We start from the raw sequence: 56,825 nt of genomic DNA on the forward strand, positions 1-56,825 counted from the left end.
CCGCGGGGGCTCCCGAGGCTGGACTCAGACCCGCTGGATCCCATCCAGGCCCCCCCAAGGCAGCAGTGGAGAACCTCAAGGCTGGACTCCAGCCCCTAATGTAGACTCAGGGACCCCTGGGATGGATGGGTTCGAACCCCCAAAGCTGACTTCAGGACCCTCAGAGCTGGACTCCACCCTCCAAGGCAGCATTCGGGACCCTCACGGCTGGACTCGAGGCCCACGGCAGACATGAAGACCCCTGGGAGGCGTCCGGGACCCCCAGAACTGGATTTGAGGCCCCCAGGCAGATGTGGGGGCCCCTGGGCGGTGGTCAGGACTCCTGGGGCTGGACCCAACCCCCAAGGCAGACGACGAGAACCCCCGGGCGGCATCCGGGACCCCCAGGGCTGGACTCAAGCCCCCAAGGCTAGACTTGGGGACCCACCTGGGCGGCGACCAGGACCCCCAGAACAGGTCTCAAGCCCCAAAGGCAGACATGGGGGCTCCTCCGCGACGTCCGGGACCCCCAGGGCTGGACTCAAGCCCCCAAGGCTAGACACGGTGACTCCGGGGTGGCGTCCGAGACTCCCACGGGGGAACTCCAGTCTCCAAGGTAGACATGAGGACCCCCAGGCGGCATCGGGGACCCTCACAGCGGGAATGGAGGCCCCAAGGCAGACGTGAGGACCCCCGGGCGGCATCAGGGAACCCCAGGGCGGGACTCGAGCCCCCAAGGCAGACGCGGGGACGCCGAGGCGGCGTCCAGGACCCCCAGGGCGGGACTCGAGCCCCCAAGGCAGACGCGGGGATGCCGAGGCGGCGTCCAGGACCCCCAGGGCGGGACTCGGGCCCCCAAGGCCGACGCGGGGACGCCGAGGCAGCGTCCAGGACCCCCAGGGCTGGACTCGAGCCCCCAAAGCAGACATGGGGACCCCCTGGGTGGCGTCCGGGACCCTCAGAGCTGGACTCGAGCCCCCAGGGCAGACATGGGGACTCCTGGGCGGCTTCCGGGGCCCCCACGGCGGCTCTCCAGGTTCCAGGGCAGACGTGGAGACCCCTGGGCGACGTCACGGACGCCCAGGGCGGGACTCGAGCCCCCAAGGCAGACGTAGGGACCCCTGGGCGCCGTTCTCGATCCCTGGGGCTGGAGTCAAGCCCCCGAGGCGGCGTTCCGGACCCTCGCAATCAGACCTGGACTCCACCCAGCGCGGAACGGGGTAGGACGGGAGCGACGACGAGGTGAGCGAAGGCAGCGCGGCCGCCGCCGCCGAGGCTCGGGATCCTGGCGCCTACCCGGCCGGCGGCTGCACCGCGGGATAGGTCGGCCAGGAGCCGCCCACGCCGAACAAGAAGCGGCCCGGCCCCGCCTCCCCCGCCCGCAGCGCGTGCCAATCACCAGCCCCTGATGCGGGGCGACCAATGAGGAGCACGCCCTACCGGGGCGCGGCGCTAGGGAGCCCGCCTCGGCCGCACGCCAATCACCAGCACGTGACAAGGGATGACCAATGAGGAGCACGCCCTATGCTGGGTAGAGGCGCTGGTGAGCACGCCCCAGCTGCACGCCAATCACTAGCACGTGACGCGGGATGACCAATGAGGAGCACGGCCTGTGCCGGGGAGAGGCGCTGGTGAGCCAGCCCCGGCCGCACGCCAATCACGAGCACGTGATGGGGAGCGGCCTGTGGGCAGCCCCCGCCCCAACGCTCAGCCTCCAGACGCGCCATGTGGGCTCTGCGGGCCGCCGTACGCCCGGGGCTGCGGCTCTCCCGCGTGGGCCGCGGCCGCTCGGCTCCGCGGGTAGCCGCGCCGTCCTGCCCCGCGCGCGCGCTCGCCGCTGTCGGCCGCAGGAGCCCCGGGAATCTGGAGGGGCCGTGGGGCGGAGGGCGGGGTCTGCGGGCGGACGGCGGCCGAAGCCGCACGGGAGACGACGAGGAGGAGCCGGAAGATGCGGACGAGAACGCCGAGGAGGAGCTGCTGCGGGGAGAGCCTCTGCTGCCGGCGGGGACCCAGCGCGTGTGTCTGGTTCACCCTGACGTCAAGTGGGGCCCGGGGAAGCCGCAGATGACTCGAGGTGACCGCGGCAGGGCTTTCGGGGGAGAAACAGGAGCTGGAGACCTGGGGGCGGGGCTCTGAGGGGAGGGGGCTCATAGGTGGAGATTCAGGGGCGGGGCTCTGAAGGGACGATCTCATAGGTGGAGATTCAGGGGCGGGGTTCTGTGGGGAGACTGTCATAGGTGGAGGCGCAAGGGCGGGGCTCTGCGGGAAGGATTTCAAAGGTGGAGATTCAGGGGCGGGACTCGGGAGAATCATAGGTGGCGACGCAAGGGCGGGGCTCTGGGGAGGCTCATAGGTAGAGATTCAGGGACGGGGCTCTGACCTGAGAATCTCATAGGTGGAGACCCAGAGCGGGGCTCTGAGGGGAAGAGCTCAGGTGGCGACGTAGGGGCGGGGCTTCAGGGGGCCAGGCTCTAAGGAGAGGATCTGATGGTTGGAGATGCCCCGGCGTGGCGCTGAGGGGCGGGGCTCTGAGGGGAAGAGCTTATGGATGGTGATGCGGGGGCGGGGCTCTGAAGGGAGGATCTCATAGGTGGAGGTGCATGGGCGGGGTTCGGGGGAGGAGCCCATGGGTGAAAGGGCGGGGCTTATGGGGAAGAGGGGAGGATGTCATCGGTGGAGGTGCGTGGGCGGGGCTTCGGGGGAGGGGCCTATGGGGTAAAAGCGCGGGGGCGGAGCTTATGGGGTGGGGTGGGGTCCGTGGGGTGGGGTGGGGTGGGCTGGGGTGGGCTGGGCTGGGCCGGGGCGGTTCTAGCCGATGGGACCTACGTTTCTCTTGCTCTGGGTTAGAGGTAGGCACGGTGTGCTTGAGGTCAGGGAAGGGAGGGCGTCCAGCGGACCAATCTGTGTCTAGTCCCCACCCCACCCCACCCCACCCCACCCCACCGCACACCACCCCCCCACCCCCCAGGAGGAAATGCAAATGAATAGGTCGCTCGCTGCACGTGCCAGAGTCTCAAAAACGTTGATTTTTCCCTTGGAAGCTCCTGTAGTGGATGAGTGGTTTTTCTTTACGGGTGTTTTCCAAAATGGTCAATTCCTGGAACAGATGAAGCCCCAAACTGCTCAGAACAGCGCGCAGACCTCTTGCCTCTCTACTCCCCAAACCTGCCCGTGGTTCCTCAGTAATCCCTGAGCACCCACAGCTCCCGGGTTCCCTGCTGCGCCCGCCTGGAGCCCAAATTCCATGTAAGGCAGGGTCGCCCTCGTGTCCCGCTGTGGCTCCGGCGTCCTTCCCCCGTCAGATTCCTACTTAGAGGCCCTGGGGGGACGGAGTCATATCGGGGGACAAACGGCGGCTCAAGGTGCCTTCTCCGGGGAGATTGTCTCAAGGGCAGGAGGAGGCCTCCCCGGGCAGGTGTGGACGGGGGCCCCGGGCCTACCCCGAAGGGAAGCATCTCTCACGGTGGCCCTTGTGTCCCCGCAGCCGAGTGGCAGGTGGCGGAGGCCACAGCGCTGGTGCACACGCTGGACGGCTGGTCCGTGGTGCAGACAATGGTCGTGTCCACCAAAACGCCGGACAGGAAGCTCATCTTTGGCAAAGGGAACTTTGAGCACCTGACAGGTGGGTCCGTCCAGACCTGCTCCTTCCCCAAACCTCCTTTCCTGTCCGCTGCTACAGAAAACATCCAACCGAGACATGCTGAAGTACGGGGGTCTTGCGGGGCCAGAGGGGAAGCGGCCTCTCGGATTGCCCAGGTAAGCTGGGAGCACACGCCAGTAGGAGTCGGAGGACGGTGAGGCTTTATCTGTGTCGAGATTCACACCAGGCCCTGGAGAGACTTAAACTGGTAAAGATTAGGTCGGGGCAGTTTATAGAGTCCAACAAACAGGGTAGGCAGTGGACCGGCTGTAACCCCACCTGCCCCTGCAGGCCCCAGCCAAATCCTCCTTCTGGGTGCCCCCCCACCCCACCCCACCAGCAGTCTCTTAGGGTGGGGTCCAGCATGGGATCCTTGCGCTTCCCGGGTTTCTGACCATCCCGCTTACGGTAGAGTTAGGAAGACGCTACTCACTTGCCCAGGTGGGGGTCGGCTGCCCTGGGTCACCTGCCCAGGTGGGGGTCAGCTTTCCTGCCTGACTCAAATGCATCTCACCCCTGCTGGGATGTCTTCACCGTGTGTGTGTATGTGTGTGTGTGTGTGTGTGTGTGTGTGTGTGTGTGTCCCCAATGGGATGTGTCCACGGTGCATGTGTGTCTGTGTCCCTGTCGGGATGTGTTATGCTGTGTTTGTGTCTGTCTGTGTGTGTGTTCCACCAGCTGTGTTCTCCGTGCATGTGTGTCTGTCCCTGTCAGGATGTGTTACTGTGTGTGTCTCTGTGTGTGTCTCTGTGTGTGTGTCTGCACATGTCTGTGTCTGTCCCTGTTGGGATGTGTTTACTGAGTGTGTCTGTGTGTGTGTCTGTGTGTCTGTCCCTGTCGGGATGTGTTTACTGTGTGTGTGTCTGCGTGTGTATGTGTTTGTGTCCCTGTCGGGATGTGTTCGCCGTATGCATGTCTATGTCTGTGAGACACACACCCCTAGAGACACACCTCCCACGCTGACTTCCTGGATCCCGGGTCTCGTGCTCAGGAAGTCGGGGACGCCTGTGAACTGAGCTCTCCGCGGTGCATCCCACAAAGGGTATCGTGGGCTCATCCCACAGTCCACGGGACTGGACGGCCAGCCTCTGACGGGACCCCCTCTTTCTGTTAGAAAAGATCCGAGGGTCTCCAGACATCACGTGCGTCTTCCTGAACGTGGAGAGGATGGCTGCCCCGACCAAGGTACCACAGGATGTGGCTTGCTGTGTTTGTCCCCGCACTCCACGCGATGAAGGAGGGGACGCCACGGCGTCCGGCCAGGCGGGGTACAGATGGGGACAGATGGGGACACGGTGGGGTTAAGGCATTAGAGATGTCCTCCTTCCTGTCACCTTGGCCACCAGGGCCTGGCCTTCCCCCGTGGCTTCTCAGTTGCTCTCTCCTTTTGCAGAAAGAACTAGAAGCCGCCTGGGGCGTGGAGGTGTTTGACCGCTTCACGGTCGTCCTGCACATCTTCCGCTGCAACGCCCGCACGAAGGAGGCCCGGCTTCAGGTGGCCCTGGCGGAGATCCCGCTGCACAGGTATCGTGGGGCCCCGGGGCCGCGCCAAGCGTCACGCCCACTCCCGGAACCCCTCCGTTCTGTAGTCACCTGTAGGGCGTTCTGGGGGTGCGTGAGGAAGAAAAGCACCATGGGGGCCGGGCACGGTGGCTCACGCCTGTCATCCCAGCACTTTGGGAGGCCGAGGCGGGCGGATCACGAGGTCAGGAGATCAAGACCATCCTGGCCAACATGGTGAAACCCCGTCTCTACTAAAAATACAAGAAAAACATTAGCCAGGCGTGGTGGCGGGCGCCTGTAATCCCAGCTACTCGGGAGGCTGAGGCACGAGAATGGCGTGAACCCCAGAGGTGGAGCTTGCAGTGAGCTGAGATTGTGCCATTACACTCCAGCCTGGGTGACAGAGCGAGACTCCGTCTTAAAAAAAAAAAAAAAAGAAAAGAAAAGCACCGTGTGGGCTCTCTCTCCGGGGCCCGTTGCCCCCACTGCCTGCCCCCGGCTCCCCACTAGGCAGGTCCCCTCGGCCCGGGACACGCGTCACTCACAGCGTCTGAGCTACACACGGAGCGGGGCCGCAACAGCAGCTCCTCCCTTCGGCCCAGAGGCCCAGCTCCGTGCCCCCTTCACCTTCACCTCGACCTCTGCCGGGAGGGAGACAGCGTCCGCAGAGACCGAGCCACTCCCATTCCCACACCAGGTCGAACTTGAAAAGGGACGTCGCCCACCTGTACCGAGGAGTCGGCTCGCGCTACATCATGGGGTCAGGTAACTCGGGCCGGGCGCGGCGTCCCAGGGGGTCCTCGGAATGCGGTTGTCAGCGGCAGCCACCCTTCCTCAGCCCTGGAAGATTCCAACAGGGTGGGGTCCAGCTGGGGTCTCCGTCTCCTGGTAGCATTTGAGGACATAGGAGACCGTCAGCCCTGGAAGATTCCAACAGGGTGGGGGCTGGCTGGGGGCTCCGTCTGGTAGCATTTGAGGAGATAGGAGATGGTGGTGGTTTTTGGAGGTTTTTCCTAAATCAGTAGCCACAAACTGGGGATTTAAACAGCACAGATCTATGCTCTCCCCTCCTGGACACGAAAACTCTGAGATCAAGGTGAGGACAGGGCTGTGCTCCCTCCAGGGGCTCCTTCTGCCTCTCCCAGCTCCTGGGGGCTGCAGGCATCCCTGGGCTTGTGGCCGCGTCACTGCAGTCTCTGCCTCCGTCTCCACGTGGCCTTCTCCTCTGTGTCTGTGTCTCCTCTTCTGTCTCTTACAAGGACACATGTCATTGCATTTATGGCCCGCCCTAATCCAGAATCATCGCATCTCTAGATACTTCACTTATAACAAACACCCTATTTTCAAATAAGGTCCCATGGACCAGTTCTGGGAATTAGGATGTGGACAGATCTTTTAGGAGGACTACAGTTCAATCCACTACACTTGTATCCACTTCCCTCTGGAGGCTCTAGGGCAGGGTCCTTCCTGCCTCTCACAGCTCCTGGGGGCTCCAGGCGTCCCAGGCTTGTGGCCTCGTCACTCCAGTCTCTGCTTCTTAGAAGGACACAAGTCGTTGCCTCAGGGCCCACCCTAACTTAGGGTGATATCTCGAGACCCTACAAAGACCATATTTCCAAATCAGGTCCCATTCCCAGGTTCTGGGACTTCGGATGTGAAAGGGGCCCCTCTGCGCCCGCTCACGATGACGTCCCGGGCCGTGTCCCGCTCGGAGGCCTCCGTAGTGATCTGGCCTTTACTCTCTCCCCGAGTCACGGGAAGCCCACGTTGACCTCACGGGGTGGACACCCGGAGGCGAGATCCCGTTCCGCTGAGCAGAGCCCTTTCTCATGGAACAGGACGTGTCGGGGCCACTGCTGGGGAAAGCAGCCGGGCCCCCCGATGCTGGAGCGGGAGCAGGCCCCGGGCCCCCGCAGCCCCTCCGCGGCACCGCCCGCACTCGTGCCTTTCCCGGCGTGGCTCACCGCCTTACCATCTCGGGTGTTTTTTAGGAGAATCCTTCATGCAGCTGCAGCAGCGTCTCCTGAGAGAGAAGGAGGCCAAGATCAGGAAGGCCCTGGACAGGCTTCGCAAGAAGAGGCACCTGCTCCGCCGGCAGCGGACGAGGCGGGAGTTCCCCATGATCTCCGTGGTGGGGTACACCAACTGCGGTGAGCACGCGCCCGGGGGGAGGGGCCTTCCGCGGTCTCCGTGTGGGGTACACCGGTGAGGACTCGCCCGGGGGAGGGCAGGGGGTCCCTGTCGTCTCAGCGGTGCCGTACGACAGCTGCGGTGAGCACGTGCCCAGGAGAGGGGGTTCCCATGGTCGCCGTGTGGGGTACACCAGCTGCTGTGAGAGCTCACCCAGGAGACGGGTTTCCTGTGGTCTCTGTGTGGGGTACAGCAGCCATGGTGAGGATGTCATCCACCCCATCCTCCCATCCAGAGCTTTACCACCCTGTCTATACCACAACCTCCCCTCCATCCACACCATCCTCCTGTCTAGACCATCCCCACTGCCCCAGCTATACCACCACCCCGTCTACACAATCCACCCATCTACACCATCACCTCTCCTCTGTCTACACCATCCTCCTGTCTACACCAGCACCACTGCCCCATCTATACCACCACCCCGTCTACACAATCCACCCATCTACACCATCACCTCTCCTCTGTCTACACCATCCTCCTGTCTACACCAGCACCACTGCCCCATCTATACCACCACCCCGTCTATACAATCCACCCATCTACACCATCACCTCTCCTCTGTCTACACCATCCTCCTGTCTACACCAGCACCACTGCCCCATCTATACCACCACCCCGTCTATACAATCCACCCATCTACACCATCACCTCTCCTCTGTCTACACCATCCTCCTGTCTACACCAGCACCACTGCCCCATCTATACCACCACCCTGTCTACACAATCCACCCATCTACACCATCGCCTCTCCTCTGTCTACACCATCCTCCTGTCTACACCAGCACCACTGCCCCATCTATACCACCACCCCGTCTACACAATCCACCCATCTACACCATCACCTCTCCTCTGTCTACACCATCCTCCTGTCTACACCAGCACCACTGCCCCATCTATACCACCACCCCGTCTATACAATCCACCCATCTGTCTACACCATCGCCTCTCCTCTGTCTACACCATCCTCCTGTCTACACCAGCACCACTGCCCCATCTATACCACCACCCCGTCTATACAATCCACCCATCTGTCTACACCATCGCCTCTCCTCTGTCTACACCATCCTCCTGTCTACACCACCACCACTGCCCCATCTATACCACCACCCCGTCTACACAATCCACCCATCTACACCATCGCCTCTCCTCTGTCTACACCATCCTCCTGTCTACACCAGCACCACTGCCCCATCTATACCACCACCCCGTCTACACAATCCACCCATCTACACCATCACCTCTCCTCTGTCTACACCATCCTCCTGTCTACACCAGCACCACTGCCCCATCTATACCACCACCCCGTCTACACAATCCACCCATCTACACCATCGCCTCTCCTCTGTTTACACCATCCTTCTGTCAACACCGGCACCACTGCCGTATCTATATCCACCCATCTACACCACCACCTCCCCTGTGTCTACACCATCCTCCCATCCACACCAGCACCACCACCCCATCTACACCATCCCACCGTCTACACCATTGCCAAATCTACACAGACGACCTCACTCCCATCCACGCCTTCACACGCACACCCGTCTACACCACCATCTCCCCCGTGTCCGCACGGCGGCCCCGCTCCATCGGCCCGAGAACAGCGACGGTGGCTTTGTCCCACGCGTCGTGTCTGGCCCGGGGTGCCCGAGGAGCTCAGGGACCGTGTAGCCCGGGGTGCAGCCCCCCAGAGGGTGCTGTGGTCTCCATTTGGAGGGCCTGGCTGCGGCGCTAGGAGTTGGGACGCAAGGGTCTCTGCAGCGCCCTGACCTCCACGCCCTCCTAGGAAAGACCACGCTGATCAAGGCGCTGACGGGCGATGCCGCCATCCAGCCGCGGGACCAGCTGTTTGCCACGCTGGACGTCACGGCCCACGCGGGCACGCTGCCCTCACGCATGACCGTCCTGTACGTGGACACCATCGGCTTCCTCTCCCAGCTGCCGCACGGCCTCATCGAGTCCTTCTCCGCCACCCTGGAAGACGTGGCCCACTCGGTGAGCGTGGGACGGCCGGGGATCGGGTGCTCGGACACCCACTCGGCACGGGGGCCGGGCGCTCGGACACACACAAAGCCAGGGGCTGGGCCCTCAGACACCCACACAACTCAGGGCCGGAACAACAACTGCCTCCTGGGGCTCAGACTTAGTGTCCCCCAAGCCTCCCACGTCCCCGGGCGAGAGGCTGAGCGGTTGCCCCAGCCTCACCGACACTCAGGGCCGTGTTCTTGCCGCCGTGAGCCCGTGTAGAAATAGGAAGTCGGCCGTCAGTCCTCTCCCGGCTTATGTGCCTGAACACATAAGCGTGTTCCCCGGTGCACCTGCTCCACGTCACAGACCCCTGACAGACAGTGAGAGTGACCGTTCGTGTCACAGACGTGCGGGCAGCGGCGGACACAGCACGGTGATGCCTGAGGATCGATGAACACCGAGACCCTGGAAACACCTGTGGGGTCCTGAGGCTGTCACTGCAAAAGGGGCCACAAATGGGGGCCAGAAACCACAGGAACCAACTCTACCACAGTTCCAGAAAGCGGGAGCTCACCACAGACTCTAGGGGAGGGTCCTTCCTGCCTCTCCCAGCTCCTGGGGGCTCCAGGCATCCCTGGGCTTGAGGCCGCATCACTCCAGTCTCTGCCTCTGTCTGTGGCCTTCTTCTCTGTGTCTGTGTCTCCTCTTCTGTCTCTTAGAAGGACAGTAGTCATTAGATTTATGGTCCACCCTAATCTAGGATGATCTCATTTCCAGATCTTCCAGTTAATCACTTCTGCAGAGACCCTGTTTCCAAATATTGTCCCATTCACAGGTTCCAGATGATCAATACATGGACAGGTCTTTTGTTGGGGGGGCCACAGTTCAGTTCACTTCAGTTGGATCCAGTTCCTTCTGAAGATTCTAGGGGAGGGTCCTTCCTGCCTCTCCCAGCTCCTGGGGGCTCCAGGCGTCCCTGGGCTTGAAGCCGCATCACTCCAGTCTCTGCCTCCGTCTCCACGTGGCCTTCTCTGTGTCTGTGTCTCCTAGGACACCTGTCATTGCATTTAGGGGCCACCTAGATAAATCCAGGGTAACCTCATCTTAACTCCATCTGCAAAAACTCCATTTCCAAGCAAGGTCCCCTTCTCTTCTGTGTCTGCCCCACATCTCTCTGTCATAAACATACCGGTCGGTCGTTGGATTTAAGGCCCACTCTGCTCCACCGCGACCTCATCTTCACCAGCTGCGTCCGCAGAGATCTTAATTCTGGGTAGGGTCCCACTCTGAGGCTGCTGGTGGATGTGGATTTGCGGGCGGGGTGCTGTTCGGCTCCGGAACTGCCCCCGGCCCTAGGGTGCTGAGTGAGCTGCACACTCTGTCCGTACCGTAGACTTTCCAAGTGCATGAAGAGCACGGGGAAATACTGTCAAGCAACAAGGCAGGAAAACAAGGTGTGAGATTGTCACATTCAGGCTACAGCTTGGTTTTTTGCCCTGAGGGAGAAGCAGCAAATGTCCCAAAGAACGGACGCGGCTGCCACCTCCTTGAGGAGATGGGACTGAACCCCGCCCGGAGCCTGGACTCCACCTTTGACTCCTCCCGACAATAAATTATGGACCGGGTGCGGTGGCTCACGCCTGCAATCCCAGCACTTTGGGAGATTGAGGCGGGTGGATCACTTCAGGTCAGGAGATCGAGACCACGGCGAAATCCCATCTCTACTAAAAATATAAAAAATTAGCCAGGCGTGGTGGCGGGTGTCTGTAGTCCCAGCGACTCAGAGAGGCTGAGGCAGGAGAATGGCTGAACCCGGGAGGCGGAGTTTGCAGTGAGCTGAGATCACACCACTGCACTCCAGCCTGGGTGACAGAGCGAGACTCGTCTCAAAAAAAAAAAAGTCTAAAACTTTCCTGGGATGAAATTATTTTTTTTGTTTTTACTTTTCTTCTTTAGAGACAGGGTCTCGCTCTGTCACCCAGACTGAACTGCAGTGGTGTGATCTCGGCTCACTGCAGCCTCGACCTCCTGGGCTCGAGTGATCCTCCCACCTCAGCCTCCTGAGTAGCTGGGACCACAGACACGCACAACCAGGCCGTGGCTAATTTTTGTACTTTCTGTAGAAACGGTCTCACTCTCTTGCCCAGGCTGGTCTCAAACTTCTGGGCTCAAGCCACCTCCCAAAGTGCCTGAGTTACAGGAAAAATATTATTTGTGTTAAGTGCATCCAAACAAACAAAAAGTAGACGTGGATACCCCGGTAGTGTAAGTCGGAGAATTACACACGGCTTTTTTTTTTCCCTGTGTTTTTCAAATTTTGTGTAAGGAGCCTGCCTGTAAGATTTTTTTTGAACGTGAGAAAAAAAGCATCCTTTCAAGAGGAAATAATTCCGCTGTTAAAAAACATTTCACAGGAGGATGAAGCCGCCCTAAAGCTTTGAATGAAGACCCCCTGGGTGGGTGGGTGGTGGTTGGGTGCTCATATATGGCACCCCCTTGCGTGTGGGTCTGGGGGTGCCTGTGGCTTGGAAGGTTGGGTAAGTGCAGCCGGGTGGGCTCGCGTCCACTGTTAGTCCAGGAGCCCCCGTCCTGGGGTGTCCGAGGGGCCTGCACACAGGCGTACCTCCCACGCCCAGCCTGTCGTTGGGAGCTCGTGTGAGCCCCTCTCCTGGGCCTGTCTGCAAGCTTGGGGTCGGGGACCAGAGGCTCCGCAGCTCTGACCCCACGGCCCGGCCCACAGGATCTCATCCTGCACGTGAGGGACGTCAGCCACCCCGAGGCGGAGCTCCAGAAATGCAGCGTTCTGTCCACGCTGCGTGGCCTGCAGCTGCCCGCCCCGCTCCTGGACTCCATGGTGGAGGTTCACAACAAGGTGGACCTCGTGCCCGGGTGAGTCCGGCCCTGGGGTCCGCAAGCGTCTCCTTCCCCTGCACGCGCTGGAGCCGGGTGGGGAGATGCCCCGTCTCCTTGTGTGAACCGCAGCGGTGGCAGCCAGGACACAGGGAGTGGCCCCAGACTGTGCCCCGTGGGCAGTGGACTCCTGGGGACCCTGATTTCGTCCGGCCGCCCCGACGCTGAGCGGGGCCTGTGACATCCCCACCCTTGCAGGTACAGCCCCACGGAACCGAACGTCGTGCCCGTGTCTGCCCTGCGGGGCCACGGGCTCCAGGAGCTGAAAGCTGAGCTCGATGCGGCGGTTTTGAAGGCGACGGGGAGACAGATCCTCACTCTCCGTGTGAGGCTCGCAGGGGCGCAGCTCAGGTGAGCGGCCTGCAGGGGCAGGAGACGGGATGGTGCTCTGGATGCCTGTCTCTGGCTCTGAAACGGGCTCTTCGTGGGTGCAGAAGGAGCTGTGAGATCCCCGAGAGCTTTAGGATGTACAGACGAGATGAATGGGTTTGCATCAAATGTATATTTGTGACTGTGCATACAAGAGGTGCCTAATCTGCGCTTGAGAGTCAAAATGTACATTTCTGACTGTGCATACAACAGGTGCCTAATCTGTGCTGACACTCAAAATGTACATTTCTGACTGTGGATACAACAGGTGCCTAATTATGCTGACGGTGAAAATGTACATTTCTGACCATACAACAGGTGCCTAATCTGTGCTTGACAGCCAAAATGTACATTTCTGTGCATACAACAGGTGCCTAATCTGCACTGACAGTCAAAATGTACATTTCTGACTGTGCATGCAACAGTTGCCTAATCTGTGCTGACAGTCAAAATGTACATTTCTGACTGCATACAACAGGTGCCTAATCTGTGCTTGACAGTCAAAATACATTTCTGACTGCATACAACAGTTGCCTAATCTGTGCTTGACAGTCAAAATGTACATTTCTGACTGGATACCACAGGTGCCTAATCTGTGCTGACAGTCAAAATGTACATTTCTGACTGTGCATACAACAGGTGCCTAATCTGTGCTGACACTCAAAATGTACATTTCTGACTGTGGGTATAACAGGTGCCTAATTATGCTGACAGTGAAAATGTACATTTCTGACCATACAACAAGTGCCTAATCTGTGCTTAACAGCCAAAATGTACATTTCTGTGCATACAACAGGTGCCTAATCTGCACTGACAGTCAAAATGTACATTTCTGACTGTGGATACAACAGGTGCCTAATCTGTGCTGACAGTCAAGGGGTACATTTCTGACTGTCCATACAACAGGTGCCTAATCTGTGCTGACAGTCACTGTACATTTCTGACTGCATACAACAGGTGCCTAATCTGTGCTGACACTCAAAATGTACATTTCTGACTGCATACAATAGGTGCCTAATCTGCGCTGACAGTCAAACTACATTTCTGATTGTGCATACAACAGGTGCCTAATCTGTGCTTGACAGTCAAAATGTACATTTCTGACTGCGTACAACAGGTGCCTAATCTGCGCTGACAGTCAAAATGTACATTTCTGACTGTGCATACAACAGGTGCCTAATCTGCGCTGACAGTGAAAATGTACATTTCTGACTGTGCATATAACAGGTGCCTAATCTGTGCTGACAGTCAAAATGTACATTTCTGAGTTTGCATACAATAGGTGCCTAATCTGCGCTGACAGTCAAAATGTACATTTCTGACTGTGCATATAACAGGTGCCTAATCTGTGCTGACAGTCAAAATGTACATTTCTGACTGTGCATACAACAGGTGCCTAATCTGTGCTGACAGTCAAAATACATTTCTGACTGCATACAACAGGTGCCTAATCTGTGCTTGACAGTCAAAATACATTTCTGACTGTGGATACAACAGGTGCCTAATCTGTGCTGACAGTCAAAATGTACATTTCTGACTGCATACAGCAGGTGCCTAATCTGCGCTGACAGTCAAAAATGTACATTTCTGACTGCATACAGCAGGTGCCTAATCTGCGCTGACAGTCAAAATGTACATTTCTGACTCTGCATACAACAGGTGCCTAATCTGTGCTGCCAGGCAAGGGGTACAGGTCTCCCTACCAATAAGAAAGCAAGCTCCAGCTGGATGCCGTGGCACAGGCCTGTAACCCCAAGACTTTGGGAGGCCGAGGCAGGAGGATTGCTTGAGCTGAGAGGAGTTTGAGGCCAGGCTGGGCAACATAGTGAGACCCCATCTCTACAAAGAATAAAAAATTACCACCCCAGGTGGGGTGGCTCACACCTGTAATCCCAACACGTTGGGAGGCCAAGGTGGGCGGACCACAAGGTCAGGAGATCGAGACCAGCCTGGCTAACACGGTGAAACCCCGTCTCTAATAAAAATACAAAAAATTAGCCGGGCGCGGTGGTGGGCACCTGTAGTCCCAGCTACTCGGGAGGCTAAGGCCGGAGAATTGCTGGAACCCAGGAGGCCGATGTTGCAGTGAGCCAAGATCGCGCCACTGCACCCCAGCCTGGCGACAGAGCGAGACTGTCTCAAAAAAAAAAAATAATAATAAAAAGCCGGGCGCGGTGGCTCACGCCTGTCATCCCAGCACTTTGGGAGGCCGAGGCGGGTGGATCACGAGGTCAGGAGATTGAGACCCATCCTGGCTAACACGGTGAAACCCGGTCTCTACTAAAAACACAAAAAATTAGCCAGGTGTGGTGGCGGGCACCTGTAGTCCCAGCTACTCGGGAGGCTGAGGCAGGAGAATCGCTTGAACCCGGGAGGTGGAGCTTGCAGTGAGCTGAGATCGCGCCACTGCACTCCAGCCTGGGCGACAGAGCGAGACTCCGTCTCAAAAAAAAAAAAACAAAAGGAAACAGGACGGTCTGATGAATTGTTTGAGCTAAGCTCTTTTTAGCGTAATTATTTATCATGAAACTAACCAAATACTTACGGGTTCTGCTTGTCTCCATACAACGCGCATCTGTGCCCAGCTGGCTGTATAAGGAGGCCACAGTTCAGGAGGTGGACGTGATCCCTGAGGACGGGGCGGCCGACGTGAGGGTCATCATCAGCAACTCAGCCTACGGCAAATTCCGGAAGCTCTTTCCAGGATGAACAGACGCCCACAGAGGCCTGCAGAGTGGGGGCATTGCTGCCTGGGGAGCTGAGGCGTTACCGCTGTGTTGGGGGCAGCTTGGTGTCAGGTGCAGCTTGGTGTCAGGTGCAGCAGGGTCCTCCTTGTCTGGTTCTGCACCCGTCTCGCTCCCAGCCATTTGCTGGGATGACCGTGCAGGCCGGTGACATGGCCGCACCTGCCCCAAAGCGGGCCGCCCGAGCGTCCACTCCAAGCCTGAGCATCCACACAATTCCAGTGGGCCCTCGGTGCCTGCTGTGAACTGCTTTCCCTCGGAATGTTTCCGTAACGGGACATTAAACCTTTGTTTTTACCTCCGTGAGCAGCATTTCCAGTTCCTCCTGCACCTGCCGTGAGCCGTGGCCCTGGTGGGCACCGACGGCCCCTCCGCCCGGCTGTCTGTGTTCACAGATGGTCTCGGTTCCCATGGTGGTGTCGGGGAAATGACGAAAAATCAGGTTTCCCGGCAGCACAGAGAACCCTTCCACAAAAGTAGAAGGGAAAGCAAATAGTTTTACTAAAGAAGCAGCTTCAAACCAGACCATGAGGCCGGGCGCGGTGGCTCACGCCTGTAATCCCAGCACTTTGGGAGGCTGAGGTGGGTGGATCACGAGGTCAGGAGATCCAGACCATCCTGGCTAACATGATGAAACCCCGTCTCTGCTAAAAATACAAAAAAATTAGCTGGGCGTGGTGGCGGGCGCCTGTAGTCCCAGCTACTCGGGAGGCTGAGGCAGGAGGATGGCATGAACCCGGGAGGCAGACCTTGCAGTGAGCCGAGATCGCGCCACTGCACTCCAACCTGGGCGACAGAGCGAGACTCCGTCTCAAAACAAACAAACCAGACCGTGATGTGTCACAGACCATCCGCTAAGAGATGCAGAGAGAGAATTTCACCTGCGTGTGGCCAGGCTGTGCAGCCGTTACACGCACATTAGCCGTCTCCATCAACGGGAAAACAAAATGCCTCGTATGTTTTGAGACAGAATCTCGCTGTCACCCAGGCTGGAGTACAGTGGTGCGATCTCAGTTCACTGCAAGCTCCGTCTCCTGGGATCAGCCATTCTCCTGCCTCAACCTCCCAAGTAGCTGGGATTACAGGCGCCCGCCACCACGCCCGGCTAATTTTTTGTATTTTTAGTAGAGATGGGGTTTCAGCATGTCGGTCAGGCTGGTCTCAAACTCCTGACCTCAGGTGATCCACCCAACTTGGCCTCCCAAAGTGCTGGGAGTACAGGCGTGAGCCACTGTGCCCGGCCTGAATTAACTTTTTCTTTTTTTTTTTAGACGGAGTGTCACTCTGTCATCCAGGCTGGAGTGCAGCGGTGCGGTCTCGGCTCACTGCAAGCTCCACCTCCTGGGTTCACACCATTCTCCTGCCTCAGCCTCTCGAGTAGCTGGGACTACAGGCCCCCACCACCATGCCCGGCTAATTTTTTATATTTTTAATATTTTTATATATTTATAATTTATATATTATTTTTGTATATTTAGTAATTTTTTGTATTTTCACCATGTCGGTCAGGCTGGTCTCGAACTCTTGACCTTGTGATCCGCCCACCTTGGCCTCCCAAAGTGCTGGGATTACAGGCGTGAGCCACCGCACCCGGCCTCCTGAATTAACATTTTCTAAAGATGCCTCCGGCGTGCTATCCTGAAAGCTGCCAGAGGTGTCTTGGCTGCATTGGTGGTAATAAAATTCATACTCATATTTGACTTTAATGATGTTCATTTATTTAAACGATCTGTATGAATTCGGTGATTTTGTGGATACGCTCCTGACAGACAAGGATTCACAGCCGACGGAAGTCAGGGAGGCTTCCTGCAAATTCTTCATCTCCGTGGGGCCTGCCCGAGCCCTGATCCTGCAGAGCTGTGGGGCTGAGGTAGCCGCCGGTTGTGGTCCAGCACTGCGTCTTTCTGGATGCGGGGCACCTTCATTTCACCGTAGCAACCGGGTACCAAAAGTAGAAGCGGATTTTTGGAAAATGAGTCATGAGGTCCCAAAAAGAACCTATTGCAACATGGACTCCATAACGTTCTTGAGGATCATCCTGAAAAACTGATGTCTCTCGTTAGACAAAGAAATGCACGATTTGCTTGGGAAAGGGGAGTAAAAATGGTGCTGGCATCCATTGGCTGGCTGGGAACTTGAACCAGCAGCTCCAACAAGCGACATGTAGAAAATCAGGTATACGCCGGGCGCGGTGGCTCACGCCTGTCATGCCAGCACTTCGGGAGGCCAAGGCGGGAGGATCACCTGAGGTCAGGAGATCGAGACCAGCCTGGCCAACATGGTGAAACCCCGTCTCTGCTAAAAACACAAAAATTATCCGGGTGTGGTGGCAGGCACCTGCAATCCCAGCTACTTGGGAGGCTGAGGCAGGAGAATTTGCTGGAACCCGGGAGGTGGAGGTTGCAGTGAGCCAGGATCACACCACTACACTCCAGCCTCGGCAACGAGAGCGAAACTTCGTCTCAAAACATAAATAAAAATACAAATACAAAATTAACCAGGCACGGTGGCACGCGCTTGTAATCTCAGCTCCTCGGGAGGCTGAGGCAGGAGAATCACTTGAACCCGGGAGGCAGAGGTTGCAGTGAGCTGAGATCGTGCCATCATTGCACTCCAGCCTGAACAACAAGAGGGAAAATCCATCTCAAAAAAAAAAAAAAAAAAAAAGTATTTGCAGGATCTGCGTCTGAAACTAGGACCGTTCACGCTTCAGAGGCAGAAAGAAACCTGTGCAGAAAACCTGTGTGCGAGTCTCCCACGCGGACTGGGGGCGCCTTCCGTGGGGTGGGGTCTCCCTTGTACCTGTAGGACTTTAATTCACAGAGGTGACCGGGACTAGCACAGAGAGACCACTGAAAGAAGAAATTACTCCTGACCCTTCCCGAGAGAAGAGGCTGCCACACCACGCCGGGCACAAGCGGATACCTGGGTTTGGCTCGGGAGGCAGGAATGAACGAGGGAATAGCCCAGGCCACAGCCTTCAAGGGGCTTCCGCAGAACGGGGCAGCAGGACTAGGGAACGGCTGAGGATTGACAACTTTTGAACACTTCAGCAGGACTCTGGGCTGGGGGGCTGGCTCTACAGGGCTGGGACCCAGCCAGGAATGATTTAGGGCCAGGGAAATACTGGCTTGAGGCCAGGTGGCCAGGTGCGGTGGCTCACGCCTGTGATCCCAGCACTTTGGGAGGCCAATGCGGATGGATCACCTGAGGTCGGGAGTTCAAGACCAGCCTGGGCAACATGGTGAAACCCCATCTCTGCTAAAAATACAAAAATCAGCCAGGCGTGGTGGCAGGCGCCTGTAATCCCAGCTACTCAGGAGGCTGAGGCACAAGAATTGCTTGAACCTGGGAGGCAGAGGTTGCAGTGAGCTGAGACTGCGCCACTGCACTCCAACCTGGGCGACAGAGCGAGACTCCATCTCAAACATAATACTCCTACTACTACTACTAAATAATTAGCTGGGCATGGTGGCGTACACCTATACTCCCAGTTACTTGGGAAGCTGAGGCGGGAGGATTGCTTCAGCCCAGGCGTTGAAGGTTACAGTGAGCTATGACTGTGCCCCTACTACACACCAGCCTGAGCAACAGAGCCAGACCCCATCTCTACCAAAAAAAACAATTAGCTGTGGGTGTGGTGGCTGACGCCTGAGGTCCTGGCTGTGGCAGAGGTTGAGGTGTGAGGATCAGTTGAGCCCAGGAGTTTGAGACCACCCTGGACAACATAGCCAGACCACGTCTCTACAAAAAAATAAAATTACCTGGGCATGGTGGTGCCTGCCTGTGATCCTGGCTACTCTGGAAGCTAAGGTGGGAGGATCACTGGAGCCCAGGAATTTGAGACCAGACTGTGCAACGTGGTGAAACCCTGAGTCTACCAAAAATACAAAAATTAGCCAGCAGTGGGGGTGCGTCCCTGGAGTCCCAGCTACACGGGAGGCTGAGCTGAGAGGATCGCTTGAGCCCAGGAGGTTGAGGCTGCAGCGAGCTATGACTGTACCACTGCCCTCCAGCCTGGGTGACAGAGTAAGACCCTGTCCCTAAACATAATTTAAAGAAATATCGGCGGCTGGGCACAGTGGCTTACGCCTGTCATCCCAGCACTTTGGGAGGTCGAGGCGGGCAGATCACCTGAGTTCGGAAGCTTGAGACCGGCCTGACCAACGCGGAGAAACCCCGTCTCTACTAAAAATACGAAATTAGCCGGGCGTGGTGGCACATGCCTGTCATCCCAGCTACTCGGGAGGCGGAGGCAGCAGAATTGCTTGAACCTGGGAGGCAGAGGTTGCGGTGAGCCGAGATCTCGCCGTTGCACTCCAGCCTGGGCGACAGAGTGAGACTCCTTCTCAAAAAAAAGTATATATATACACATATATATACACATACACACACACGTATATATGTATACATGTGTGTATATACACGCATACATGCATACACACATACATGTATACATACACGTATACAGGTATGTACACATATATACACACATATACACATGTATAAACACATATACATACATATATACACAGATATATACACATATATACACACACACATACACACAGACACATAAACACACACATATATATACACACATATATATCTATAGGCTTGGTGTGAGAACTAGCCGAGGGGTTGGCTGACAGGGGAGGCCGGTTCCTAAGTGGTCTGTCACTGTGTTTAGTAATTAGTGAGCTGTGGGAGGACAGTGTCTCCCTGGGTCTGTAAGGGCTCCAGACGCCACAGCAAGGAGAATACAGAAATAAGAAAACATATTATGGGCTGCCATGGTGGTTCTTGACTGTCATCCCAGCACTTTGGGGGGCTGAGGTGGGAGGATCACTTGAGGCCAGGAGTTCAAGACCAACCTGGCCAACATAGAGAGACCCCATCTTTTTTTTTTTTGAGATGGAGTCTCGCTCTGTCGCCCAGGCTGGAGTGCAGTGGCGCGATCTCAGCTCACTGCAACCTCCACCTCCCGGGTTCACGCCATTCTCCTGCCTCAGCCTCCTGAGTAGCTGGGACTACAGGTACCCATCACGCACCCAGCTAATTTTTGTGTTTTTAGTAGAGACGGGGTTTCACCATGTTGGTCAGGCTGGTCTCGAACTCCTGACCTCATGATCCACCCACCTTGGCCTCCCAAAGTGCTGGGATGACAGGCGTGAGTCACTGCGCACCTGGCTGTTTTTTTTTCTTTTGAGATGGAGTCTCGGTCTATCATTCAGACTGGAGTGCAGTGGCACGATGTCAGCTCAATGCAACCTCCACCTCCTGGCTTCAAGCAGTTCTCCTGCCTGAGCCTCCCGAGTAACTGGGACTACAGGCGCTGCCACACACCCAGCTAACTTTTGTATTTTTAGTAGAGACGGGGTTTCACCATGTTGGCCAGGCTGCTCTCAACCTCCTGACCTCATGATCCACCCACCTCGGCCTCCCAAAGTGCTGGGAAGACAGGCGAAGTCACCACGCCCAGCCACCCCATCTCTATTTTAAAGAAAAAGAAAACGTATTATCATCGGTCCTATGATCACCAATATTTGGCCCAAAGTCACAATACTTGGAAAGTCGGGGGTGAAACTGCAGCCGCCGCGCCCCGAACTTCAGAAGGGTCCCGTCAGCACCACAGCAGCTTCTGATTGAGCGCGATGACGTCACTGACGAAGCCGTCTGCGCCGATGAAGTCCCCCGCGATGATGTTGGTGCACCGTGAACCCGGCCCCGGGCACTGCTCTCGGACCCACGCGCTGAGCCGCGGAAGGTTGGGCAGCGTCATCTTCTCCAGGGACTCGGACGGGTGCGCCAGAACGTACTGCAGGTTCTCCGTGAGGTTGATGCCAGCCACGAACAACCCTCCTGCAGCGGTGAGGGTGGGGAGAGGTTACATGGTCACGGGCCTCACCTGCCTGTTTCTCCCTCCTAGTCACGTTATTAGAGGTTCACATCTCAGGAATCAAGACTTGAAAGCACCATGTCCAACCAGGAAATTAGGTGAACTTTGCTTATAAAGCGTGGTGGGCTGCAGACAACCCCAAAGATGCTCACGTCGTAACACCGTGTGGGAGACAGAATAATGGCCCCAAAGATGTCCACATCCTAATCCCCATGTGGGAGACAGAATAACAGCCCCAAAGATGTCCACGTCCTAATCCCCATGAGGTAGACAGAATAATGGCCCCAAAGATGTCCACGTCCTAATTCCATGTGGGAGACAGAATAATGGCCCCAAAGATGTCCACGTCCTAATTCCATGTGGGAGACAGAATAATGGCCCCAAAGATGTCCACGTCCTAATTCCATGTGGGAGACAGAATAATGGCCCCAAAGATGTCCATGTCCTAATCCCCATGTGGGAGACAGAATAATATGGCCCCAAAGATGTCCACGTCCTAATCCCCACGTGGTACACGGAATAATGGCCCCAAAGATGTCCACATCCTAATTCCATGTGGGAGACAGAATAATGGCCCCAAAGATGTCCACGTCCTAATTCCATGTGGGAGACAGAATAACAGCCCCAAAGATGTCCACGTCCTAATCCCCACGTGGTACACGGAATAATGGCCCCAAAGATGTCCACATCCTAATTCCATGTGGGAGACAGAATAATGGCCCCAAAGATGTCCACGTCCTAATTCCATGTGGGAGACAGAATAATGGCCCCAAAGATGTCCATGTCCTAATCCCCATGTGGGAGACAGAATAATATGGCCCCAAAGATGTCCACATCCTAATCCCCACGTGGTACACGGAATAATGGCCCCAAAGATGTCCACATCCTAATCCCCATGTGGGAGACAGAATAATGGCCCCAAACATGTCCACATCCTAATCCCCATGTGGGAGACAGAATAATGGCCCCAAACATGTCCACATCCTAATCCCCATGTGGGAGACAGAATAATGGCCCCAAAGATGTCCATGTCCTAATCCCCATGTGGGAGACAGAATAATATGGCCCCAAAGATGTCCACGTCCTAATCCCCATGTGGGAGACAGAATCATGGCCCCAAAGATGTCCACATCCTAATCCCCATGTGGGAGACAGAATAATGGCCCCAAAGATGTCCACGTCCTAATCCCCATGTGGGAGACAGAATAATATGGCCCCAAAGATGTCCACATCCTAATCCCCACGTGGTACACGGAATAATGGCCCCAAAGATGTCCACATCCTAATCCCCATGTGGGAGACAGAATAATGGCCCCAAACATGTCCACATCCTAATCCCCATGTGGGAGACAGAATAATGGCCCCAAAGATGTCCATGTCCTAATCCCCATGTGGGAGACAGAATCATGGCCCCAAACATGTCCACATCCTAATCCCCATGTGGGAGACAGAATAATGGCCCCAAAGATGTCCATGTCCTAATCCCCATGTGGGAGACAGAATAATATGGCCCCAAAGATGTCCACGTCCTAATCCCCATGTGGGAGACAGAATCATGGCCCCAAAGATGTCCACATCCTAATCCCCATGTGGGAGACAGAATCATGGCCCCAAAGATGTCCACATCCTAATCCCCATGTGGGAGACAGAATAATGGCCCCAAAGATGTCCACGTCCTAATCCCCATGTGGGAGACAGAATAATGGCCCCAAAGATGTCCACGTCCTAATCCCCATGTGGGAGACAGAATAATGGCCCCAAAGATGTCCACGTCCTAATCCCCATGTGGGAGACAGAATAATGGCCCCAAAGATGTCCACATCCTAATCCCCACGTGGTACAGGGAATAATGGCCCCAAAGATGTCCACATCCTAATCCTCATGTGGGAGACAGAATAATGGCCCCAAAGATGTCCACATCCTAATCCCCATGTGGTACAGGGAATAATGGCCCCAAAGATGTCCACGTCCTAATCCCCATGAGGTAGACAGGATAATGGCCCCAAAGATGTCCACGTCCTAATCCCATGTGGGAGACAGAATAATATGGCCCCAAACATGTCCACATTCTTATCCCCCATGTGATAGACAGGAAGAATGCTGTTGTCTTGGGCACTAAGTCTGTGCCATCTCTTGTGAGGCTTATAGAGAGGGTTGACGTTGACCAGTGATTCTCAAAGTGGGGTCCCTGCAATAGTTAGAAATGCAAATTTGGGGGCTCCACCTACATCTGCTGAGCCGGAATCTCCTGCAAGCCGTATTTGAAGAAGCTCCCCCAGAGGTAGGTTTCAGTGCCCCTGTGTTGACCAGCTGGACTGACTCCACGGCCAGAGACGGCAAAGTCAACAGACATTTATGGCCAAGTTCTCTCAGTGGTTTTTAACACGTATTTCTAGTCTGGGAGCGGTGGCTCATGCCTGTCATCCCAGCACGTTGAGAGGTTGAGGCCGGTGGATCATCTGAGGTCAGGAGTTCAAGACCAGCCTGACCAACACGCTGAAACCCTTTCTCTAGTAAAAACACATCCAAAAATTAGCTCAGCATGGTGGTGCGTGCCTGTAATCCCAGCTACTCGGGACACTGAGGCAGGAGAATCGCTTGAACCTGGGAGGTGGAGGTTGCAGTGAGCCGAGATCGCGCCATTGCACTCCAGCCTGGGTGACAGAGCAAGACTCTGTCTCAAAAACAAAACAAAACAAACACACAAAAAAAGGCCGGGTGTAGTGGCTCATGCCTGTCATCCCACCACTTTGGGAGACCAAGGCGGGCGGATCACCTGAGGTCGGGAGTTCGAGACCAGCCTGACCAACATGGAGAAACCCCGTCTCTACTAAAACTAAAAAAATTAGCTGGGTGTGGTGGGAGGCTGAGGCGGGAGAATTGCTCGAACCCAGGAGGCGAAGGCTGCAGTGAGCCAAGATCGCGCCATTGCACTCTAGCCTGGGCAACAAGAGCAAAACTCTGTCTCAAAAAACAAACACACAAACAAAAAAATTTTCCGCCTGGCACCGTGGCTCACACCTGTCATCCCAGCACTTTGGGAGACAGAGACGGGTAGATCACGAGGTCAGGAGTTCGAGACCAGCCTGACCAACATGGTGAAACCCTGTCTCTACTAAAAATACAAAAAAAAAAAATTAGCCGGGTGTGGTGACGGGCGCCTGTAATCCCAGCTACTCAGGAGGCTGAGGCAGGAGAAAGGCTTGAACCTGGGAGGCAGAGGTTGCAGTGAGCTGAGATCGTGCCATTGCACTCCAGCCTGGGCAACAAGAACGAAAGTCTCTCAAAAAAAAAAAAAAAACACACACACAAACAAAAAACAGACTTTTCTGCCTGGCATCGTGGCTCACGCCTGTCATCCCAGCACTTTGGGAGACCGAGACGGGTGAATCACAAGGTCAGGAGTTCGAGACCAGCCTGACCAACATGGTGAAACCCTGTCTCTACTAAAAATACAAAAAAAATTAGCCGGGTGTGGTGGCGGGCGCCTGTAATCCCAGCTACTCAGGAGGCTGAGGCAGGAGAATGGCCTGCACCCGGGAGGCGGAGGTTGCAGTGAGCCGAGATCGCGCCATTGCACTGCAGCCTGAGCAACAAGAGTGAGACTCCGTCTCAAAAAAAAAAAAAAAAAAAAGACATTTCTGAAGTCTCTAACCTCGTTCCTGTGTGAGGGCAAGAGACCAAGTTGAAAAAACCTGCTCCTTTGCCCGGCCCGTGACTGGGTTTCATGCTGGCCCCGTGGGAAGCAGCCCTCGCGGCCGTGAAGATCACCTTCAGAGAACCCAGCCCCAGGCTGCAGGACCGAGACGGCCCCACCTGCCACCGTCCCTGCGGGGAGGACCTTCCTCCCTCCCTCCCTCAGGCTCCTGCCTCCGGAGGACACGGGGCCGTGGCTGCCGACGCTGTCTGCACCTCACACCCCCTCGGTGGCTTTTTTACAAAAATTGTGGTGAAATTCACATACAAAAAAGTTACCTTTTTTTTTTTTCCAAGATGGAGTCTCTCTCTGTTGCCCAGGCTGGAGTGCAGTGGCGCGATCTCGGCTCACGGCAGCCTCCGCCCCCGGGTTCAAGCAATTCTCCTGCCTCAGCCTCCCGAGGAGCTGGGATTACAGGTGCACACAACCACGCCCAGCTAAATCTTTTTGTATTTTTACTAGAGATGGGGTTTCACCAGACTGGTCGCAAACTCCTGATCTCAATTAATCCACCTGCCTCGGCCTCCCAAAGTGGTGGGATTACAGGCGTCAGCCACTGCACCGAAATTCACGATTTTAAATTGCACAACTCGGCTGGGAATGGTGGTTCAAGCAGATCGCTTGACCCCAGAAGTTTGATTTTGTCTTGTTTTGTTTTGAGACAGAGTCTCGCTCTGTTGCCCAGGCTGGAGTACACTGGCTCAATCTCGGCCCACTGCAACCTCCGCCTTCCTGGTTGAAGTGATTCCCCTGCCTCAGCCTCCTGAGTAGCTGGGATTACAGGCACGCATCACCATGCCTGGCTAATTTTTCTCTTTTTTGTTTTGTTTTGAGATGGAGTCTTGCTCCTGTCACCCAGGCTGGAGTGCAGTGGTGCGATCATGGATCACAGCAACCTCCGCCTCCTAGATTCAAGCATTTCTCCTGCCTCAGCCTCCCAAGTAGATGGGATTACAGGTGCCTATTTTTTTTTTTTTTTGAGACAGAGTTCCGCTCTGTCGCCCAGGCTGGAGTTCAGTGGCGTGATCTCGGCTCACTGCAAGCTCCGCCTCCCGAGTTCACACCATTCTCCTACCTCAGCCTCCCGAGTAGCTGGGATTACAGGCACCCGCCACCACGCCCGGCTAATGTTTTGTATTTTTAGTAGAGACGGGGTTTCTCCATGTTAGCCAGGATGGTCTCGGTCTCCTGACCTCGTGATCCACCCGCCTCGGCCTCCCGAAGTGCTGGGATTACAGGTACACGGATTACCACGCCCGGCTCATGGATTCCTTTTAAATTGTTTTCACGTAAAAGTGAAGGCAAGTCCATGTGGACCCGGCCTGCCGCAGGGCGTCACGGGAGGCTGTGTGGAATCTACCCCCACGAGGGGCGACCTGGTACCTGGGCGGCCGCAGCTCTTCATGGTCTCCAGGTATCGGATGAGGGCCTCGGTCTTCACCCTGTTTCCCCACCAGTAGGGGACTCCTGGCCACAACTCGTGGTGCCGGCGCAAGGAGCTCTCGTCTTCATAGGAGACAATGACCTGTTGGCCCCGGGACCACAGCTGCCGCAGTGTCGGCACCTCCTGCAAAGGACCAGAGTTAAGGGGTGCAGGGGAGAGAGGAGAGCCGGGGACACGGCGGGCACCTGGGAGAGAGGAGGGCCGGGAAGTCAGGACACCGGCCCAACACGAGTATAAACCAAAAATGAAATTCTGGCCGGGCGCGGTGGCTGACGCCTGTAATCCCAGCACTTTGGGAGGCCGAGGTGAGTGGATCACCTGAGGTCAGGAGTTTGAGACCAGCCCGGGCAACGTGGTGAAACCCCATCTCTACTAAAAATACAAAAATTGGCCGGGTGCGGTGGTGCACACCTGTCATCCTGGCTAGTCAGAATGCTGAGGTAGGAGAATCGTTTGAACCTGGGAGGCAGAGGTTGCGGTGAGCCGAGGTTTCCCTATTGCACTCCAGCCTGGGAGACAGAGCGAGACTCCCTCTCAAATAAATAAATAAATTAAGTATGGCCAGGTGCAGGGGCTCATGCCTGTAATCCCAGCACTTTGGGAGGACACGGTGGGAGGATCACTTGAGGCCAGGAATTCGAGCCTGGGCTGCACAGGGTGACCCTGTCTCTATTTTTATATATTTATTTATTTTTATTTTTTATTTTTTGAGACGGATCTCGCTCTGTCTCCCAGGCTGGAGTGCAGTGGCGCGATCTCGGATCACTGCAACCTCCACCCCCCGGGTTCACACCATTCTCCTGCCTCAGCCTCCCGAGTAGCTGGGACTACAGGCGCCCGCCACCACGCCCGGCTAATTGTTCGTATTTTGTTTTAGTAGAGACGGGGTTTCACCATGTTGGCCAGCATGGTCTGGATCTCCTGACCTCGTGATCCGCCCGTCTCGGCCTCCCAAAATGCTGGGATTACAAGCGTGAACCACGACACCCAGCCTAATTGTTGTATTTTTAGTAGAGACGGGTTTCACCATGTTGGCCAGGTTGGTCTCGATCTCTTGACCTCGTGATCCGCCCACCTCGACCTCCCAAAGTGCTGGGATGACACGCGTGAGCCACCGCGCCCGGCTGACGCTGCACACATTTCTAAACCCGTCACGGGAAGATCTCACCAGAAGCCACCCCACCGGGTCAGCCAGGGCCCCCCACACTGCGGGAGAGCAGGCAGCCCCCGTTCGACGGCTTCACCTGCTACAGGAATCATGGCAGCACCCACATCCAGGGCACAGCAAAAGGAGTCTGAGGCTGACGATGCCCCTGCCCCGGGAGAGACGTGGGGATATCCTTCCCCTCCTCACCCCACGAGGACACAGCATGTCCCCGAAGATGTTCTTGATACAGGCGACCAGGTACTCGTGCAGGTCCTCGCTCAGCCCCTCGAAGTTTCTGCAGGCCAGGATGACCACCTCGCGCGGGTGCCGCTCCAGCCACTCCGAGATTTCCGTGAGCGTGTCCTGGGGAGGGGGGTGCGGGGCTGAGTCCTGCACGACTCCAACACCACAGGGAAGGCCGGGTGCGGCGGCTCACGCCTGTCATCCCAGCAATTTGGGAGGCCGAGGCGGGCGGATCACCTGAGGTTAGGAGTTTGAGACCAGCCTGGCCAACATGGTGAAACCCCGTCTCTACTAAAAATACAAAAATTAGCTGGGCGTGGTGTCGGGCGTCTGTAATCCCAGCTACTTGGAAGGCTGAGGCAGGAGAATTGCCCGAACCCGGGAGGCAGAGGTTGCAGTGAGCTGAGATTGCACCACTGCACTCCAGCCTGGGCGACAGAGCAAGACTCCATCTCCAAAAAAAAAAAAAGAAATCTCCGTAACGGATTGCCGGGGTCAGTGTCTCCTGTCTGGTGTATAGGTGACATCACCCTTCCATTAAAGACCGGGCGTTTCCTGTCCAGATCTGCATGTGGCTGTTTCATCCCCACGGGAGCTTGGCCACCTCCCACTCTCTCCCTTGCATCCCACCTCAGCCCGGCCCCACCTGCACCAGCGCCCGGCCGCCTCCCGCTGTCCCCCTTGCTTCCCACCTCAGCCCAGCTGCACCTGCACCAGCGCCCGGCCGCCTCCCGCTGTCCCCCTTGCTTCCCACCTCAGCCCGGCCGCACCTGCACCAGCGCCCGGCCGCCTCCCGCTGTCCCCCTTGCTTCCCACCTCAGCCCGGCCGCACCTGCACCAGCGCCTGGCCGCCTCCCACTCTCCCCCTCGCATCCCACCTCAGCCTAGCCGCACCTCCACCAGCGCTGTTGTGTACACCATATGGACAAAGTGCAGGTTCTTCTCCGAGCCCTCCAGCATGTGGGCGATCCGCAGGTCCAGGTACCGCACCCCGGCGTCCAGCTGCTCCGTGACGTCCAGCGCCTGTGGGCAGAGGCTGCTGTCATGTCTGCCTGGCTGAGCGCCGCGTCTGAGGGGTTCAGGAATGGGCTGCGGGGTTGGCCCACCCGCATGTCCTGCTGTCCACTGGGATGTGGATGCTGTAACAACAGCTGTTTGTACGCGCTGGGAGCGCTGCAGCCATGGGCACCTGCATTTGGAAAACCTCATCTCCGGGGACCTGGCCTTTTTTTTTTTTTTTTTTTTGAGACGGAGTCTCGCTGTGTCGCCCAGGCTGGAGTACAGTGGTGCAATCTGGGCTCACTGCAAGCTCCGCCTCCCGGGTTCACGCCATTCTCCTGCCTCAGCCTCCCGAGTAGCTGGGACTGCAGGCACCCACCACCGCGCCCAGCTAATTTTGTTTTGTATTTTTAGTAGAGATGGGGTTTCACCATGTTGGCCAGGACGGTCTCGATCTCCTGACCTTGTGATCCACCCACCTTGCCCTCCCAAAGTGCTGGGATTACAGGTGTGAGCCACCGCACCCGGCCTCTACTAAAAATTTTAAAAATCAGCCTGGTGTGGTGGTGTACACCTGTAGTCCCAGCTGCCCGGGAGGCTGAGGAAGGAGGATCCTTTGATCCTGGGAGGCCCAGGCTGCAGGAAGCTGAGATCGCACCACCGCACTCCAGCCTGGGTGAGAGAGCGAGACTCCATCTCTAAAGGAATGAATGAATGTGATTATTAGGGAGAAAGGGGCCTGTCTCCCTGTTTCCCAGGGACTAGCAGGTGCCTGACTGCAAACTGCAGACCCACCTCAGGTCGTAAAGACACAAGAAATGAGTCCTTGTCTGTCTTGAGTGCAGGCATGAAAGGGGTTGTCTCGGCCAGGTGTGGTGGCTCACGCCTGTAATCCCAGCACTTTGGGAGGCCGAGGCGGGTGGATCATGAGGTCAGGAGTTCGAGACCATCCTGGCTAACACAGTGAAACCCTGACTCTACTCAAAATACCAAAAATTAGCCGGGCGTGGTGGCGGGAGCCTGTAGTCCCAGCTACTCAGGAGGCTGAGGCAGGAGAATGGAGTGAACCCGGGAGGCGGAGCTTGCAGTGAGCCGAGATGGCACCAACTGCACTCCAGCCTGGGCGGCAGAGCAAGACTCCGTCTCAAAAAAAAAAATAAGAAGAAAGAAAGAAAAAGAAAGGTGTTGTCTCTGCTGGGATGCAACAGGGCGAGACCCTCTCCCTCTGCAGCTCTCAGTGGCGGCCTGCCACGCTCACGGCATTAGCTTTATGCCATTTAATAAAATGCTGGGCCGGGCGCGGTGGCTCACGCCTGTAATCCCAGCACTTTCAGAGGCTGGGTCGGGCAGATCATGAGGTCAGGAGATCAAGACCATCCTGACTAACACGGTAAAACCCCATCTCTACTAAAAATACAAAAAATTAGCCAGGTGTGGTGACAGGTGCCTGTAGACCCAGGTACTTAGGAGGATGAGGCAGGAGAATCGCTTGAACCCAGGCAGCGGAGGTTGCAGTGAGCCGAGATCACGCCACTGCACTCCACCCTGGGCAAGAAGAGTGAGACCCTGTCTCAAAAAATAAATAAATAAAAACACTGTTCCCCTCTCTTCCACCTCTGGGGAGGGGTTCTGGGTGGGCAGTAGGTTTTGTTTTAATCCTGTCTCCGCAGCTGGGATAGGAACCTGCCTCCTGAGCCCACAGGGCACCACTCAAACCCTACCTGGGTGACGGGCCATTTCAGCACCACGGGGCCGTGGGCCCCACCCGGCTGACAGGCCAGGTCAGCAGCACGGGGCACAGACCGTACCTGGGTGACGGACCACTTCAGCACGACAGGGCGCGTGATGCAGGGCAAGGCCTTGTTCAGCAGCTGCAGCAGCCGGGACTCCTCGTGCGAAATGGGGGACTTCTTGTTCAGGCAGTACGTCATCGTGTCGTGGCTCCCTGAGAGCAAAGCACACACGCGGACATGTCACCACGAGTCCGTCCCCGCCACCTGCTGTGAGTCGCTCCATAGCCTGCGTACAGCACAGGCTGCCGCCCGCCTACAACACTGGCACAGGTATGGTGGGAGGGGTGCACGCTGACCCCCAAAACTCACGTCCACTGGAACCTGGGAACACGACCCGTGTTGAAACAGGGTCTCTGCAGATATCGTTAGGTTGAAATGAGATCATCCTGGAGTAGGGCGGGCCCCCAAATCCAGTGACAGGTGTCCATCTAAGACACAAGAGGAGGAGACAGACACAGAGGAGGAGGCCTCGTGGAGACGGAGGCAGAGACTGGAGTGATGCGGCCACAAGCCCAGGGATGCCTGGAGCCCCCAGGAGCTGGGAGAGGCAGGAAGGATCCCCCACTCTAGAGCCTCTAGAAGGAACTGAACACAGTTTCAATGACTTGAGTGGTGATCCCCAAAAGAGCTGTTCAAGTCCTAACCCCCCGCCCAGAACCTGTGAATGGGATCCTGTTTGGAAATAGAGTCTTTACACATGCTCTCAAAATGCTCAAGATGAAATCATCTTGGCTTTGTGCTGGGTCCTAAATGCAATGACAGGTGTCCTTAGAAGACACAGACCCAGAGGAGGAGGCCACGTGGAGATGGAGGCAGAGACTGGAGTGATGCGGCCACAAGCCCAGGGATGCCTGGAGCCCCCAGGAGCTGGGAGAGGCAGGAGGGATCCTCCCCTAGAGCCTCAGGAGGACGTGTGGTCCTGCCCATATCTTGACTTCAGATTTCTGTATCTAGAACTGGGAGAGAGTAAATTTCTGTTCTTTGCCGCCTCCTGACGTGTGCTCACTTGTTATGGTAACCGCAAGAAACACAGACCTTTGTAGAGTTTGACTGATGGCTGACGTTTGCATTTCCTGCCTATGACACGTAGTTGTTATTTCTTAAATATAGATATAAATATATCTATATTTAAGATATATATATAAGATATATATGACATATATCTCTATATAAACATATAGTATCTATATCTCTATATAAACATACATAGTATCTATATCTCTATATAAACATACATAGTATCTATATCTCTATATAAACATACATAGTATCTATATCTCTATATAAACATATATAGTATCTATATCTCTATATAAACATATATAGTATCTATATCTCTATATAAACATATATAGTATCTATATATAAACATATATAGTATCTATATCTATATATAAACATATAGTATCTATCTCTATATATAAACATATATAGTATCTATATCTATAAACATATATAGTATCTATATCTATATATAAACATATATAGTATCTATATCTATATGTAAACATATATAGTATCTATATCTATATGTAAACATATATAGTATCTATATCTATATGTAAACATATATAGTATCTATATCTATATGTAAACATATATAGTATCTATATCTATATGTAAACATATATAGTATATATTCTATATGTAAACATATATAGTATATATTCTATATATAAACATATATAGTATATATTCTATATATAAACATATATAGTATATATACATATATAGTATATATATCTATATATAAACATATATAGATATATTTACATAAATACATATTTTTTGCATAAATATGTATTTATATAAATATATAAAATATATATTCACATATGTGTTTATAAATATAATATATAAACATACTTATGTATCATATATTTATATAAATATATGATATATATTTTATATTATACATTTACTTATTTATATATTTTATATATAAATATAAATATGTATGTTTATATATAAATATGTACACTTACATATAAATGTGTGTGTGTATATATATATTTGCAGAGATGGGGCCTCACTATGTTGCCCAGGCTGCTCTCAAACTCCTAAACTCAAGTGATCCTCCTGCCTTGGCTTTACAGGCGTGAGCCACCACGCCCGGCCTTCCCCCTTTAAATCCCCTGAGGAACGTGAAGCCCCTTTACATCCTCTGAGGAACGTGGACCCCCTTTAAATCCCCAGACCGCGAGAGGCATTGGAATGAAGCCACAGTCACCTGCTCCCCCGATCTTGAGCTAAGGTATTAAGGAAGGAGACCAGTACTTCTCCTGCTGCCCCCTATCCCCACCTTGCCTAGTTTATAAGACAGGAGAAAGCAAAAGTTTGGAAAGAAACAGAAGTAAGATAAATAGCCAGACAACCTTGGCACCACCACCCGGCCCTGGGAGTTAACATAATATCAATCCATAACCTAAACCACTTCTGTTATCTGTAAATGCCAGACGTTGTATGAAAAAGCGTTACAAAACTTTCTGTTCTGTTAGCTGATACATGTAGCCCCCAGTCACGTTCCCCACACTTGCTTGATTTTTCACAACCCTTTCACGTGGACCCCTTAGAGTTGTAAGCCTTTAAAAAGGCCAAGAATTTCTTTTTTAGGGAGCTCGGCTCTTAAGATGTGAGTCTGCCGAAGCTCCCGGCCAAAGAAACCTCTTCTTTCTTTAATCCGGTGTCTGAGTTTTGTCTGCGGCTGGTCCTGCTACAGTATCACCCCTGGAAGCTACTTACTAGGTCAGCTGTAGACTGACGGATGCCCTGCATCTCTACAAATTAACCTAAGACGTCGGGTGCAGTAGCTCATGTCTGCAATGCCAGCACTTTGGGAGGCCGAGGCGGGTGGATTGCCTGAGGTCGGGAGTTCGAGACCAGCTTGACCAACATGGTGAAACCCCATCTCTGCTAAAAATACAAAAATCAGCCAGGCATAGTGGAGCGTGCCTGTAATCCCAGCTACTCGGCAGGCTGAGGCAGGAGAATCGCTTGAACCCAGGAGGCAGAGGTTGCGATGAGCTGAGATGGAGCCACTGCACTCCAGCCTGGGCGACAAGAGCAAAACTCCATCTCAAAAAAAAAAAAAGTAACCTCAGGGTGTCACACTGGGGCACCATAACTTATTCCCTACATTGCAAGGAAGAACGCGATCAGTGCTCGATGCCACTTCAGTAACCCACATGAATTCCTGAAAAAAGGCTTTCATCATCACCCCCTCTCCTGATGTGCACTTTCTTTAGAAGCTCCTGTCTCAACGCTGTTCTCCATAGCCACTTCCTAAGGCGAGTTGGAGGGTTTCCTGGGCTGCAGTCCTCAAATGTGGCTCAAGGAAACCCCCTACTTATATTAATTTTGTCTAAGTTTCTTTCCTTAGGTTGACAATACTTATCTGTGTGCATGTGTGTGTGTGTCCGTATGCCTATATGTGAGCGTGCATGTGTGTGCCTGTGTTTAAACGTGTGTGTACCTGTGTTCCTGTGTGCATGGACGTGTCTACGTGTGTGCATGTATGTACACATGTGTGCATGTGCATGTGTGCCTGTGTACACGTGTGCATATGTGCATTCATGTATGTCTATGTGAATATATACACATGTGAATATGTCTATGTGAATATATATACATGTGTATGTGTGTACATGTGTACACGTGTGCATGTGCATATGTGTACACACCCGCACATGTGCATGCATGTGCATGTGCATCCATGTGTGTATGAGCCTATGTGCATGTATACATGTGTGCATTAGTATGTATGTGCCTACATCCATGCATACATGTGCCTGCATGTGTGTACACCTGTGTGTGTGCATGTATATGCATCCATGTGCATATGTGTGGGGATGTGCATGTGTGCATGCATGTGTGTGTGTGCGCGTGCGTGTGTATGTATGTGACTGTGTGTGCCTGCATGTGTGCCTATGTGCACCTATGTATGTGATATGGCTTGGCTGTGTCCCCACTCAAATCTCATCTTGAATTGTAGCTCCCATAATTCCCATCTGTCATGGGAGGCACCTGGCGGGAGGTCACCGAATCATGGGGCGGGTCTGTCCCATGCTGTTCTCGTGATCGTGAATAAGTCTCACGAGATCTGATGGTTGTACAAAGGGCAGTTCTCCAGCACACGCTGTTGGCTGCCACCATGTAACATGTGACTTTGCTCCGCATTCACCTTCTGGCGTGATTGTGAGGCCTCCCCAGCCAGGTGGAATTGTGAGTCCATTAAACCTCTTTTATAAATTACCCAGTCTCAGGTATGTCTTTGTTAGCAGCGTGAGAACAGACCAACACAGTATGCACGTGCATATGTGTGCAGATGTGCATGTGTGTGTGCATATGTGCATGTGTGTACATGTGCGTGTGTGTGCATATGTGCATGTGTGTACATATGTGCATGTGTGTACATGTGCATGTGTGCATATGCCTGTGTATGTGTGCACATGTGTGCATGCCTGTGTGTATGCATGTCTGTGCATGTCCATGACTATGTACATATGTGTATGCACACACGTGTGCACTGTGTGTATGTGTGTGTCCACATCAGTGTCCTTTCTAGGATTTCCCTACACCCAGGATTGCTCCTACAGCCAGCGTCCCCGCTGGGGAATGCAGACGCGACAGCTCCCGCCCCACCCCGCCCTCACCTGGGATAGAGGCAACGGCCCCCGCCCCACCCCACCCTCACCTGGGATGGAGAGGTGGTGGAGGGGCACATCCCAGAGCCCGGGACACAGTGCTGACATCCAGTCCTCGTTGGCATTTCTGCAGTGCAGCCTGGAGAAGCTGTTGGAAGCACTCACCTGCCCGCCCATCAGAGGTGAGCCCTGGGCAACCTGAGGAAGGAGAAGAGGAAAAGAGGTTTTTTACGGTGACTTCAGGTCAGGAGTTCGAGACCAGCCTGGCCAACTCGGCAAAACCCCATCTCTACTAAAAATACAAAAATTAGCTGGGCGTGGTGATGGGCACCTGTAATCCCAGCTACTCGGGAGGCTGAGGCAGGAGAATCGCTTGAACCCGGGAGGTGGAGGTTGCAGTGAGCCGAGATCGCACCACTGCACTCCAGGCTGGGCAACAAGAGTGAAACTCCATATCAAAAAAAAAAAAAAAAAAAAAGAGAGAGAGAGAGAGAGGAAAAGGGGTCCTTGGAAGCATTTTTTGCAGCTCCAAAAAATGTTTCTTGTCTAGCGTGAAAGCCCTGGCTCTTAGACCCGGCTTGGCAACCTTTAATATGCAAATGCGAGCCCTTAGCTGGTCCAGCCCACATGGCGATTCCCACCGTTGCCCTCTTGCCCTCGCCCCCACCCGGGCCTGACACCAAGGCCGCCCCCACCCGTGCCTGACACCAAGGCCGCCCCCACCCGTGCCTGACACCAAGGCCGCCCCCACCCGTGCCTGACACCACGGCCGCCCCCACCCGTGCCTGGCACCACGGCCGCCCCCACCCGTGCCTGGCACCACGGCCGCCCCCACCCGTGCCTGGCACCACGACCGCCCCCACCCGGGCCTGGCAACACGGCCGCCCCCACCCGGGCCTGGCACCACGGCCGCCCCCACCCGGGCCTGGCACCACGGCCGCCCCCACCCGGGCCTGGCAACACGGCCGCCCCCACCCGGGCCTGGCACCACGGCCGCCCCCACCCGTGCCTGACACCACGGCCGCCCCCACCCGGGCCTGGCAACACGGCCGCCCCCACTACCCCCAGGCGTGTGGAACATCATGGCGCCCTACATTTGCATATTACGGAACTGGGGTGGGCGGGCCAGGTTTTTCGCGGGCTACGTGAATGACAGGCCTGGTCAGACCAATCCCCTCAGCGCTATGCAAATGAGTCACGCCTCCTCCAGGCACCGCATAAGACGGGCTGGTCTCCTACCTGGGGTTTGGAGCCCCTGTCCCTCTGTCTCAGTCCTGGGGAGCCACTTCTTTCTGCCTTCTCGCCTTGTTTTTTTTTGTTTTTTTGTTTTTTTTGAGACGTAGTTTCGCTCTTGTCGCCCAGGCTGCTGTGAAATGGCGCGATCTCGGCTCACCGCAACCTCCGCGGTGCTGGGATTACAGGCGTGAGCCACTGCCCGGACCTCCCTTCTTTCCTATTAAACTCTCCGCTCCTTAAAACCACTCCACGTGTGTCCGTGTCGCCTTATTTAATTCGACTCCAGAGGAAGAACCTGGTGTTCCTGCACTCATCAGAGCCATATCACCACTGCACTACAGCCTGGGCGACAGAGCAAGACTCTGCCTCAAAAAAAAAAAAAAAATATATATATATATATATATACACACACACACATACACACATAACAGAATATATACATATATACATATTATATACATAACATATATACATATATAACATAATATATACATATAATATATATTATACATATATACATATATACATCTATAACATACATGTATAACATATACACATATATAATATAGACATATAACATACACATAACATATACATATATACATAACTATATATACATATATAAGTATATATATATAATATACTGTTGAAAATAAGGGAAGTGACCCTTTCCATAAGGACATTTTAGACAACTTGTAAATTCTTTCTCTGCCTCTGAAGCATATATAACTTTTTTGGTTGGTCTTTTTTTTTTTTTTTTTGACACAGTTTCGCTCTCGTTGCCCAGGCTGGACTGCAATGGCGCGATCTCGGCTCACTGCAACCTCCGCCTCCCAGGTTCAAGCAATTCTCCTGCCTCAGCCTCCAGAGTAGCTGGGATTACAGGCGCCCGCCACCACACCTGCTTAATTTTTGTATTTTTGGTAGACATGGGGTTTCACTATGTTGGTCAGGCTAGTCTTGAACTCCTGACCTCAGGTGATCTGCCCGCCTTGGCCTCCCAAAGTGCTGGGATTAGTGGCGTGAGCCACGGTGCCCAGCTGTATGTACGATTTTTTTTTTTTTTTTTTTTTTAAAGACAGGGTTTCACTCTTGTTACCCAGGCTGGAGTGCAATGATGCAATCTCGGCTCACTGCAACCTCCGCCTCCCAGGTTCAAGCAATTCTCCTGCCTCAACCTCCAGAGTAGCTGGGATTACAGGCGTCCGCCACCACGCCCGGTAATGTATGTAATATTTTTAATCATTTAGATTAAAGCTGATTAGATTAAAATCATTAGATCTAATTGATTTAATCAAATCAATTAGAATTGTTGATCTTGAGCCCAGAAATCAGCCTGTTGACATCTGAGGAATGTTTCCTGGTGGACCTGGGGCCTCCTCTTAGAAATGAGACCTGGAGGGGCCGGGCACGGTGGCTCACGTCTGTAATCCCATCACTTTGGGAGGCTGAGGCGGGTGGATCACCTGAGGTCAGGGGTTCGAGACCAGCCTGGCCAACATGGTGAAACCCCATTTCTACTAAAAGTACAAAAAGTAGCCGGCCGTGGTGGCGCACGCCTGTAATCCCAGCTACTCAGGAGGCTGAGGCACGAGAATCGTTTGAACCCGGGAGGCGGGGGCTGTAGTGAGCCACGATCACACCATTGCACTCCAGCCTGGGTGACAAAGTGAGACTCCGTCTCAAGAAAAAAGAAATGGGACAGAGAGGAAGGGCAGAAGCCCCGGCCTCCTGCAGAAGAGACAAACTTCAGCTGACTGCAAACTGCAAACCCACCTTGAGTCCCACACGCAGGGGGAGTTCGGAATTCGAATTGTTGGTCTCGAGCCCAGAATGAAACGGCTGGTCTCCCTGGGCCGCAAGAAAGGACGAGATTGTCTCGGTCTGCAGCTCCTGCCGGCTGCCCGCGTTGGCTTCACAAGGTTCTGCAATAATCCTGCTGCCTTCTCTTCCACACTGAGGCCAGGCTTCCCAGGTGGCTGCAGATTTTCTTCTTATTTACATCTTCCCAAAAGCCCCTCCTCCCAGACCCTAAGCCAACACCAGCTACATGAACTCAGATCTTCCCCGCTGCCCCGACTGGGAAGCAGGGAGGGAGGGTCCCGGGAGCCCGCTGGGCCCAGGAGGAGGAGCCCATTCTTTATCAGCCCGGGGGATGTCAGCTCAGCCTCTTTCTCCAAGAGAAGCAACCACACCTGTACCGCGGCTCCGGGTCCCCAGGAGGGAGCTGGCCCCTTCTCTGCAGCCAGCTGGAAAAGGCCCAGGACGGCTTCCCCTCCCCCTGCACGGCCTCCCCTCCCCTTGCACGGCCCCCCTTCCCCCTGCACGGCCCCCCTTCCCCCTGCACGGACCCCCCTCCGCCTGCACGGCCCCCCCTCCCCCTGCACGGCCCCCCTCCCCCTGCACGGCCCCCCCTCCCCCTGCACGGCCCACCCTACCCCTGCACGGCCCCCCCTACCCCTGCACGGCCCCCCCTCCGCCTGCACGGCCCCCCTCCCCCTGCACGGCCCCCCCTCCGCCTGCACGGCCCCCCCTCCCCCTGCACGGCCCCCCCTCCGCCTGCACGGACCCTCCTCCCCCTGCACGGACCCCACTCCGCCTGCACGGCCCCCCCTCCCCCTGCACGGACCCCCTTCCGCCTGCACGGACCCCCGTCCCCCTGCACGGACCCCCCTCCCCCTGCACGGACCCCACTCCGCCTGCACGGCCCCCCCTCCCCCTGCACGGCCCCCCTCCCCCTGCACGGCCCCCCCTCCCCCTGCACGGCCCACCCTACCCCTGCACGGCCCCCCCTACCCCTGCACGGCCCCCCCTCCGCCTGCACGGCCCCCCTCCCCCTGCACGGCCCCCCCTCCGCCTCCACGGCCTCCCCTCCCCCTGCACGGGCTCCCCTCCTCCTGCACGGCCTCCCCTCCCCCTGCACGGCCCCCCCTTTCCCCTGCAAGGCCCCCCTCCGCCTTCACGGCCCCCACTCCCCCTGCACGGCCCCCCTCCCCCTGCACGGCCCCCCGTCCGCCTGCACGGCCCCCCCTCCGCCTGCACGGCCCCCCTCCGCCTGCACGGCCCCCCTTACCCCTGCACGGCCTCCCTTACCCCTGCACGGCCCCCCTTCCCCCTGCACGTACCCCCCTCCGCCTGCACCTACCCCCCTCCGCCTGCACGGCCCCCCCTCCCCCTGCACGGCTTCCCCTCTGCCTGCATGGCTGTGCAGTGATCCGCCTGGAGCATCCCAGCAGGGCCGCTGTGAGCCTCCGGATGCCCTGGGTCCCGGGGCCGCGGGGTGGAGGGGAGGTTAAAATGCAGGTCTGGGCGGGGCCCGCTGGCTCACGCCTGTAATTCCAGCACTTCAACACTTTGGGAGGCCAAGGCGGGCGGATCACCTGAGGTCAGGAGTTCGAAACCAGCCTGGCCAACATGGCGAAACCCCATCACTGGTAAAAATACAAAAATCATCTGGCGCGCGCCTGTGGTCCCAGCTACTGGGAGGCTGAGGCAGGAGAATCGCTTGAACCCGGGAGGCGGAGGTTGCAGTCAGCCGAGATCGTGCCACTGCACTCCAGCCTGGGAGACAGAGTGAGACTCCCGTTCAAAAACAAAAAACCTTCGTCTCCACATCCTCTTATCTTAATGCAGATATTCCCTTCTACTAATAATTTTTTTTCTTCTTTTATTTATTTATTTTTTTTTCAGAGACAGGGTCTCGCTCTGTTGCGCAGACTGGTGTGCAGTGCCATGATCTCAGCTTACTGCAGCCTCCGCCTCCTGGATTCAAGCTATTCGCCTGCCTCAGCCTCCAGCACAGCTGGGATTACAAGCACTTGCCACCATTCCCAGCTAATTTTTTGTATTTTTGGTAGCAACGGGGGTCTCACCATGTTGGCCAGGCTGGTCTCGAACTCCTGACTTCAGGTGATCCGCCCGCCTTGGCTTCCCAAACTGCTGGGATGACAGGCGTGAGCCACCGTGCCCGGCCTAATAATAACTCTTTCAACCGATTGCCAGTCAGAAAATTTTAAAATCTACCTTATGACCTGGAAGCCGGCCTCACCACCAATGGAGCTGTCTCACCTTCACAGATTGAACCTGTCAGGCCTCTGAGCCGAAGCTCAGCCATTATCACCCCTGTGACTTGCACATATACGTCCAGGTGGCCTGCAGGAGCCAAGAAGTCTGGAGCAGCCAAGGAAAAACCACAGAGAAGTAAAACAGCCAGTTCCTGCCTTAACTGGTTAACTAAAATTACAACATTTTACTATCGTGACTTCTCCCTGCCCTACCTTAGCCGATCAATCGACTTTGTGCCGTTCATCTTCTGGACAATGAGTCTTATGATCTGTGCACCATGCACCTTGCAATCCCTCCTCTGCTGACAATAGATAACCACCTTTTGCTGTAATTTTCCATTACCTACCCAACTCCTATTGAGCCACCCCTTCCCCATCTCCCTTTGCTGACTCTCTCTTCGGACTCAGCCCACTTGCACCCAAGTGAATGAACAGCTATATCGCTCACACAAAGCCTGTTCGGGGGTCTCCTCGCACCGACGCGCTTGACAGAACCAAGGTTCATCTTACATGTATGGATTCATGTCTGACGTTTCCTTAAAATGCATAATACCAAGATGTCCTCCGACCACCTAGGGCTCAGGTCATCAGGATCTCCTGAGGCTTGGTCACAGGCACGTCCTCAACCTTAGCAAAACACACTTCTTTTTTTTTTTTGAGACGGAGTCTCGCTCTGTCGCCCAGGCTGGAGTGCAGTGGCGCGATCTCGGCTCACTGCAACCTCCGCTTCCCAGGTTCAAGCAATTCTCCTATCTCAGCCTCCCAAGTAGCTGGGACTACAGGCGCCTGCCACCACACCCAGGTAATTTCTGTATTTTTAGTAGAGACAGGGTTTCACCTTGTTGGTCAGGCTGGTCTTGAACTCGTGACGTCAGGTGATCTGCCCGCCTTGGCCGCCCAAAGTGCTGGGATGACATGCGTGAGCCACCGTGCCCGGCCAGCAAAACACACTTTCTAAATGTCCTGAGACCTGTCTCAGATACTTTTTGGTTCAGAAGACTCGAGGAAATCAGTGTCTCCTAGGACAGGCTGGACCCAAAGCTGTACAGTCACATCCTCTGTGTCATGACGGATTCCATCCATTCCGGCTACGGTCATACTCCCTCCCTCCCATCACAGTCCCTTCCCCCGTCACAGTCCCTCCCCTCCCGTGACCTTCATCATATCCCAGGTCCCCTGACCACTGAGGGGTGTCCCCTCCTGTCCCCACCTTCCCCGACCCCTCCCCTGACATCCCAGGTCCTCTGACCACTGAGGGGTGTCCACTCCTGTCCCCACACCTGTCCCCATGTCCTCCTGAGCCCTCCATCACATCCCAGGTCCCCTGACCACTGAGGGGTGTCCCCTCCTGTCCCCACATCCCCCGACCCCTTCCCCACACATGACAAAGTGGAGCAGGAAGGAGCCCCGGGGGCGGCCCCCACTCCCAGCCGCCTCTGCCATCTCGTCCGGACGGCACAGCGGAGTGGGGTCTGGAGGCCGTCCCACGGAGCACTGACCCTTCCTGGGGGAGGTCCTCTCCACCCTGGCCTTCACAGTCGCGACGGGACAGCGCAGAGGACGGACGGGCCGAGACGCCCGGTGACCCGCCAGGCCGGGTGAGACACCTACACCTTCCCGCCCGCTGAGTCCTCGGGAGACTCACGTCCCAGAGGCGTGAGTGGCCATGACCCGCACATTCAACGCACGGGGTGAATAGTTGCTGGGTGAATCAACGGAAGGACAGGGGTGCTCAGATCCCAGCATTCCCAGCGTCCCAACATCCCCACCGTCCCAGCCGTCCCGACCCATCCCCACGCAGGCCCCGGCGGCAGGGTGAGGACGTCCAACCGGCCAAGCAAGTCGTGGCCCCCAGGCTCATTTCATCACCGTCCTGGGCTGTTTCCACACTGGCTCCGCGGCTCTGACCCAGCAGGGAATTCCAGGCCTGCAAGGGGTGCAGGCCGCCTGTGGCTGCCGACGTCCAGGCCACAGATCCCAGGCGACCCTCCCCCTGAACCCCCTGCCCGTGCCCCCAGCTAAGGGTCCCGGGAGGAGGAGAAGGAGCCTCAATGACGGAAGCGCGGGTTCCTGATTCCCAGCCCGCAACAGGCACAGACGGCACCCGCCACGTCCCCCGTAGGGGACTTGGCATCAGGAGAATGGGGTAGACACACTCACCTTCCAGCCGCTGGAATCCCAGAGCTCCTGGCAGCTCCCGCCGGGTCTCTGCGGGACACTCTTCCTAAAACACACCCAGGCCGCTGCGATTGGCTGGCGCGGACACTCCTGCCACCAGGAGGAGGGACAGCCCGCCCCCGCCACGGATCTGTCCCCACCGCGGGAGCAGGACCGGCTGGGCTGCAAACACCGCCCTGAACTCCCACGGGGACCCCACTGCCCAGAGTCAGGGGAGGGGCCGGGGAGGGGGAGGTCAGGGGAGGGGCCGGGGTCCCCACAGACCAGGACTGGGGACCGGAAGATCCCTCCCAGGGGACCCCACGGTGTGTCCCAACAAGGTGTCCCCGGGGTCCCCCGGTCAGGGGCTTAGAGACAGCAAGGACCTCCCAGAGGTGTGTGCCCACAGGTTCTCTGTGGTCAGAGGGGCCCTTGCAGGGGACATTGAGGTGTCTGACTGACGGGCCCCACTCGGGCCACTGGCCGCGGCTGAGGTGGGTCTCCCGGAGCCCCCAGGACGGGCTGAACAGGTGCTTTCATCTCGGCCCTGGGGTCAAGGCACGGGACTGGCAGTTCCAAGCCTGCAGGCTCTGAGCGCCTTGGCCAGCAAGCCCCCCGGGTTCTTCCCCCTGCAGGTTGTGACCTCTCCTGCCCCGCGTGGCCCGGACCCTGGGCAGCCCGTGCCGCCTCCGTCGGTGGAAGTGGGCCCTCCCAGCGCAGCCCACGCCTGCAATCTCTCCCCCTGAGCCAACCTGGAGCTAACCAGGAGCCCAGGTCAGGGGTCTGTCCAGGGCCCCGTTCCTGCCTCCTCCTGGCTGCTTCCGGTCCACTCCGCAGGTGCTCCCCACGCACCCCACTGTCTCCCACCCCGGGCTGGACGCCAGGACAGGGCCAGTGTGGGCTTCAGAGAACGCACGGAACATTTGGGGGCCGCAGTGGATGGCTCAAAGGGCTGCCTTGGGATCCCACGTTCCCGGGTGGAATTCTCCCACATAGCCACGGCTGGAGCTTCTCTCCCTGCACCCCATTTCTGTCCCGGCTCCCTGTTTCCTCCCTCACCCCAGCTGTGGGGTACCTTGAGGGTGGCTGCTGTCCTGGCACACGGACATCTGGTCGGCTGACAAGCCACAGGCCACCGGCCTCTCTGCCTCTTTCCACCCTCACTCAGGCCCCGTCACCTCCCCACACTCCGCCCTCGTCCCTGCTCCTCCTCCCCCTCCTCCTTCCTCCCCCTGCTCCTTCTCCATCCTCTCCCTCCTTCTTCCTCTCCATTGAGACTCCCCCTCTCTGCCCAAAGCCCCCTGTGGCTTCCTCTTGGCCCATCTGTTTCCTCCCTTCCTCCTCTTTCCTCCCTCCCCCTCCTCCCTCCTCCCTTCACTGAGGCCCTGCGGGGACACCAGCCTCCTGTTTCCCGCCTCCTTCCACAGCCCTGGGAGAGTCTATAAAATGACCTGTGCCCTGGTGTGGCACGGGAGCAGGAAGCAGCTTCCACGTCTCCTCCCACAGTCACGGGGCCCGGCCCTTCCTCTGTGTCCTGGTGTGATGTGGACTGTGGTCACGGGGCCCGGCCCTTCCTCTGTGTCCTGATGTGATGTGGACCGTGGTCATGGGGCCCGGCCCTTCCTCTGTGTCCTGGTGTGATGTGGACTGTGGTCACAGGGCCCTTCCTCCCTCTGTGTCCTGGTGTGATGTGGACCGTGGTCACAGTGCCCGGCCCTTCCTCTGTGTCCTGGTGTGATGTGGACCGTGGTCATGGGGCCCGGCCCTTCCTCTGTGTCCTGGTGTGATGTGGACTGTGGTCACAGGGCCCTTCCTCCCTCTGTGTCCTGGTGTGATGTGGACCGTGCTCACAGTGCCCGGCCCTTCCTCTGTGTCCTGGTGTGATGTGGACCGTGGTCACCGGGCCCGGCCCTTCCTCTGTGTCCTGGTGTGATGTGGACCGTGGTCACGGGGCCCGGCCCTTCCTCTGTGTCCTGGTGTGATGTGGACCGTGGTCACGGGGTCCGGCCCTTCCTCCCTCTGTGCCCCAGAGTCATGAGGACCAGAGGTCACCGGGCCCGGCCCTTCCTCCATGTCCTGGTGTGATGTGGACCGTGGTCACGGGGCCCGGCCCTTCCTCTGTGTCCTGGTGTGATGTGGACCATGGTCATGAGGTCTGGCCCTTCCTCTGTGTCCTGGTGTGATGTGGACTGTGGTCACAGGGCCTGGCCCTTCCTCTGTGTCCTGGTGTGATGTGGACCATGGTCATGAGGCCCAGCCCTTCCTCTGTGTCCTGGTGTGATGTGGACCATGGTCATGAGGTCTGGCCCTTCCTTTGTGTCCTGGTGTGATGTGGACTGTGGTCACAGGGCCTGGCCCTTCCTCCGTGTCCTGGTGTGATGTGGACCATGGTCATGGGGTCTGGCCCTTCCTCCTCCCATGTCCTGATGTGATGTGGACTGTGGTCACGGGGTCTGGCCCTTCCTCCGTGTCCTGGTGTGATGTGGACCATGGTCATGGGGTCTGGCCCTTCCTCCTCCCATGTCCTGGTGTGATGTGGACTGTGGTCACGGGGTCTGGCCCTTCCTCTGTGTCCTGATGTGATGTGGACCCATAGTCTCAACGCCTGGCCCTTCCTCCTCCCATGTCCTGGTGTGATGTGGACCCATGGTCTTGGGGCCCGGCCCTTCCTCCCTCTGTGTCCTGGGCGGCCAGATGTGGGCTGGACACGAGGTGAGGACATCACATGGGCTGAGGGACGTGTCGTCCGTGCCTCGGTGCTGCCTGTTTTCTGCAAGCAGAGGATTGTGAAGGGTGCTTGAGTGAAGTGGGCCAAGTGTGAGCCCCTGTAAATGGCTGTGACTTCCCTGTTGACCGTGCCCTTGTGTCCGACAAGGGGTGTTTGCAAACCCCTCCCAAGGCCGGGCACGGAAGCCCTTGGTCCAGCTGCTTCCTGGAATGGAAAACCCTCTTCTGCACTAGAAAATCCCATGACCCCGCGTTTGAGTTTCGAATATTTAGCATGGGGAGCACCCCTCCAATGGCTAGGAGAGACACCAGGCGGAGATAAAGGTTTGATTATTTACGAGTCCTGCATCCACGGCCAGCCTGCAGGCCCCACCCAGGCGGAGGTAAGGATTTGATTATTTATGGGTCCTGGGTCCTGGGTCCTGCAGTCCCCACCCAGGCGGAGGTAAGGATTTGATTATTTATGTGTCCTGGATCCTGCAGTCCCCACCCAGGCGGAGGTAAGGATTTGATTATTTATGGGTCCTGGGTCCTGCAGGCCCCGCCCAGGCGGAGGTAAGGATTTGATTATTTATGGGTCCTGGGTCCTGCAGGCCCCGCCCAGGCGGAGGTAAGGATTTGATTATTTATGGGTCCTGGGTCCTGCAGGCCCCGCCCAGGCGGAGGTAAGGATTTGATTATTTATGGGTCCTGGGTCCTGCAGGCCCCGCCCAGGCGGAGGTAAGGATTTGATTATTTATGGGTCCTGGGTCCTGCAGGCCCCGCCCAGGCGGAGGTAAGGATTTGATTATTTATGGGTCCTGGGTCCTGCAGGCCCCGCCCAGGCGGAGGTAAGGATTTGATTATTTATGGGTCCTGGGTCCTGCAGGCCCCGCCCAGGCGGAGGTAAGGATTTGATTATTTATGGGTCCTGGGTCCTGCAGGCCCCGCCCAGGCGGAGGTAAGGATTTGATTATTTATGGGTCCTGGGTCCTGCAGGCCCCGCCCAGGCGGAGATAAGGATTTGATTATTTATGGGTCCTGGGTCCTGCAGGCCCCGCCCAGGCGGAGGTAAGGATTTGATTATTTATGGGTCCTGGGTCCTGCAGGCCCCGCCCAGGCGGAGGTAAGGATTTGATTATTTATGGGTCCTGGGTCCTGCAGGCCCCACCCACACTGGGTGGTGAGGAATGCAGCAGACAGAGAGGGACCCTGGGCCAGCACCTTTATTGAGTCCAAGGTATTACCCCACCCTGTTTCCGGCTCCCAGTTGTCATAGGTGGTTGAGAGCCAGCACGGAGAGTTTCTGAGAGGTGGCACCGTGCAGGCGTCGCCGGGAACAGGGGCACAAAGCTGGCAGCCCCGGACCCGGGATTCAACAGCATGGGGCAGCCGCGCGGCTCACGGGGCCTCAGGCCGGGCCGTGACGGGCTCAGAGCACACCTGCTGAGCCGAGACCGGAGGCTACGTGATATCATTCTGCAGGTGCGATTCCTGAAGCTGCTCTGTTCTGAGCTGCCTTGTTTAAAACCGTCACCGGGCCGGGCGTGGTGGCTCACGCCTGTCATCCTAACACTCCGGGAGGCCCAGGCGCGTGGATTGCCTGAGCTGAGCTCTGGAGTTCGAGACCAGCCTGGGCAACATGGTGAAATCCCGTCTCTACTAAAAAAAAAAAAAAAAATAGCTGGGCGTGGTGGCAGGTGCCTGTAGTCCCAGCTACTCCAGAGGCTGAGGCAGGAGAATCGCTTGAACCGGGGAGGTGGAGGTTGCAGTGAGCCGACATCGCGCCATTGCACTGCAGCCTGGTCTCCGTCTCAAAAAATAAAAAATAAAAGTAAAGTCATCAATTGTGTTTCCCCCTGTCCTTGCAGAGAAGCAAAATGACATGAGAAGGATAGAGAATTGTGTCTCCGAAGCTGTGTCTTACCCCTTTACCAGAGAAAAGACACAACTTTGGGAGGCCAAGGCGGGCGGATGGCCAACATGATGAAACCTCGTCTCTACCAAAAAAAAATTACAAAATTTAGCTGGGCCTGGTGGCACGCGCCTGTAATCCCATCTACTGGGAAGGCTGAGATAATCGCGGCTCACTGCAACCTCCATCTCCTGGGTTCAAGCGATTCTCCTGCCTCAGCCTCCCGAGTAGCTGGGTCGACGGGCACCTGCCACCACGCCTGGCTAATTTTTTGTATTTTTAGTAGAGACAGGGTTTCACCGTGTTAGCCAGGATGGTCTCGATCTCCTGACCTCGTGATCCACCCGCCTCGGCCTCCCAAAGTGCTGGGATGACAGGCGTGAGCCACCGCACCCGGCCCACTTTATTTTATTTTTTATTTTTATTTTTCAGACAGAATCTCGGTCTGTCACCCAGGCTGGAGTGCAATGGCGCGATCTCGGCTCACTGCAACCTTCACCTCCTGGGTTCAAGCGATTCTCCTGCCTCAGCCTCCCAAAGTGCTGAGATTACAGGCACGAGCCACCGCACCCAGCCTAAGACTTATTTTTCTTCCACATCCCCAAAACTACAGCGTCTGCAAATCCACACGGGCGTTCCCGACCGGACCTGGATTCCCCACTGTCCCCAACCCTGCCCCTTGGAGGCGGTTCAGACGCTGCTGACGTTGAAGCCAACGACAGACACCTGTTGTTTCCGCGCAGGGAAGAAGCCACAGCTCAGGGTACAAGAAGCCTGTGCTGGCTCAGGTTGATCTTTTTTCTTTTATTTTTGAGACAGAGTCTCACTCTGTCTCCCAGGCTGGAGTGCAGTGGCACGATCTTGGCTCACTGCAACCTCCGCCTTCCAGGTTCAAGTGATTCTCCTGCCTCAACCTCCCAAGTGAGTACCTGGGATTACAGGCGCCCGCCACCACACCCGGCTAATTTTTTGTATTTTTAGCAGAGAAGGTTTTTCACCATGTTGGTCAGGCTGGTCTCGAACTCCTGACCTCAGGTGATCCACCTGCCTCGGCCTCCCAAAGTGCTGGGATGACAGGCATGAGCCACCGCGCCCGGCCCCTGATTCAGTTTTTGACCACAGCTGGTTTCCTCTTTTATTTCAGGTATACAGGCCATAGACACTGATTGTCGTAAAATATATTCCATCTTACTCTTCTTCATATACACATATATATATTTCATTTCCTTTTTTGAGACAGGCTTTTGTTGTGTCGCCTAAAACGCCTTGGCCGGGCGTGGTGGCTCACGCCTGTCATCCCAGCTACTCGGGAGGCTGAGGCAGGAGAATGGTGTGAACCCGGGAGGCAGAGCTTGCAGTGAGCTGAGATCACACCACTGCACTTCAGCCTGGGTGACAGAGCGAGACTCCATCTCAAAAAACAAAACAAAACAAAAAAACAAAAAACAGGCTGCAGGGCCAGGTGCGGTGGCTCACACCTGTCATCCCAGCACTTTGGGAGGCCAAGGTGGGCCGGATCACCCGAGGTCTGGAGTTCAAGACCAGTCTGGCCAACATGGTAAAACCCCGTCTCTACAAAAAACACAAAAATTAGCCGGGTGCGGTGGCGTACGTCTCTAACCCCAGCTACTCTGGAGGCTGAGGCAGAATTACTTGAACCCGGGAGGTGGAGGTTGTGGTGAGCTGAGATCACGCCACTGCACTCCAGCCTGGGTGACAGAGCTAGAGAGAGAGATTATCTCAAAAAAAAAAAAAAAAAAAAAAAAGATCCTGCCAAGCTTGTGACTACTAAATGCTACTGCAGTGCACACTTTGAAATGGGTAAGTTGACATTATATAATTTCACATTGAATGATTAAAAACAAAAATGCAAATTGAATGTAAAATTCAATGATTAATTAAATTGCAAATTGAATGATTACAAATAAGTATTGAGTATGAATAGGTTACCTTTTCTGAAGAATAGGAGAGGTTAAAAAAGACATTTTTTCCTTTATAAACATCTTTACAGTTGAATTTTTATTTTTATTTACTTATAATTATTATTTTTTGTAGAGACGGGACCTGGCTATGTTGCCCCGGCTGGTCTCTAAATCTGGGGCTCAAGCGATCCCCCCACCTCAGCCTCCCAAGGTGCTGGGATTGCAGGCGTGAGCCACTTCACCGGCCTGTTTGCATTTTAAAAATAAGCTTGCATCACCTTTTAGATAAAAATTAACTACAGATAACCTCAACTGACCCTAGCAGGAACTGGAGTCTCTGCTCCTCCTCTGAGGTCCTCAGCTCCCCGTGGGTGGGGACTCTCTAGGCAGCCCCCAGGAACAGGTGGGCCTCCATGGTAACCCTCAGAGACCCTCCACCCCTGGCATCCTGCAGGGTGGCCGGGCAGGGAGGGAGCCAGGGAGCTGGGCCAGGAGGGTCCCACAGGAAAGGGCTCCACTCCCTGAGATTGAAACTATTTTTGCAAAAACAATATTTCTTTTTTTTTTGTTTTGAGACAGAGTCTCGCTCTGTCACCCAGGCTGGAGTGCAGTGGCACGATCTCGGCTCTCTGCAACCTTCGCCTCCCATGTTCAAGCCATTCATCTGTCTCAACCTCCTGGGTAGCTGGGACCACAGGCACCCACCACCACACTCGGCTAGTTTTGGTATTTTTATTAGAGACGGGGTTTCACCACATTGGCCAGGCTGGTCTCAAACCCCTGACGCTGTGATCCACCCACCTCAGCCTCCCAAAGCGGTGGGATTACAGGCATGAGCCACCGCGCCCGGCCTGATAAAATTGTAAGTGAGAACATTAGGGCAGTGAAGGAGAGCTAACCTCACTGAGTCCGTCTTGCTTCGAACTTCCACGCTATCTCCAAGCTGTCTGCAAGCTGTCTCCAAGCTGCCTCGAAGCTGCCCCCAAGCTGCCCCCAAGCTGTCTCCAAACTGCCTCGAAGCTGCCCCCAAGCTGCCCCCAAGCTGCCTCCAAGCTGCCTCCAAGCCGTCTCCAAGCTGTCTGCAAGCTGTCTTCAAGCTGTCTGCAAGCTGTCTCCAAGCTGTCTGCAAGCTGTCTCCAAACTGTCTGCAACCTGTCTCCAAGCTGTCTCTAAACTGTCTGCAAGCTGTCTCCAAGCTGACTGCAAGCTGTCTCCAAGCTGTCTCTAAACTGTCTGCAACCTGTCTCCAAGCTGTCTGCAAGCTGCGTCCAAGCTGTCTGCAAGCTGCCTCCAAGCTGTCTGCAAGCTGCCTCCAAGCTGTCTGCAAGCTGCCTCCAAGCTGTCTGCAAGCTGCCTCCAAGCTGTCTGCAAGCTGCCTCCAAGCTGTCTGCAAGCTGTCTGCAACCTGTCTCCAAGCTCTCTGTAAGCTGTCTCCAAGCTGTCTGCAAGCTATGTGCAAGCTGTGTCCAAGCTGCCTGCAAGATGTCCCCAAGCTGTCTCCAAACTGTCTGCAAGCTGTCTCCAAGCTGTCTGCAAGCTGTCTGCAAGCTGTCTCCAAGCTGTCTGCAAGCTGCCTGCAAGCTGTCTGCAAGCTGTGTCCAAGCTGTCTGCAAGATGTCCCCAAGCTGTCTCCAAACTGTCTGCAAGCTGTCTGCAAGCTGTCTCCAAGCTGTCTGCAAGCTGTCTCCAAGCTGTCTGCAAGCTGTCTCCAAGCTGTCTCCAAGCTGTCTGCAAGCTGTCTGCAAGCTGTCTGCAAGCTTTCTCCAAGCTGTCTCCGAGCTATCTGCAAGCTGTCTCCAAGCTGTCTCCGAGCTACCTCCGAGCTGTCTCCAAGCTGTCTGCAAGCTGTCTGCAAGCTGTCTCCAAGCTGTTTCCAAACCACCTCCAAGCTGTCTCCAAGCTGTCTGCAAGCTGCCTGCAAGCTGCCAAGCTGTCTCCAAGCTGTCTGCAAGCTGCCTGCAAGCTGCCTGCAAGCTGTCTCCAAGCTGTCTGCAAGCTGTCTGCAAGCTGTCTCCAAGCTGTCTGCAAGCTGTCTCCAAACTGTCTCCAAGCTGTCTGCAACCTTTCTCCAAGCTGTCTCCAAGCTATCAGCAAGCTGTCTGCAAGCTGTCTCCAAGCTGTCTCCAAGCTATCAGCAAGCTGTCTGCAAGCTGTCTCCAAGCTGTCTGCAAGCTGTCTCCAAGCTGTCTGCAAGCTGTCTCCAAGCTGTCTCCAAGCTGTCTGCAAGCTGTCTGCAAGCTGTCTCCAAGCTGTCTGCAAGCTGTCTCCAAGCTGTCTCCAAGCTGTCTGCAAGCTGTCTGCAAGCTTTCTCCAAGCTGTCTCCGAGCTATCTGCAAGCTGTCTCCAAGCTGTCTCCGAGCTACCTCCAAGCTGTCTCCAAGCTGTCTCCAAGCTACCTCCGAGCTGTCTCCGAGCTGTCTGCAAGCTGTCTGCAAGCTGTCTCCAAGCTGTTTCCAAACCACCTCCAAGCTGTCTGCAAGCTGTCTCCAAGCTGTTTCCAAACCACCTCCAAGCTGTCTGCAAGCTGTCTCCAAGCTGTTTCCAAACCACCTCCAAGCTGTCTGCAAGCTGCCTGCAAGCTGCCTGCAAGCTGTCTCCAAGCTGTCTGCAGCTGCCTGCAAGCTGCCTGCAAGCTGTCTCCAAGCTGTCTGCAAGCTGTCTCCAAACCGTCTCCAAGCTGTCTGCAACCTTTCTCCAAGCTGTCTCCAAGCTATCAGCAAGCTGTCTGCAAGCTGTCTCCAAGCTGTCTCCAAGCTATCAGCAAGCTGTCTGCAAGCTGTCTCCAAGCTATCAGCAAGCTGTCTGCAAGCTGTCTGCAAGCTACCTCCAAGCTGTCTCCAAGCTGTGTTCAAGCTGTCTCCAAGCTGTCTCCAAGCTGCCTGCAAGCTGTCTCCAAGCGGTCTCCACGCTGTCTGCAAGCTGTCTGCAAGCTACCTCCAAGCTGTCTGCAAGCTTTCTGCAAGCTGTCTCCAAGCTGTCTGCAAGCTGTCTCCAAGCTGTCTGCAAGCTGTCTGCAAGCTGTCCTTCTTCTCTCATGGGTGTCAGCCACACTATCTTTGGGAGGAACGTAGTTTATAGTTTAGCTTTGAAACGAAGATGATAATAGCCCTTTCCCAGTGCAAACCTCCTTCTTGCCTGGGGACTAGGCTGTGTTTACAGGACTAAGAGATTATCCCCTGGATTAGAAATCATGGTTTAGGACTCACGCTTCTGGAGGCTGCAAGTTTCTGACCCTCCTCAAATTGCTCCTGCTCACATCGCTTTTGTGAAACCTACAATCAGTGCTGAGATATGTCACAGACCCTGCACTGGACGGATCAGCTGGCACCACCCAGATGATCAACCGGCTCATCTGGTCTGCGGCCCCCACCCAGGAACTGACTCAGTGCCAGATGACAGCTTCGACTCCCTGTGATTCCATCTCTGACCCAACCAATCAGCACTCCCCACTTTCTGACCTCCTACCCACCAAATTATCCTGAAAAACTCCAGTCCCTGGGTCTTTGGGGAGACGGATTTGAGGAATAAGGAAACTCCGGCCTCCCACGCAGCCGGCTGGGATTGCAGCTTTGTGGTAGTGATAAATCACTCTGTCCACAAAGCCAGCGAGGTGAGCCCCTTGGGCGGTGACAGGAAGACCAAGGAGGATAAAGAAAACCCAGCTCCTGGGGGCGCGAGGTCACAGCCGTGGCTCGGACGGGAACCCCAAGATCAAAGGACAGCAGGGGCAGGAGGTGCCGGCCTTGGAAGGCAGCGGCAGATTCCACAGAAGCCTCTGGAGTCCTCGTCCCAGGCAGACGCCGTGCACCGCCTGCAGGTGGTGGGAAGAACGGACACAGCTTGCAAAGGCCGGGGTACGTCGCCAGAGGGTCACAGGCGCAAGGGGGCCTGGCTGGCCCAGAAGAGGGGTCCCCGGAACCCCAGGTCCATGTCAGGGCCGGAGCCTGCCCAGATCCATTTTCCCTGCTGATTCCCAAGGTGCTCTGTGCCCCCAGAGAACTGCTTGGAAACCCACATACCTCACGGTGGGGCCCACCCCAAAAGCCCATCCCTGGGCTTCATGAGGTGCGGTTTGAGACCCTATTTTTTTTTTTTTTTGAGACGGAGTTTCGCTCTTGTAGCCGGGGCTGGAGTGCAGTGGCGCGATCTTGGCTCACTGCAACCTCTGCCTCCCGGGTTCAAGCAATTCTCCTGCCTCAGCCTCTGGAGTAGCTGGGACTACAGGCACCTGCCACCATGTCTGGCTAATTTCTTTTATTTTTAGTAGAGACGGGGTTTCACCATCTTGGCCAGGCTGGTCTTGAACTCCTGACCTCGTGATCCACCTGCCTCAGCCTCCCAAAGTGCTGGGATTGCAGGCTTCATTTTTTTTTTTTTTTTTTGAGATGGAGTTTCGCTCTGTCGCCCAGGCTGGAGTGCAGTGGTGTGACCTCAGCTCACTGCAAGCTCCGCCTCCCGGGTTCAAGCAATTATCTGCCTCAGCCTCCCGAGTAGCTGGGACTACAGGCACCCGCCACCACACCCGGCTAATTTTTTGTATTTTTAGTAGAGACGGGGTTTCACCAGGTTAGTCAGGATGGTCTCGACCTCCTGACCTCGTGATCCGCCTGCCTCGGCCTCCCAAAGTGCTGGGATTGCAGGTGTGAGCCACTGCACCCCGCTATCGTTCTAAGCCTAAAGGGGGAAGGCCTTGTGAACTGGGCTTCGTACTGGTTTTTTTTTCACATTACACCAGGTTCAAGCAATTCTCCTGCCTCAGCCAGGCTGGTCTCAAACTCCTGACCTCATGATCCGCCCACTTCGGCCTCCCAAAGTGCTCGGATTAGAGGTGTGAGCCACCGTGCCCGGCCACAGTGAACCATTTTCACCGTGCCCGGCCAGAATTAACTATTCTAATGGGTCCATTCATTAGCATTTAGCACCTGTTTCCGCAGGGGCCAAGTCTGTGCAAACCACACCCCAGAGGTCGGGGAAGCTGAGAGCTGAAGGAAGAAGCTGACTAATCCAGAGTCTCTGAAAGAAATACGTAGCAGAGACGTAAGAACAGAAGCCGTGTCTGCAAGGAGGGTGGATCCTGGTCATCCCTGCAGACCCAGGGTTTCACCCTAGGGAGGAATATGCAGGAAAACGTTGGTGGGAGGGAGGGCGGCCCTCACGGTCAGGGAAGGTGCCTCAGGGACAGCCACGTGCACCTGCCCCAGGGCAGGGTTTATGGTCCAGGCTATTTTGACCCAAGGGCGGGATTGAGGTCACATTGGAGAAAGTAGCAAAATCATCTCAGGGACCTTCCCAGAACAGCGGTTGATCAGAAGTGAACAGGTGGATCAGCATTCCAGACGGAGTTGCTCTCTCTTCCACAAACACTCACTGTCAGATGCAACCTCCACCTCTCTCTAGCTATCCCCCTCTCTAGCTACCCCCACCTCTCTCTACCCCCACCTCTCTCTAGCTACCCCCACCTCTCTGTAGCTGCCCCCACCTCTCTCTAGCTCCCCCCACTCTCTCTAGCTACCCCCACCTCTCTCTAGCTACCCGCACCTCTCTCTAGCTACCCCCACCTCTCTGTAGCTGCCCCCACCTCTCTCTAGCTCCCCCCACTCTCTCTAGCTACCCCCACCTCTCTCTAGCTACCCCCACTCTCTCTAGCTACCCCCACCTCTCTGTAGCTGCCCCCACCTCTCTCTAGCTCCCCCCACCTCTCTAGCTACCCCCACTCTCTCTAGGTACCCCCGCCTCTCTCTAGCTACCCCCGCCTCTCTCTAGCTACCCCCACCTCTCTGTAGCTACCCCCACCTCTCTCTAGCTACCCCCAGCTCTCTCTAGCTACCCCCACTCTCTCTAGCTACCCCCAATCTCTCTAGCTACCCCCACCTCTCTCTAGCTACCCCCACTCTCTCTAGCTACCCCCACTCTCTCTAGCTACCCCCACCTCTCTAGCTACCCTCACCTCTCTAGCTACCCTCACCTCTCTGTAGCTACCCCCACTCTCTCTAGCTACCCCCACTCTCTGTAGCTACCCCCACTCTCTCTAGCTACCCTCACCTCTCTCTAGCTACCCCCACCTCTCTCTAGCTACCCCCACCTCTCTCTAGCTACCCCCACTCTCTGTAGCTACCCCCACTCTCTCTAGCTACCCCCACCTCTCTCTAGCTACCCCCACCTCTCTCTAGCTACCCCCACCTCTCTCTAGCTACCCGTCTCTCTAGCTACCCCCACCTCTCTCTAGCTACCCCCACCTCTCTCTAGCTACCCCCACCTCTCTCTAGCTACCCGTCTCTCTAGCTACCCCCACCTCTCTCTAGCTACCCCCACCTCTCTAGCTACCCCCACCTCTCTAGCTACCCTCACCTCTCTAGCTACCCTCACCTCTCTAGCTACCCTCACCTCTCTGTAGCTACCCCCACTCTCTGTAGCTACCCCCACTCTCTCTAGCTACCCCCACCTCTCTCTAGCTACCCCCACCTCTCTCTAGCTACCCCCACTCTCTCTAGCTACCCCCACTCTCTCTAGCTACCCCCACCTCTCTCTAGCTACCCCCACCTCTCTCTAGCTACCCCCACCTCTCCGTAGCTACCCCCACTCTCTCTAGGTACCCCCACCTCTCTCTAGCTACCCCCGCCTCTCTCTAGCTACCCCCACCTCTCTGTAGCTACCCCCACCTCTCTCTAGCTACCCCCAGCTCTCTCTAGCTACCCCCACTCTCTCTAGCTACCCCCAATCTCTCTAGCTACCCCCACCTCTCTCTAGCTACCCCCACTCTCTCTAGCTACCCCCACTCTCTCTAGCTACCCCCACCTCTCTAGCTACCCTCACCTCTCTAGCTACCCTCACCTCTCTGTAGCTACCCCCACTCTCTCTAGCTACCCCCACTCTCTGTAGCTACCCCCACTCTCTCTAGCTACCCTCACCTCTCTCTAGCTACCCCCACCTCTCTCTAGCTACCCCCACCTCTCTGTAGCTACCCCCACTCTCTGTAGCTACCCCCACTCTCTCTAGCTACCCCCACCTCTCTCTAGCTACCCCCACCTCTCTCTAGCTACCCCCACCTCTCTCTAGCTACCCGTCTCTCTAGCTACCCCCACCTCTCTCTAGCTACCCCCACCTCTCTCTAGCTACCCCCACCTCTCTCTAGCTACCTGTCTCTCTAGCTACCCCCACCTCTCTCTAGCTACCCCCACCTCTCTAGCTACCCCCACCTCTCTAGCTACCCTCACCTCTCTAGCTACCCTCACCTCTCTAGCTACCCTCACCTCTCTGTAGCTACCCCCACTCTCTGTAGCTACCCCCACTCTCTCTAGCTACCCCCACCTCTCTCTAGCTACCCCCACCTCTCTCTAGCTACCCCCACTCTCTCTAGCTACCCCCACTCTCTCTAGCTACCCCCACCTCTCTCTAGCTACCCCCACCTCTCTAGCTACCCCCACCTCTCCGTAGCTACCCCCACTCTCTCTAGCTACCCCCACCTCTCTCTAGCTACCCCCACTCTCTCTAGCTACCCCCACTCTCTCTAGCTACCCCCACCTCTCTCTAGCTACCCCCACTCTCTCTAGCTACCCCCACCTCTCTCTAGCTACCCTCACCTCTCTCTAGCTACCCCCACCTCTCTCTAGCTACCCCCACTCTCTCTAGCTACCCCCACCTCTCTCTAGCTACC

General features: G+C 55.9%; 2 protein-coding genes across 13 annotated transcripts; one reads left to right on the plus strand and one right to left on the minus strand.

Moving 5' to 3' along the window:
* Positions 1–1,617: 1,617 nt before the first annotated feature.
* LOC107971128 (putative GTP-binding protein 6) lies at positions 1,618–15,612 on the plus strand. The gene is made up of 10 exons (XM_016943603.3): positions 1,618–2,053; positions 3,464–3,601; positions 4,734–4,804; positions 5,013–5,143; positions 5,820–5,887; positions 7,114–7,272; positions 9,102–9,310; positions 12,024–12,172; positions 12,392–12,544; positions 15,148–15,612. The coding sequence occupies exons 1-10, from the start codon at positions 1,705–1,707 to the stop codon at positions 15,269–15,271; spliced, it is 1,551 nt and encodes a 516-aa protein (XP_016799092.1). The 5' UTR covers positions 1,618–1,704; the 3' UTR covers positions 15,272–15,612.
* Positions 15,613–17,001: 1,389 nt separating this feature from the next.
* LOC129138939 (PI-PLC X domain-containing protein 1-like) lies at positions 17,002–38,487 on the minus strand. Of its 12 annotated transcripts, XR_010154975.1 has the most exons (9): positions 36,234–36,264; positions 35,222–35,369; positions 30,544–30,680; positions 28,631–28,759; positions 27,701–27,856; positions 26,286–26,469; positions 20,873–21,168; positions 19,071–19,177; positions 17,002–18,116 (listed from the first exon to the last, which is right to left on the minus strand). XR_010154975.1 is itself a non-coding variant. In XM_054677284.2 (7 exons), exons 2-7 carry the CDS (start codon positions 35,346–35,348, stop codon positions 20,930–20,932), a joined length of 972 nt encoding a protein of 323 aa, XP_054533259.1. In that variant the 5' UTR covers positions 35,349–35,369; positions 38,184–38,487; the 3' UTR covers positions 17,002–20,929. The 12 variants fall into 12 exon arrangements, 5 of the variants coding, with proteins under 5 accessions (XP_054533259.1, XP_054533261.1, XP_063661100.1 ...); XR_010154976.1 differs by lacking the exon at positions 36,234–36,264 and having other exon boundaries at positions 17,002–17,225; positions 19,071–19,183; positions 35,222–35,856; XR_010154974.1 differs by lacking the exon at positions 36,234–36,264 and having other exon boundaries at positions 19,071–19,183; positions 35,222–35,856.
* Positions 38,488–56,825: the final 18,338 nt, after the last annotated feature.

The sequence above is a fragment of the Pan troglodytes genome, chromosome Y, assembly GCF_028858775.2.
Source record: "Pan troglodytes isolate AG18354 chromosome Y, NHGRI_mPanTro3-v2.0_pri, whole genome shotgun sequence".
Classification (NCBI taxonomy): Eukaryota; Metazoa; Chordata; class Mammalia; order Primates; family Hominidae; genus Pan; species Pan troglodytes.

Coding starts and splice junctions, on each gene's coding strand:
- LOC129138939 (XM_054677284.2), bottom strand. CDS start 35,348: ATGGGCGGGCAGGTGAGTGCTTCCAACAGCTTCTCCAGGCTGCACTGC. Junction 28,760..30,543: donor TGAAGTGGTCCGTCACCCAG/GTACGGTCTGTG, acceptor CTCTGCCCACAG/GCGCTGGACGTCACGGAGCA. Junction 26,470..27,700: donor ACATGCTGTGTCCTCGTGGG/GTGAGGAGGGGA, acceptor GGTCCTTTGCAG/GAGGTGCCGACACTGCGGCA.
- LOC107971128 (XM_016943603.3), top strand. CDS start 1,705: ATGTGGGCTCTGCGGGCCGCCGTACGCCCGGGGCTGCGGCTCTCCCGC. Junction 4,805..5,012: donor GGATGGCTGCCCCGACCAAG/GTACCACAGGAT, acceptor CTCCTTTTGCAG/AAAGAACTAGAAGCCGCCTG. Junction 12,173..12,391: donor AAGGTGGACCTCGTGCCCGG/GTGAGTCCGGCC, acceptor CCACCCTTGCAG/GTACAGCCCCACGGAACCGA.